General features: G+C 42.6%; 2 protein-coding genes across 2 annotated transcripts; both read right to left on the reverse strand.

Annotated features, from left to right (window-relative positions):
• Window positions 1–867: 867 nt before the first annotated feature.
• Window positions 868–17,743, reverse strand: NFRKB (nuclear factor related to kappaB binding protein). Its single transcript, XM_066334831.1, is given in 38 exon segments — window positions 868–1,321; window positions 2,049–2,184; window positions 2,928–2,979; window positions 2,982–3,033; window positions 3,886–4,145; window positions 4,148–4,182; window positions 4,184–4,245; window positions 4,247–4,413; window positions 4,416–4,529; window positions 4,532–4,658; window positions 5,085–5,303; window positions 5,963–6,241; window positions 6,723–6,941; window positions 7,556–7,632; window positions 8,020–8,143; window positions 8,589–8,695; window positions 9,030–9,204; window positions 10,054–10,114; window positions 10,534–10,574; window positions 10,659–10,738; window positions 11,736–11,801; window positions 12,772–12,852; window positions 12,855–12,897; window positions 13,355–13,463; window positions 13,653–13,681; window positions 13,683–13,738; window positions 13,741–13,833; window positions 14,066–14,150; window positions 14,561–14,634; window positions 15,180–15,281; window positions 15,474–15,569; window positions 15,572–15,647; window positions 16,723–16,830; window positions 16,832–16,851; window positions 16,943–17,038; window positions 17,041–17,112; window positions 17,115–17,142; window positions 17,546–17,743. Coding segments are annotated over 38 exon segments (3,936 nt in total). The 5' UTR covers window positions 17,741–17,743; the 3' UTR covers window positions 868–1,201.
• Window positions 17,744–22,375: 4,632 nt separating this feature from the next.
• On the reverse strand, window positions 22,376–57,482 carry PRDM10 (PR/SET domain 10). Its single transcript, XM_066334691.1, is given in 34 exon segments — window positions 22,376–22,639; window positions 22,642–22,725; window positions 23,484–23,596; window positions 24,220–24,252; window positions 24,255–24,387; window positions 24,994–25,134; window positions 26,335–26,439; window positions 26,441–26,506; window positions 27,576–27,686; window positions 27,688–27,730; window positions 28,278–28,300; window positions 28,302–28,352; window positions 28,354–28,539; window positions 29,367–29,456; window positions 29,458–29,478; window positions 30,307–30,486; window positions 31,173–31,201; window positions 31,204–31,326; window positions 33,070–33,132; window positions 33,135–33,204; window positions 33,207–33,347; window positions 33,349–33,430; window positions 38,469–38,698; window positions 40,717–40,846; window positions 41,777–41,894; window positions 42,493–42,565; window positions 44,483–44,686; window positions 45,793–46,034; window positions 46,424–46,631; window positions 47,586–47,705; window positions 50,375–50,434; window positions 52,015–52,182; window positions 53,918–54,110; window positions 57,364–57,482. Coding segments are annotated over 33 exon segments (3,684 nt in total). The 5' UTR covers window positions 54,011–54,110; window positions 57,364–57,482; the 3' UTR covers window positions 22,376–22,489.
• Between the last annotated feature and the right edge of the window lie 14,607 nt (window positions 57,483–72,089).

Raw genomic sequence — 72,089 nt, forward strand, 5'->3', positions numbered from 1 at the left:
AACCACAACAGCCCTGAGCTGTATAATTGGTTCTTTAAATGTATTATATTCTAGAATTGTAACTTGGAGCAAACACATCTTTTTTAAAAAAGCCTACCAAAAAGACCAGGTTAAAAAGAACTAAGAAGATGGACAGGCTATTAAATCCTTGGCAAGCTGGACAATGATTGTACACAAAACTCACTGTAAAGAACAAAAAGGAGAATCAGAGATCTGTAAGGCTTTCTACACTTTATTCTTCTCCTGGTCCCAGCACATCGTTTGATCTCATTCAGCTTTCAAGGTCATGTCAGAACAGTCACAAATTCATCTCCACTATGTGCAAATTCAAAAATATTTACACAGACAGATAAAACTGCAAAAGTAAAACCAAAACTACGGCCAGGGTCACAGGTTAAGTATTGCTTCAGAACCCAGAGACAACAGTTTGGGTGTATTTGAAAACATATTCCAACCTTTTAAACCAACATACAGTTAGTTTCCACTGATAAAAAGGTTTATATTGTTGAGGAAAACTAAGAGGACCTTTCTAGTCAACATCACTTTTTCCTTTCCACTAAGTCCAGTTTGCTGACAACCCTTGTTCCATAGTGAGTGACTTTCTGTATCTCCTCTCCTCTCCCGCATGGTCACTCACGTCTGTTACAGCAGAAAAACCACCTTGACTCTCACCCTGTCTTTGTCAGCAAACCGACATGGATATGAGTTACATAACTCTGGTGTCAAATACACCAGTCTGAGTCACTACTAACAGTAGTGACAGCACACATCCAGTAAAGGAGACATCTTCTCCATGACTTTGAAAAAGCCACTGAATAACCCCTTCAAAGCAACTTCCCCTGCTTAATGAAGATCCAGGTTAACTGCTTTGTCTACAACCAAAAATGCACAGAAACTGTATTTGTCAAAAGTCCTTCAGATGTTAAAAGAACAGGAGACATTTCTTAAATCATCAATTCCACAGAACCTGGATTCACACATCTGGTTTGAAACGTTTTGTTTTGCAGGTACAGCACGGTTTTTCCTGTGGAATTTCTACCCAGACATCACAGTGCTGACCCGAGAGAAGCAAGGGCAGACCCAGTCCAGTCCCAAGCCATGGCTGGGGTTAGGGAGCCTCAGGTGGTTGGTTGGATGGAGGATGACAACAGGCTCAGGGAAGTTCTTAAAAAGTGATCCATGTTCAAACCAGTGTTCACAGCTAATCCTGTGTCTGCTTTGGTGACGGAGCTGTTGTCACAACCACAGTAGACACTGCTTTAGTAGAGCCAGAGACTGTTCCTTGCTGGAGATGGGAGGCTGGAACTGTTTGAATTCGCACCTGTGTGAAATGGAAAGAAAAAACTCATCTGAAGAACCTGGTGACACAGTGACTGAACCTGCATTGCATTCTGGTGAAGTACCTGTTTCTGCTGCCAACAAAATTCTATTGGAACAACACCAAGCACCAAGATCACTGCCAGAACAGATCTGTTGGAAGATCATTCCAACCACTGCCCCACATGAGATTGTGACAGATTTCCAGATTAGAGAAGAAGGCCTGAAAACTAGTTTGAATAAAAACCTGTTTGTCAGCAGCTTCTACCATTTTAAGAATGACTTGATTCATTGATACCTCACTTCTACCAACTTGTTACTATCAGCTGTCAATGCAGATTAATTATTTGGAATTATGGAACACTAGGTTTCCAGTGTTCATCCAGAAAGATAGATATGCAAAGCAGGTATGTGATTCTTCAAGAAAAAGTGACCCACAAAGCAAAGTACAAAGCACTACAAAGACTGCTGAGTATACAGAAAAATCCTGGCAGAAGCTTTGGTTTTACATTCATTATACAGGCAGTGCTTCAAAAACATTTAAAAACTTTTTTTGGATGGAGAGAAGGTAAAGGTGATGATGGATTCCATGTGCTTAATGCAGACACTACAAGCAAGCTGTGTGCTTGTTTTTTCTGCAACCCATGTACACAGTGTAAAGTCCTCATGGAGATGTTAAGTCAAAAAAAAGCAAAGAGAATGATCATTCTGATCATCCTAGGTGCCCTTACCTGCGTGGCTTGGCCTTGCTGCTGCAGCTGCTGTAGTTGCTGTGCAGTCAGAAAACTCACAGGCTTGTTCCCAGCAATCAGTTTAGTCCCTGCTGGCATTGTAGTCAGGATGATATTTCTGCCTAATCCACTGATGCTAGAGGAAAAATAATTGTTGAAAGGTTAATAAACAAAACAGTGGGCTCGATCTTTCCAACTCCAAACCATTCTTCAGTTGCTAGTAGATTATAGTTCTATACATGTACTCACTATTTTAAGCAGTGTGTTTTCCCCCCCCATAAAACTGGCAAATACACTAGCAACAAGTTTATGTCAGTATTTATAACTGATAGAAAATTATTTTAGCACACATAATCATAAACTCTGGACCACGCACATTGTTGGCCTAGCCTCATCAGACCTGAACACTCTTCAATGCAGAAAACAACTGAGCATTGAAATATTAACTAAGGAAGACACTACCAGAATTTATGGAAGAATAAACAAAAAGCCTTCAATATCTGAATGCCAGAGGAATTCTCACTGAGACATGTACCTTCTCTTGAATGGAGAGATGGATTCAGATTACAGATATTTTCAGTGTGTTAATTCTTGCTCAGACACACAGAATAATTGAACAGCTGTTTTCAAGGCATAGAACATTTTTTTCTTCAGTGTATTTACCAGAAGCTCATATAAATAACTAACTCAAAATAAATAACTAAAAATTACAGTCTCCTTGCAGACACCTATATCCACTCAGTTTCTTACAGCTGATGGACCTGTTAACAGACTGCAATCCTATTCCAGGCTCTGCTTCCTTGCTCCCCAGGAACCCACTGAACACAGACCTTCCTCGGGTGATTTCCAAAGCAGAACTACAAGATGCAAAGCACTCACTTGGCACCAAGGTTGCCCTTGATGATGGGGGCAGTGACCGCACTCTTGCCTTCACTGGCTGGCTGATCACTGACAGGGGCACTGTGATCCGTGCTGGAAGTTTGCCCTGGGAATGGAAAGAACATGTGAGGAGCCATGGGGAGCTCAGAAGAGAAACTGCCCACAACACTGACTGCTTTCTGGGAGTCCTGTGAGCAGAATCCAACAACAGCTTTGCTGGTGAAATCTGTGCTCCAGTTCAGGCTCCTTAAAATTCACCTCCCTTTCATTCACTACACAGCTGCCTGAACCCTGAAAATCTGCATCATCTTGCATCACAGGATCCGTTATTTTTATTCTTAGGAAACTACCATAGTGTCATTTAGCTTATGTAACCACATAATAATAATAGTCACCACCAGTCTATGGTGCCTTCAGATTTGGGCATTAAAATAGCATTAAAGGAGGGAAATCAGTAATAAAGTAACAAGCAACAAGCACTTCTAGTTCTGAATGTTCTATGACACCATTCCAATAGAAATTACTGCCAAGGTGTAGGGCAAGACACAGAGCTGCATGAGGCAGAACTTTAGATATGCGAAGTTTATTTCATTCACTTTCAAGAGGAGATAAGGAAAGTATCTGACTTTTTGGAGGCATTTAGCTGTAATTTGAACACCATGAAATGAGTTGCAGACCCATACCCAGAATACAAGTTGTGGCTGCCCAATCCCTGGAAGTGTTCAAGGCCAGGTTGGATGAGGCTTGGAGCACCTGATGTAGTGGAAGGTGTCCCTGCCCATGGCAGGGGGTGGAACTGAATGAGCTTTAATGTCCTCCACAACCTAAATAGTTGTATACTCTGCCATATTAATTCAAGTCTCTGTAGATGCAAAGAGCAGTTTTCATCCATAAACATCAGTGTATTTTGGCACCCCCCTTCTTTACCCACCCCCAGCGAGAGCTCAGCATTACTCACTGCCTGGGATGTAGATACCACTGTGGTGCTGACGGGCACCTGCCGCACAGCCGTGGCTCCTGTGCCAATGGTTATTGGGGGTCCCTGCAGCTCCAGAGGCCACAGCAACTGCTTGGACACTGTGGCACTCACGGTGGGTAAGGAGGTGTGGCCTGTGCCAGCAACGCTGACTGCTGAGGATGATGGCACCTGCTTAGCGTGAGTGGCTACAGTGATGGTCTGCCCGGCTTTGGGGGGTATCACCCCCAGCCCCTGCACATTCTGATCGTGGCAGCTGGCTTGGCCTCTGTAGATGCACTGTGTTATGGCTTTGCTCTTCTGATCTGCCACAGTCATGCCCAGAGCAGGCATTAGGCGGAAAAGCAGAGCTTGTTGACTCTGCAGTCTTTAAGTCAGGAGTCACTTTAACCACGGTACCTCCAGCTGGGCTCGAAGAGGCAGGAGACACCGTGCTTGTCTTGGCTGGAGACTCAGCGGTCTGGACAGGGTTGGATGTCACGTGCAAAGTTGCGGAGATGCCTTTCCCACAGCACTGCTTCCTGCAGCTGCTGTGAAGAGGTCCTGAGTCAGTTTGACAGTAGTGACTTGAGACTTGGCCAGGGTGGCCATCATGTCTGGAGTGATGCGCAGCACGGTCTGTCCTTCGCGTCTGTGGTTATGGAGGATGGGGGCAGGCGTAACACATCCTTCCCTTGGATCCGAAAATTGGTTGCTGTGAGTGGGATGCTGCTTCCCGCCTGGGTCTTCACACCAAGTTGTCCTGTAATAGCCACCTGGAGAGATCAGAGAAATGGTTCCGTCAAACCAGGACAATGTCTAAGGCACACTCAAAGCAGAACTTCCCAAAAGGATGATGTTTGTTCCCACTAGAATTCAAGTGGAATAAGACTAGCACTCAGTACATTACTGAAAATGGTTATGGTTGTGTATCAGATGGCATTCCCGAACTTATCCGAAATAGGAAATACTTGTGGGCCTGGTTTCTTTTCCAAAAAAAAGGAGGAGAGATCACTGAAGAACCTGCACAAAATGCAGCTTTCACATGTATGTGAAAACAAGGCTCAAACACAAAAAACCAGCACTGCGTCATCTACACAGCCCATCAACTCCCACAGCATTAAAGCTCCCAAATGTTCACATCTGCAAAACAGGAAACATCAGGTCATGGAGCCCATTCCTTGTCTCTCCCTTCCTCTCACCTGCTTGATGATGTTCTGGCCAGCCACATTCTGAATGACAGTGCTGGAGGAGGTGTTGGCAGCAGAACTGCCTGGAGAGCTGGTCACTGGCTTCACAGCAGGGCTGGGCACTGCAGGCAGCCCCGTCACAGTGATACCTGCCTGGCTTCCCATGGAGCTTCCTGCTCTTGGCACCTGCACAGGGCTACTTTGAGCTTTTACAGGCAGAGTCACCACAGCCTATGGAAGAGAGGAGGAAGACTATGAGCAGACTACCACAATAGGAACGGTCTAGTGATTCTTCTTTGTATTGTGCCTTAGCTTGTGAGTTCATGGGAATTCGCATGAATCCCATTATAAGGATTCCAACTGCTTGGAATTGTAATGAGGTGGGTGTCAGTCTCTTCTTCCAGGTAACAAATAGCAGGACACGAGGAATTGGCCTCAAGTTGCATGAGAGAGGTTAATTTGGATATTAGAGTGTTGTTTTTTTTTTCTTTTTCACAGAAAGGGCTGTAAAGTATTGGAACAGACTGCCTAGGGCAGTGGTGGAGTCACCGTCCCTGGAAGTGTTCAAAAAATGTGTGGATGATGCACTTGAGGATATGGTTTAATAGTGAACATGGTGGTGTTGCTGTGTTCATGGCAGGACTTAATGATCTTGACAGTATTCTCCAAGCTTAACGATTCTGTGATTCTAAATTCTGTGGACTTTTTATGTAATGCACAATTTAATGATGCCAGGTAAATAAGTGAACAGAGCACTGAATAGTATTGCATATGTAAAACTGTTTCTGTCCTCTCGCCTGCAGTTAGTGTATGCTCTAAATGTGCATGTGTGTCACACCTGAACACCACGTCAGATCAGAAGTCAGAGCTACTCGACCCATCCAACTCACCTGAGGGAGCACTTTGGTTTGCGTGGCTGTAGCTGGAACACGGATTTGAGGCACTGATGTGGGCTGCTGCTGCTGCTGTGTGACCACTGGGGCTGGCTGGGACATGGCTGGGAGGCTGGATTGGGCAGTGACCACACGGACCTGTGGCAGGCCTGAGGAGCTGCTGTGACTGACCACACGTGGGGTGGGCACTGACCCCAGCTGTGCCTGTGAGCTCTGAGCTGGGGAGAGCAACGTCCCCAGCTGGGGCATGGTGGGGGAAGACACCAGGAGAACACTACAGAAAAGACAGAGTCAGTAGGTCAGCAAAGATGTAGGAAATTCCCACAATCACAGAGGTTAGAAAAGACCTCTGAGATCATCACATCCAACCTGTGACTGATCCCCACCTTGTCACCCAGCCCAGAACAGAGTGCCATGTCCACTTGTTCCTTGGACACCTCCAGGGATGGGGACTCCACCACCTCCCTGGGCAACCTTTCAATGTCTAATCATGCTTTCTGTGAAGAAATTCCTCCTGATGCCCAACTTGAACTTCTCCTGGCACAGCCTGAGACTATGTTCTGTTGCTGTTTCCTGGGTGAAGAGTCCAACTCTCACTAGCCTCCAAGCTCCTTTCAAGGAGTTGCAGAGTGATAAGGTCACTGAGCCTCCTCTTCTCCAGACTAAATAACCCAAACGCCCTCATTACTGAATCATACACATTACAGAAAATCAACCAGCAGCATTCCCACGTGACATAGGGGATAGAAGCAGTACCTCTGGCTGGGTTTGCTGGCTCTGACCCAGCACCAGTTACACTCTTGCTGACCGCAGACACTGGTGGAGGTGAGATGGGTGTTGCTGGCAATGCAGGTGCAGTTGGTGTCACTGGAGTCACAGGTGTTGGTGGCATGCTGGAGTCACTGAGGCTCAGCTGACTAGGCTCTGCTGTGCTGGTGGGGAGGGCTTTCACAGCACCCTCCTTGCTACTTGACTTCTACAAAGAAACCACATCACAAATCTGGGGTTCATTGCTGCATCCTGCAGTAGGCTGAGCACTTCAACCTGAGTTCCGTATAGAGGTGAATGACACCTTGCTGCTAAATCCTGAAATCAAACATGACTGACTGCCTTTCCCCAGCTGTGGCCATGGATGAATTAGTGTGTTTGACTGCTCCTGCACTCAGGGAAAAGTGCATCTCAGTTGTGACAAACATTCAGAACATGCAGATTTCCACCTTGATTAATGTGCAAAGAGACAAGTACTTCAGACATATTTAATATCAGACATTCATAACCTGATGGCTTCAGCACAGCAAGGCGAAGAACAGATGCATTGCACACACACTGTCACAAATTAACCCCAAGACTAGATCTGAAAGATATCCCTTTGATAGGGAGCACAAATGAGAGGATAGCAGTGGAAGCTGGGTGGAGGAAAAGTTCCCTCTCTCCTTCATTTTGCACACTGACATTCATCTACATCATGAATTGCTAACTCAAATGTGGTAATTTTCATCACCTGCTATGAATGCAGTATTTATGGATTAAATTAAGACTAATCTTCTCAATCCCAAAAGCAGCTGTGCAACCCTGAACAAGAAAATCTACCATTTTAGCTGGAGGTTTTGGCTTCTGAAGAGCTTTCTTGGCCTTTGCTGCAGCAGCTTGAGCATGATGGATCCGTTCTGCAAGAACAAATTAATGGTTAGAGCTCCTGAAACACAAGCAAACTGATTTAAGTAAGAGGCTAAGTAAGAGCAGCAGAATCTTCTTCAGAAAAGGAAATAAACAAGCAGAATCATGTAACAGTGCAAAGAAAAAGTCTTTGTAAATTAGCCAAAAAGGCTGAAAGTAAGACACATAAGAATCATACATCTGCAGTTCTTGCATGTGGGATGGTTTTTTTCAAACAAATGCTTCAAAGTGGCACTGCTCTCTGAGAGTGGGTTTACGTGCTAAAGGACTAACATGAGCAAAATGACTAGAAAAAAAAGCTAGACTGACAAATTAATGTTCATTATCCATCTTTATAAACATTTTCAATTTTTAAGATATCACCAATCCAGGCTTACCAAACTCCTCCTCACTCCTGTCCCTGTGCAAGTAGATCCACAACTTCCGCCCAATATCGTATTTCACACAGGGATCTTTCTCATAATGCAATCGGTCCAGGGCACCACTAACAACAGTGTTAACCTGAAGTTCAGAATTCACAGATTACAAGATATCCCTTGCTGGACTAGCCAAAACTGATGAATAAAAATGATCCTATTTGGTATAAAACCTGAGTAAGCTGTGAGCAATCTCCATCTGAGTGAGAACTGAGGGCAGATGTTGCAGCACTAGATGGTGTTTGACACCTTGGGTTAAATGAAACTTCCACCAAAGCTCTGAAAATTGACTGTTTCTCAATCTAAAATGTGAGCAGCTCTGTGACAGTGTTAACTCTGTGGCTTTTCTAGCTGGTGTTTCATCAGTCAAAGTAGGTGCAGATTTGCAGCAGCTCACCATAGTAGTACACAGCTCCCTTTTGCTCATCACAGCAGCATAAAAACTATTGGGGCTTTGCCACTGAATACTGCTTGGGTCCATGCAGTGTATTTTTATGAGAATCTGAGGCCAGATATGACATCTGACTTACCTGAGCACTTGTGACATCTGGAGCTAGGAACTGGGAATCTTTGAGGAGCTCACAGATTTCAGCTCGAGTTCCCTCTCCATTAGGAAGGCGAGCAGCAGCATCACGAACTGAAACACAAACCCAGAGCTTAAACTTCCAGCTGTAACTGGGCAGCAGTACTCAGATACCTCTTACCATACTCCAGGTATGTTTTGGGACTGCTCTATTACTCTTGCTCTCTCAGCTCCTACTTACTAAAATCTAGCCCCTAAAATCCCTCAAAAATATGAGGAGAGATTATAAAGGATCATTTTAAAGTATATCAACTGTGCCAACTTTGTGCTAATAGTGATGAGCTTGGGGAACAGCATTCATTCCCAATGCAGATTCCTAAAGTTCTTGTTTGAGGGGTCAAAGGAATGTTTTTCTTCTTTAAAAAAGCTTTTTTGGCTATGACCTTACCAAGGGACAAAATGGTGACATATGCTGGTCTGTCTGAGCGCAGGAGAGAATGTTCCCGGGCTTTGTTTAAGGAGGTTTCCTTGTCAAACACCCCCTTCACAGGACCAACAACCGACTCAAAGCCATGCATTCGGAAAGTGAAGGCTTTGTGGGGCTGGCTGTAACGGTAACGCTCCTGGAGGTGGACACAAGAGCACTGATATTACCAGGAAACATACAGCAAATTACAAACAACCTACCTTGTTATATTACAAGGTAGGTTGTTATCATTTTCTAGAGAAAGCATTTTTAAACTAAAGGCTCAAATATAAACTTATTTTGGATCAAGAAGATCACAAACTACTTCATGCAAAACACAATGCTCCATCTAAGCAAGGTGTGCAGGTGGTAAGCGTTCATTGTCAAGTAGCTGCACAGACTAGAGAAGTGACAGGAATTCAAGAGACAGACCTTCTATCCTCTTCCCCTTCCTCCATTTATCTGGCTAAAGAGAGATTTCCAAAATTTAACTTATAAATAAATTCTGTCCTGCAGACAGCACATGGAGAGAAGGGAGAAGAATCCCCATCATGTGTTTTCTCTCTAATTCCCTCTTGCATGTACTACAGACAAGATAACTAAGTGGATGGGTGCACTTATTGACACTTATTTTTTGCTTGCACACATACATGCCCAAAAAAATAAAGAGACAAGTCATCCTCTGATGGTGAAGGATGGCAAAGGAGACAACGGGGTTGGCACAACCAACGGACACTATAAATGTAGTTAATTTTCTCCAATTACTTTTTACCAAATTAATTTTATCCACTGGAAATACTGATGGTTTTGGAACAAGCAGCTAGGCTATGTCATTAGCAAGTTTTATGCAAGGCCAAGATACCAACTTCAAGGCAGAAGCAACATATCAATTCTTCACATTAACTACATTTTTATATAGTATAACACCACCATCCCACACCAATTCTCATGGTTTAGTGGCCAACTGTTTCAGCAAGCGCCTTTAAAGTGAAGATTCTTTTCTTACCTGCTCTTGAAACACCCGTTTCTCCTCTCCAGTGCTAGGCCGGACTACATAGTCAGTCCTTCTGAAACAAAGGGCACCATCAGCTCAGCACATGCTCACAACAGTCCCCAAGGATGAATCCCCTCATCCTTCTGCAAATTCTGCTGAACAAATTCTGACAGCATTTATGGTAACAAAAGAAAGCCCTGCAGAGATCTTAAAATATGCTGTGTGCACTACCTGAAGACAAGTAAGGACTATAAATAATCTCATTAGCAGAACCTAAGATAGATTGCAGCTTTGCTCTGGTAATATATGCAAACTTGGATAAAATCAGTTGACTTTTAAAAGTCCAGTTACTGCATTTATAAAATCGAACTATCAATTTTTCTCCTGCCCCACAATATAAAATTGTTTTTGTTTAAGATCCAGAGGCACAAGGCCCAAATCTCACAGCTTCAGCAGCACTACAGAGGCCTTCATGCAGTGTTACACGCTTACACTCTGGGCAGTGGCATGGCATCTGAGCTGTCTTCATTTTCCTATTGAAAAAGAGAGAAATGTCAGTGTTGGGTAGAACACAGTCAGGTTTCGTGCTTCTAGAAGGTGATTTCTGTCTGACTCACTTTGAAAAAAGTCTGGTCTTTGGTCTCCAGCCAGAGATGAAATAGTGCTGCCAGTTCCTTCTCATGATCTTGGTAACTACCTAGTAGGAAATCACAAAAAGGTACAAACAGCAGTTTTTTAATTGTTAGGAAGCCAGCTGCTTCTAATTCCCACTCCTCTCTTGTTCCCTCCTCAATGCATCACCAGTCATAGATGTTCAAACTGCAATATTTGAACACCTCCAGGCTTAGGAAATATTAAATTCCAGTGATTCCCCTGTGCTGGTACAAAGGATGGTGCTTCAACTCCTAGCACAGAAGGCAAGCTGCTGTTTGGGACAGAGTCACCTGTTCCCACTCTACAAAGTGATCCCAGTTACTGAATCCATGAGCAGAAACACTTGCCTACATAACCCCCACCAAAAACTGTGAAAGAGATCACAGGAAAAGCTTCCTGACTGCAAATCTCTGCCAGTTTCAGCCATCACAGGTAAAGCTTCCTGACTTCACATCTCTGCCAGTTTAAGCCTGCAAATATGATCCCTAGAATCACCATAATTAAGAATGAAAAATTCTGTGTAATAACTAAAGGAATGAATATAAACACAAAACATCTGTAATTCAATCAGTTCAATTATGAACCAAAGCACACTGATGATCATCCATTTGCTCTTTGGTTCCCACTTTTAAAAATGAGAATAGTATCAGTTTCCTCTACAGAGAAGCCTAATTTCTTTGCAATTGTAATAATCACTAATTACTTTGGATCATGAGAGGTATGTTCTATAGAAGGAAAAAATACAAAGGTGTTCAGACAAATTTGATGCTGACAAACATGGTTAAGTCAGCAACAGAAAGAAATACAGCTCAGTGCCTTTTTCATTTATGCTCTGTCTGCTGCTTATACTGACGTCTTGTGAACACCTCAAATTCAAAACATGTGTTAGCTCAGCTAAAAGAAAAGAAAATGCCTAACCATGGAATTAACAGCTCTGTTTGTGTTTCTCTCCAGGCTTCAACAAGAAGAAAAGTAAAGTCCTGGAGAAAACAACAAACCTTTACTATAGTACAGATCATAGAAGAATACAAGGTACTCACCAAGCAATTTCCATTGCTGAGTTTTTTCCTTGAATTCAACAAAAGGTGAGAAGCTGGAAGGAGCATCTACAATGACAAATATGCATGTCAGGGGACATTATACAATTGTCCAACCTCAAAATCCTACTGAGGTAATGCAAACTGTCAAGTTAAAGACTCATGGTGACAAACAGAGCATTTTAAATGATTATGTAAGTGCATCTCTAAATTTATCCTTGCCCAAAGGGAAGGTGAGCATCTCAGACTATAAGGGGAAGCAGAAGAAAAGAACAGAACAGGATAATGAGCCTTCCAACAACAGCCTGTCAGCTGAGAGCGTGTTCCTGCTCTTCATCATGTTCGGACCAGTTATTAGTGCACTGGGATGAGAAAATTGCCTGTTGACAACTTAATTTTCAGGCTGAAGAGGAAAAAGAAATATGAGGCCCCAGGGACTGTTTTTGTACAGTGGACATTCACGGGCTCATGGGAAGACAACTTGGGATATACAATATTCACCAGCATTATGGACAATATGCTGCAAGGCCACCACAGTCTATTCTGTCTCTGCCTTTAAAACTTTCCACTAAGCAAATCAGAACTGCAGAATAATTCAGTTTGAAAGCAATGGCTGGAACCCAGTTGGCCCAAGCCCAAGATAGGCCAACCTCATGTTTCAGTGGATTGCTCAGGGCTTCATCTAGGTCATTCTTTATTATCTCCAAAGACAACTGCAACTTCACACTGTGGGGGAAGAGGCTAATTCCTTCCTGCTTCAAACACCCTGTTAGAAGCCACAATCTGGATATGAGAAACTGTCTGTCTAGAGGCAATTTCACAGACATTTTCACATACTTTGGAATCACACTGGGTCTTATCTACTATCCACATACAAAACAAGTCGACCACAACCAAGACATGTCAGCCAAACATGGAAACACTGCCAGCAATACAGGGATTTATTGTGGCGATGAATGAAAAGCTGATTTGAGCTATAATGCAAACCATTCGACTAGAACAGTATATTAGTATTAGTATTTTTAACATCTCTTCTTACCTCTGCTGTCACCTGCCAAATACTGTAAGGCAGGTAAAACCAATTCAGACCAATTAGGGGCAAAGGAGAACCAGTTATTAGTGCACTGGCATGAGAAGATTGCCAATCGAGAACTTTATCTTCAAGCTGAAGAGGAAAAACAATTATTTTATTAATGATCTCACATTTAAACTATGACTATCTTCACAGAAAGCAAACCAGCTGAACATATCCCACCACCAGGTGACAAAAAGGTTTTTATGTATGTGAAATAGTAACCTGATTTCTCAAGTAACCACAGCACCAAAGAAGGGGAAAATACTTCCCCATATCTGCCCTTAATATATAAAATATATCTAACTGTGATATATAGAATGGGTATGGAAAGACCCACAGATTCAACTGACCAAACTCCTGAAACATGCTAAAATCAGAATGTGGTAGCACTCCCAGAGAGTTTAACTTCTTTAATATGTAATTTAAATGTTATTATAATTTACAGCAAAGTAAGTCTGGAGAAAAATCACTATTACAAAGCTATAAGCTCCTCTATTCTTTGATTTTGTTCCTGCAAAGATTCCTAGATAAGTGAGTGGTTCCTTACCACAGAGAGGGTAGCAGGTCCTTCCAGAAACAGTATCTCCAAAAGAAGAAAAAAGAAGCTGGATGATATTTCATTTATTTCAAGGCATGGTTTCATATCTTCAAGAGGTCTTCAAATGAAAGAGAACACAAGCAGAGTAAATTCCCTGAGTAAATATTCACCTCCATATACAAAGATGGAACACCACTTATTTAATACATCCCAAAACAGAGCCTTTAACAGTCCCACAAAAATGTGAACTGAAACAAGTTGCTTTTTCCATCCACGCAGAGTGTTCAGGGCCCTCTGAAGCACTTACTCCTCTTTGACAGACGACAGAGGGAGGGGGGGAAAAATCCTGAGACATTGTTGGGAGTCCATCTGCATTGCCAAGAGAGTCAGCCAATCTTCCACCTCAGATTTAATAATCTTCGGCTTCTTTTTTTTCTTATCTTCCTTGTCCTTCACCTTTTTCTTGAAGGTCGTGGGGTCAAATAAGGCTAATATGATTAAAGTTAAAAAGAATAATTAGACATCTTCTTACTATACCTCAATGAGACTCAAAAACTATTTAAGTATGTATCTAGAAATGTATGTTGTGTGCACTTGTTCGCACCTCAATCATTCCATCTTCCCAGCTGCTATCATAAACCTTTACTTTTCTCCTCAACAGAAAACCTCTAGTTTTTAAAGCAACATATATGAAATGAAAAAGACAAAGGATCCACTGACTTGCTAAGGAACCTTTCCTGCCAGCATTCACTCGAGTCATGATGTCCTCAAGGGTCAGGTCTGTCGTGACTAGATCAGGGTGATCCTGCACAGGACAATGGGAGAGAAATTAAACTGAGAAAGGACAAAGTGTTAAGACAGCAATAAGATGAAGAAGAACCCAAGTACTAAAATGCACCAAACTCAACCAGGATCAGCTTTTTAAATTATTTACTACAATAGAAGTTGGGAAGCCTTCTAACCCTGACATCCAAAATTTTGTCTCCCTAAAACACATAACTAAAATTACAAAATCCTTCTATCCAGATAAACATGGCCAGAAGTTGCATCTATACACTGACAATTGAACCCAGGTAACAATAAAGGGCTGCTGGGTGGGTGCGCACAAAAAATAGCAATCATTTTCTCACCCAGAAGTACCATGATCTTTATGGCAAAAAGATGAAAACATCAAAGATAAAATGTGGTCCCACCCCCCAAGATTTAACATCTTACAGGCTGGCGTTTTCGTTTCTCATGGTGCTTCTTCAACATCATCTTTAAATCGTTTTCTCCAAGTTCTATCTTGTCTGCAATGAAAATAATTATTTGCTGAGTTTTCCACAACTGTTACCTTCCACACTTCTTGGAATGCTATTTTCTATCCCTCTACACTTTCAGCAATCTCCAGGTTTCAGTAACTAATTGCTCCATATATGAATTTCTTTCATTATTTCAGTGCTTCAATATCAGTCATCAGATTTCACTGCCGATGCAAGCACGAAAGATAAAGGAAGCTAGAACCAGCTTGAAGAGTCTGCAGAATTGATTACAGTCACTTTAGGAGAGATTCTCAAGTATTTTGAACTGGGCTATGCTAATGCTTCAACCACTAAAGGCAAAATACAACAGAGGAATCATGAGTATTACAGAAACTATGACTCTTGTGTTCAAACACTGGCCTTGCGAGAAGAAAAAGATTAAACTGGGAAAAGATCCAACTGTTGTTGGACACTGCAAAAATGAAGCATTACAAGATTTCCCATCGAGCAACAGATTTTGAAGGTCATTGCTTGCAAGGTCTCAAGGTAATTCTCTCCCCTCTATCCATAGAGACCCCTTGTTTGGTTCTTACCTGCAGTTTTCATGTCCAAGGTTGACAATGTGGGGATCACTCTCAGGGGAACTGGTGGACTTGAACAACATGCTGGAGAACTTGGAGGCCAACAGATTAGATCTGAAACACAGATAAATTTACTTCTGCAAGACCCATCACCAATCTGTGTAACTATTACTATGTGTTCATCAGATCACAGGGAGTAGAAGTAGAGCCCGGAATCCAATCTTTTATCAAAGGCCCTGTCTTCACGTCAAAAATGTGTCTTTTTCCATTCACACCTGGAGTCTTTAGTTCAGCCTAGGGCATTACCTTCTTCATCTGAAGACAAGGTAGTATCTCCACACTCCTCTTTCACTTCCCTCAGGATCTTCAAGTAGCGCCGATGTGTCCGTCTGTCTCGTTCTCCGAGTCATATGTCAGTGGGACGTGCTTCTCCTTTGGGTCATGTCAGGGCCCCCTTTCCTGGCTAATTCTCAGCAAGTGCTGAAAGGAGAGATTCATGTGCATTAGCTATGTCAGCTACAGTGCTGTAAGCCAACGGTCCGGTACTTCTAGCAAGGTTACCATGCGGGTGCCATCAGCACTTCAGATTTGTACAAGGGAAACCTTAGGAAGGATTTTTAACCTAGCATTTTACCACCATCATTTAAAGGGGAGAAAAAAACCCAAGGTGAGATTTCTGCACACTAATATCTATCTGTCAGTTTATGTTGAGAAGACCTTAAGTCATTGGTGTGAGGCGTAGTTTCCACACAAATATGTAACAATTACATAGAACACTGCCTCTTCGGAAAAATAAAACCATTTTAACCTCTAATGGCTACAGAGGAATTAATGTCCTATGTATTCCATATTGTGCTCAATGAAGTTGTGGATGCCCCGTCCCTTGGAAGTGCTCAAGCCAGGAGCAACCTGGTCTTGTGAAAGCTGTCCAATCATGGCAAGTGATTGGGATGAGATGAGTTTTATTAGGTTTCTTCTAACCCAAACCATTCTGAGATTCTTTATTTCCCCAACACTGTAGGGCATTTTATAAAAAGACACACTTTCTTCTTCATCCCTACATGCATATGTTTCAATGTCTAAGTGTAGTGAAAGGATAAATGAGCAACAAACACATTTCAGTGGCAACATTTGCTCAAAGAAGTATCCATAGGGAAGACTTTACCAGGATTAGCAGGCATGAGAAACAGAGGTTTCGATCCACCGTATTTTCTACTGTAGCTGTATTTAGCAACTGTATTTGTTTCCTTGTTTCAGAAATGGTAAACAATGGAGGCAAAATGACTTATAAACAAAACAGTACTGCAAACAGGCAAATGCAGGAAGTGGGGACAAAGTGAACATGAAAAGAGACAGTGCACAGAAGTGAGAGACATCAGAGTTACACAACCTGAAATCTGGCAAATCTAACAATGGGTCTGGAGTTCTCTCTGAGCCACTGGAAAATCCAGAACCATTATTCATTCAGTTCATTAAAGGAAAGGGCCCCAGAGAACTGTGACTGCACCAAGACACTTTTTATAAAGACAAGTCATTCATCCCAGAGCACACTCACATTGCGGGAAGCGAGGATCTGCTTAAGCAGCCTGTAGAAGTACTGCTGCTGGGCACTCAGGTAGCGCTTATACTGTGACTTGTAACAGAGCTGCCGGTACTTAACCACCCTCGGGATTGAAGTGTCCATCTGTTACAAAAACAAAACACACAGCTGGGTTTTCAGCTGCTAGCCGAGAACTTGCCCCAAACCTGCAGGGAAGCTCAAGAGGCTGACTGACCCCGAAAGAGTTTCTGGGCAATGTGCAGCGGGTTCCCAAACCAAAAGTTCTCCCCACTGAACAGTGCTGAGATGAGCTTGTTCTGATGCTCTTGGTGTTCTCAGGAAAGTGAGGCAGGAATTTTTTTAGGTGCCCTTGTTGCTCATCTGTCAGGACCTCCTGCCACGTGACAAGCTGACAACCTCAAAGAAGATCTCAGGCTAAAGAAAACAAGGAACAACAGTAAAGAAAATGCAGCCACATCATTTTCTAGCCCCTGATGCTTTTTAAGTAACAGCAGTCATGAAACAGTGTTTTATAAAACACAGGAAACAACAGAACATAAAAAAGAAAGGTCAAGAAATTAATACTACTAACAACAAGAGAATAATTCAAAGCTTGTAACAATCTTCGTAAAGGCAATTTTAAGATAATAGAACATAACAGAATTGATTTAAAAGATATTGTCCTGAAATTAATCCAAGAAGTGTCAATTCTTGACTTCTTCCAAGGCAGTCAGAAGCCATCCCCTTTTCAGTTTGCTCTGTAAGTTCCCAAAAGGGAGTTAAACATGTAATTTATATAGAGGTTACATAAGGGATGAAGTGTCTCAGCAATACTCACATCCTCCAGGAGGTCCTCAGGCAGACTGACCCGGGTTGTGCCCAGCATGCAGTCCTCCATGATACGTGTGCAATTGCCTTCCAGCTCCAGGGAGTCTGTGAGCATGTGATCCCGGGAATCCATCCTCCGCCCTCCTGCTCTGGACAACGACAGCAAAATTCTCAACAAACAAAAATCCCAACCCAGATACACCATCCGATGTGAAGAGTGATGGGGGTGCCACCTTTGATGGCGTGGTTGTTTAAATGGAAGTTGCAGGGTGGCCTGTAATAGCTGTATACATATATGCAGGTTATTATACAGTATGTGTGTATATTAATATTGCACGTATATGCATACGTATACACACCACACACACATATATAAAACCCCATACTACATATACAGCATACGTATGGAAGCATTTACTCTTCAATTCCACACACAAGTCATGCCAATGGAGAAGTGCTTTTCCAGACAGGTAGGACTGCGAAGTACAGCTGACCCATCTCACTTTCCTTCCCCACCTGCAGCAACTGTGTTCAACACTGCTAACACCAGGACAGACTATATCTAAACCGTGAAGGCGGTTTTAAGGTGCAGAACCGAAGGTCAGGTCTAAGGTGGGGTTTGTCTTAGGTTGAAACGTGTGATAGGGCCAGGAGCCCTGTCCCTCCGGCGCGACACAGCCGAGCCGCTCTGAGCTGCGAAGAACGCATGAACACGCGAAATAGAGAAAAGAGCAATAACCCTCCCCCCCGCTAAAACCGGGGTGGGGACAGCGGAGAAACAGAGAAAACAGGTTTATTTCATACCCCTCACGCGGCCCAGCCGAAGGCGGAAGGCGGCGGCGCTGCCGCGCCTGCGCGAATGCCCGGCCTCGCCGTAGTGCGCCTGCGCCCGGCGCCCAGCCACAGCAGGCCGCGGGAGCGCAGTGAGCTGCCGCAGGGGACAGTTTGTAAGTTTCCTAAAAATACAGTAGTTGGGGAATGCTGAAGCCACCTATCAGTCGCAGATTTATAGGCCTTGACTGCAGTCCTGGGCAGTGTATTAGTCATTGAGATGCTGTGCTTATATTACAGTGAAGTGTTGAAAGGCTGAATATTTTGAATTTTAATGCAGCAAATTTTTCAAACAGCAAAGGGACGTTCTTCCTGGGTCTCCACGCCTTTAGCCATGACATCCCCTCCATGGACTCAGATTAACAGTTTCCAGAATAACACTCATTAATAACATACTGAAAAAATTATGGTTCAGGATTGCAGGTGACGGTACCTGACAGCAAAAATGCATTCAAAGCATGTACAGATAAATTACAGAGTGCAGGTCTTACTCAATGAGCGATGGTAGATTCAGCCCAGAAGTTATGATGGACTCTTCCCAAACCTCTCCCTGGTTTAAACTTGTTCTTTTAGTTTCTTTTAGGTGCAGCTTGAGTGACTTGAGTCACACATCTTAGTGAGCGATGGTCATACCATGGAATGGATGTGTCAAGATAGTACCTGAGATAACCCTGGGATGGGGACATGAGTCATTCCTAGAGGGATTTTGTCACGGTTTGCCGATCCACCATCCTTATCTCCCTCAGGTTTTCAGATGCTGTGCAGCTGATGAGCTAGAAAGTAGTACCTTTTAAATTTAGACTAGTTTTAAAAATTCCTTACTTCGCAAGGGTTTCAACAAAGGGAGCTCCACTCCACTGTTCACTTACACTCCCTTGGATTGTGTTGTGGAGGTTGGAAATTCTGTATTCCATCCAGAGAGTAGCAAAATGTATTTTTCCCTGTAATTTCTATACTGTTATCATTCCATTTATCCACACGCCACTTCACTCACCGTCCACTGAACACCTTACCCAATGAACATACTGCTCATCACAAGTGATTAAAAAAAAAAAAAAAAAAAAAAAAAAGAGAGAGAGATGAGAAAAGAGAAACATTTATTATTTTCAGATTAATTTGTTTTTTGTTTTTTTTGTTTTTTGTTTTTTTTACGCCTGCCAGGTTGCACAAGAGTCTGAACACAACACGGTCACCAAATGTACAATAAACATACACAGTTAAATAATAGATGGGGCCCAAGCAGTCCAAGAGGTACAAGATCAGGGTGCGTGGGCTGGGTTTGTTTTTAACTCCAGGAAAATACAGAATCTGACCCAAAACGCCTCCAAGGGACAGCATCTCCAAACAAAGCACAGACCTTGCAGCAATTGAGAGGACTCTGGATTTACACTTCTGTGGGACTTGACAGAAAGATCTTTGGGTTGCTCTGGTTTAAAAACAATAGTAATACATCCTATACCTTCTGTACTGCAGAAATAGAGAAAAAAAAATCCATGCAACCTTTACCATTTATACAATCACTGTAGTTCCTTATTTTGGAAGGAAAATCTCTAGTACTTCCATTTCCAGGCATGCTTCTTTCACAGGCAATTCATTCAACTGGGACACTAGGAATTAACTTCACCTGGAGTCAGGCCAATAGCCCGAGCATGCTGCTTCTGAAGGGCAGAGAAACTTGATGAGGAAGACTTGAGTTCAAAAAGACTGTTTTAAAATAGTTTTCTGTTTTAAACAGTTTTCAGTTTTAAATAAGTGGTACAACTGTCCTTATTAATGAACCGTTTCACAAAGGTGAATATAGCAAAGTACTTTATGAACTCCACGTATGCAACATCATTAATGGGAACATTATTGGATGTTCATCTATTGTCAAACATTTAGGACTCGTAAAATTGCTCCTGCAGGGCAGTATTCCAGTATTCCCAGACTCTGATTTCCAAGCCTGCTATTTTCCTACTACTTGTAACATTTCTGGCTTGTTCTTAAATCAGCAGCAGCCTGAAGAAAGCCAAGACAAATTCTCCCTGCTCTCTTCCCACAAGAACAACATTGCAAGGCCCAACACCGTAATTCGAAGTCCTCAGCAAAATGAATTCAGCTTATTTACTGAGCATTGTGGTTGCTTGCCCACAGTGCCACAGTGGCTGGGCTGCCAAATCCACAGAATTTCAGGTCACTCATCACTGCAGTTGACCAAATCAGAAGTCTGGTCCATGTTAATTCTACCTGGCTCATTAGTGCCCCAGTATGGTGGTACAGCAAGAGAAGAGAAATCCCAGGAACAAAGTAATCCACATTCTGGCAAGTCACTTGAAAGTTACCTCAGAACAGTTCTGAGCTGGCCATACTTTGCCAACTGATTTATTTTAATACTATTTCCATGACACATTAACAGATACATTAATTACCAAAGGAATACCTGCTACAAGGCTTTGCCCACAAGGAATCAAATTTGCTCTTGTGCAGCCTGAGTGTGAAGTTCTCTCATGGCAAAGAACTTGAACTCCGTAAAACGTGATACCACAATGTGTAATGCGTACTGACATGTAATGCTTACTTACAGCCCATGAATCGTGGGAATACCTATGGAAGAGTCCCATATTCACACTCAGTGCAGTACAAGAGAAAACAGATCAAACAACCCTCTCAATTTCTTCTGTCTCAAGGGCCTCTAAGACACAGCACCCTTCTTTGTGTTGTTTTATAAATAAATGTATCCTGTCATGCACATGTTCGGGATGAGTTTTCTGGCATTCAGTGGAATTTCAGACATACACAGTATATCCCATCAGAAGTCAATGGCGTTCTAGTCATGTTCTTGCAACCACCAGAATGCCCTAAACAACCAACCAAGATGACTTGTGAAGGAGAACTATGAAAGGAAAAACATAATACATGGCCTTAAAAGATTAACCTTCTCTTTCCCTTTCTCCTGGTCCCTAGACCAGGTCATCACATCAGGCAACCCTCACAGATGCCTTTCCATGTCCGATAAATAGTGGCCCACTAGCATGTTTCTGGGTCCAGGGCTGGTTGTTTTCTGGAACTGTCAAAAGGAATTACAATGTATTGTTAACAAGGTTATTTGGAAAAAAAATCAAAGTAACCAATTCTCCATCCAGTCTTGAAGAGAAGAAATATGTTTACTTTGAGGTGGCCACAGAGATAATGGTCCTGTCCCTTCAGAGGAGTGCTAGGAGGGCTCTGTATCCTCATTTTTCTCCTGGCACAACTATCTATCTATCTTAGATCATGGCATTAGCTGCTGTGCAGATTTAGCTGAGCCTTTTTGTTTGTTTGTTTGTTTACAGGCAAAAAAGCAAATTTCCCTGCAAACACTGGAGGGAAAAGAAGTAACAGTGGCTCTGTATTACCCTTAGGTGCTCCTAGGATTCAATCAGTTTGTTCCAAACAACATGGGTTTAAGACTGTGCATTTCCTGCTTTCTGGAAACTGCTGGGTAAAACAGGGTGGGGCAGACAGCATGTAAACACTTCTGGAGGGCTGGAAAATAATAATTTAATGGACTGCTTCGGCACATCTTCACAGCTTCATTGTTCAATCCATCCCCATATGGGGACACCAGGATCCACTGCTTGGCTGCTGCTCCTTTCTGCAGGCAGTCTGTTAATATGGCAAGGGATGCTCCCCTTCACTTTGGCTGCTAGAAGCCACAGGAAGCAGTTCTGCCATGTTCTAGCAATTTACACAATGTTCTCCTGTTTATTGGCTCCTGTTAAAAATATACATATGACAATCTGCCAGGAAGCATTCAGCTAGGCAAGCTTTTTCCCATACAGTTGAAATAAAATTGTTTGCTGGACACACTTCCAAAAGGAAAAATAAGGGTCAGCAGACATGCCAAAACAAAGTCCAGGGCCAGCAGAGGTTTCACTTCTGTTGTCCTTTTTCTTAAAAGCTGCAAAAAAGCATCCCAGAAGGATTTTGAGGGTATTTCATGGTCACTGTGAATTAAACCCTCTAAAAGCTTTAAGAAGACCTCCAAGATTTTAGTGGAAGGTATGTGAGCATATACATTGAAACATATAGAGTCCCAGGGTACCCCCACATCTGGGCTGTCAGGGAAGTGGCAAGGACAAGCAATTGGCACCATGAGGCTCTTTCAGTCATGCTCTGCTGAGAAAGTCCTGGGTTTGGAGATGTGCACTTCGCTCCCTCCACTCCCATTGGTGGTGGTTGTGATGATGTACTGGGTGGTTTGCTGCTGGTTGCTTGTCTGGGATTCCAGGGGATCTGTGTGGGCTGTGGGCTGGGAACACCCACCTGAACCTCACTGGAGAGTGAAGAGTTTTGTTTACCATCCAGATCAGGCTGACCTTCAGATATCACATAGTGAGTCTGCATGGGGAATATAGAAAATAATTAATAACCCCTGTATCTTCTGTAACTGTTCTAATAGTCAGCTGGCGGACATTTTGGTGTGACAAGGAACTTTTAAACTAATCTCTGTTTCAATTTAAATGCATTTGAGAGCAACATAATGCCTATCTTTGATTCAAAGGGACATTGGCCTTACTTGGCTTTTGGTTAATTTACAAATGGCTAACTCGTTACACAATTGGACCATTACTAGAGATTAAAACAGCAATTTTCAATTAAACTATTTGAAAGGTTTTTTCCCTGTATTACACATGTTCTAGGAGAAGTTGCACTTCCAGTGATCAAGATCAACACAGGCCAATGACCTGTCTCCTTATGCGGATTGCTTAAAAGCAATAGCAGGAACTCTTCTTATTTTCTAATCTTAGAGACAACAGAGAGTTACTGAAATGCTTCCAGAAGCTGTTCTGAAATTTGGTTTAGTGGACAGTGCTAATCATGAATACTTTTAAGACTAAGCAGTATACTAAATAATTTTGTTCTGCAAATGTGATTAAGTGAAGATTTTAAGCTGGAAGGAGTCATACATACAAGAGCCAGACAGCATAAGCCTTGTAAATGGTTATATGCAGACTACACTGTGCAGTCTGCATCTCTTTTGGTACCTCCACTCTTTTCCCCAGTCATGATTTTGGCATTCTTTAAACCTTCAAGCTGAAGAGCTTTATGCCTGATAATATTGTGGATGAAAAAGGGGCCATGATGATTTTCCTTACCTGAGTAACTGCTTTCACTTGCCCTGTGTTGACAGTGGTGACTGGGGTACCCACAGCAGTCTCTGTGATCACGTACTGCCCTTGGGGAATGGTCATCATCTGAATCTCTGATGCTAAAAAATCGCGATTGATAATCAAGATCTCCAGTCAAACTCAAAGACAACCTTCAAAGATCATGTCTTATGTTCAGAAAGATTTAAAGTCTTAAACAGTGGGTATTGATAGAAATTCAGGTATAAGGGCTTGTAGAGCCCTACAGGCCTCAGCAGAATTATGCCAGATAACCACGAGCTGGAGATTGGGCAATCCATGCAGAGAAAATACATTCTGTTCTCACTCGAATCATCACAGAATTACCATCCAGAACTGCATGGACATGAGAAATCATCTTCATGTCACACTCCTCTTCCACACAATTCTTTCAGGCATGCATCCAAATTTGAATAAGTAGCTATCCAACACATGGATTCTTGCTGTATGCAAGTTCCTTGGAATAAAGGGGCCCAGTGTGTCGGTCCAAACCATGTACTGGGTCAGTATGGATGATAGTGGAAGAGCTGTACAACCATTTACATTTGTCTGATGCTCTGTCTTCTTGATATCTTTGAATATTAACCACAAAGCTTAATGAGCTCTGAGAACACTGTCCCATTTGGTAGCTAGAGACATGGGGCATGTGTTAGTCAGACACACTTGCCAGACAGACAAGTAGTTAAGAGTTACTGCTGACACTTACAGTAGCTCCGAAATGAGTTCCAGTTGCTAGGAGATATGTGTGCTGAACTGAGGAGCCTTGCTGCTGCTGGAGGGTTTGGTTTGGTGTTGATGTAGTTGTCTGCATCTGTGAAGGGCTGAGTTCTTGCTGAGGTTGTTGCGAGGAGGGACTCAAAGGCTGACCCCCAACCTACAGAAAGAAAAGGTGCAAGTGTTCTTGGTGTAGTAAGGATTGCAAAATACAACCTTCTCATTAAGGGAAACACAGGACCGGTTCAAGAGCATATTGAACACAAGAACTCTCCTCTCTCTCCTCCAGCTTGGTCACTCTGTGGTCAATAAGCTCAGACCAGAAACTGAAACAGTGATATTGTTACTTGCAATGTGAGTCTATGGCAGAGACTTGAGATTAGAAACTAAATTCTACCCAAGACATAAAGAGCTGCATTTCAAATATTTGAGGAATGCCAGTTACCTCTTATATACCTCAGTTATATCTTCCAACTGACCAACTTAATTTAGCTGCAAATGTATCTGTTTCCAATCATTTATCTCTCCTTTGTCCATAATATTTGGGGAAAAAAACCCACACAAACCCACCCAAACAAACCCACAACAAAACATCCCCATATACCCTGAGACATCTGGGCACTGCTTGATGATTTCAATGTGAGAATCATTTCATGTGTGGTCCTTTAAATGACAAAGAAAACACTATCCCCTGCATCAGCACATTCAATATGCCAGCTGAGCAGGCTGGTAGAGAAGGCATTTTCTGAAGAGAAGAGAGAAATACCTGTGATGATGACTGAGTTGCTGGTGATGGCTCTGTGACTTGGATGTGCTGCACCTGGATGGCATGTTGGGTGTATGTCTGGGGGTCATGGAGCTGCCCAACATCCACTGTGGAGTGCTGGGACTGGTGAGGTGAGGTAGCCTGGGGAAAAACATTAAGCAGAGGTCTATACCTCAAATTTTTTTTACAAAAGCAGCCATGTAAACCTCATCTGGGACACAAGTTCTGGAATAATGAAGTAGGAGCCTTAGTGGAACACACCTGTTGAACCTTGTTGAGTTTCTTTGTACCCTGGGAAATAAAGTACATTTACAGGTGTAATGGCATAGACATGGTTCTATCTCAGTGATACCAATGGAAAGACTTGCCTAACATCAACAAGCTGTTTTGTGGCAGTGGCTGGACTAAACCGAAAGGTTCAAAAGCCAGGATTAGATGCTCTGTAAGCATCTCTCTGTACAATGTATACATACTCAAGATCTGTATATCCAATCTGTAGTCTGACACAGCTCTGCATCAAGACAAGTACTCAGAGGTTTTGAGCAACACTTGCTAATGATATCAATGGCACTAATTGAATTAATAGTCTTTGATATGTATAAAATTAAGATCTTGCTAATTTTACCTGCAGGAATCTATATTCATTGTCTTGTATCATTAGAACAGCCACAGTCACTATCAACTGGGGCCATTGTGTAAGCCTTTATTAACCAAATTCATAACCTGACTTGTAATGAGAGGCCAGAGAGAACAAGGAATTTCAGATTAAAATATAAACACACAGTAGTTTCAGCTTCCTCCAGTGGGTAACCAGTTTCTTACAGCTGCCTGAGATATTTTCCTCAGACCAGTTACTCTAGTTACCCTGTGATTTCATTTTTAGGAGGCTGTTGAGCATCAAGAGAATGAATATTCTAATAGATGCTATGAAGGGAACATGCAACAACTCTCTGTACCCCCAAATTTTGGCTCTGACTCACTGAGGACAAGGAAGTACAAATCAGTCTCCAACTGCAGAAAATGGGTCACCCACTGACCTACCTTGCTGGAAAACATTCCTAGAGCAAACTTGAGTAAGACTGCACAGATGGGTAGAGCTAAATCAGGACTGTGTTGATGTGTCTCCAGCAAGCTGACCAAGGCTGGCAAGGACTATTTATGCCCGGTACAAGTGCTTGTGAAGGGAATCCTATGCTTTATCAGTTGATTTATCTATAAAAGTAGCTGCAGCACTTTTTGTAACTACTCCTCACCATACTTCTGTGTGCTGGTGCCCCAAAAATACACAGGCTTGGTAGTAAAGGGGTCAAAAGCACAGCAAGATCCCATCAGGTTACTCACCTGGGCCACCTGAACAACCTGCAGCTGTATGTGCTGAGGCTGCGGCAAGCCAGTTGTAGATTGAGACACAGGGATGTACTGGATGCGCTGGTAATCTCCCTGAGGAGGTCCGGTAGTCTGTAGTGAGGGTCTGGGATATCTCTGTCATTGCTTGGGTCAATAAATCTGTTGTCTGAGCAGGGAGAGAGATACAGATCATCATCGTATTGATGTACTTCTTCGGGGCTGTAGTTCTTTTATCTACATTTATGGTGGGTCTGGTCATTTATTTATGAGAGCTTAATGTGTACAGAGGTCAGGGTCATAAGTAGTCACCAGGGATCACCAAATAGAATTGCTCTCTTCTGTCTAAATCCTAGTCAGGACCATTAATGGCTAACGTATCATAATAAAAATAATTATTTTCATCTTGTGACATACCAGTATACTGTTAAATAACAAAAGTCCTGTATCCATGAAGAGCTGACTTGGTTTCCAAGTCAAAAAGTGGTCCATGGACATATTCTACCTTTCTTCTACCCTGTCAGAGTGACAGCTGTATTTCTAATGTGTAAAGACATTTATACATAACTTAATCAGGTTTATGAAGCCGACAGCATCTTGATTGAACCTCACCACTTCCAAGCAAAACAGTTTTTATGCAGTTAGTCTTTAGATAGAAAGTTTTAAACTGTGATCAACCAGGACTTTTAAAACTGCATAGTATCCCACAACACTGAAGGACACATTTTTTTAGTCTCAGCTTTCACTTCTGTGGGCAGCTGATGCATTAATGGTAGGGAGATCAGCCACTGGATATTCATCCTGCTCAGTGCTGTGCTTGTGTGTAATTGTCCAAACAATTACAAAATTATTCTGACTCCCTGAACATAGTTGGATCCAGTCTCCAGTCACTGTTAAACTTGTCCTCTTGATACCAGAACTGCATCTCTTTTAAGGAGAAAATTCCCAGTGAAATCCATAAGATGTGCATTCCTGAGTTCATTATGTGGAGTAGGTCTGAATGAAAGAAGGAAATGGATTTGGGGATAAAAGACAAATCCTTAAAGCTCCAGAAAGAAATGGACAGCTCCTGACTGTACAAAACTGGACCACACAGGTTCAAAACCAGAAGTGATCTCAAATAATGTCCTAATACAAGTTTTAAGGTGGTGTCTGCAAAATAAACCAGGGTTACTAATACCAGAAGGCTCCTGTTCTGGTGTTTCCCTGCACTGCCCTTGTGTGCCCCCAGCCCCTACCACAACAGTCTCTCCAGTCGTGCTGTCAGTGGTGAGAACAGCTGGCGTTGAACTGATGACAGCTGTTGTCAGTGGTGCATGGATTGCATTTGGGAGCTGAGCAAACTCTGGAGTGCTTCTTGCGGATGTGCTGCACCATCTTTGTCTGCAGAGAGAAGCAAAGGAGCATTGGAAGGATGGTCAGTGATTCTGCTCAGGGCCATGTGAAATCCAGCAGCCTGGCCAAACACAGCTTTTAGGTTTCCCTCAGTAAAGCAGCATCAAGATTCACACTATGAGATCTATTGGCCAGCAAAATTGAAAACACGGAATCACAAACCTGCTGCTGATTACAGTGACACTGACGTTTTGTCCTCAATAGCTTTTTAGTCCTTCATAGACAAGTGTTTTATGACTTTTTCCAAAGGTCCTCTTTCTGTGTTTTGTTTCTCTGCTCATCTGCCCTGTAACTACCAGAGAGCAGTTTCCAAGCCCTTCCATTCATGATTGTGCTCTGGTAACTTTTCAGCACAAACCCTCTATTCATGGAATTTTTGCCCTTAAACAAGCAGACTGTGCCTGCACTGTCAGCACACAGCACAAAATCAGCTCTCTAAGAAGAGAGCTCTGCTTGTGGACAGACAGATGACAGAGACCATGGTTGAAAGAGCATCCTCAGGGAGAGGCTGTCTGAGGCCAGAACCTCTCATACCTTACTGCTTGTATTGCTTGGAGCAGTGAGGACAAACACACTGGAGGGGTGGCGATAGTGCCTGTCAGCTGGGTGTGGGTGCTCAGGCATGGGATCTGGCTCTCCCGGGCCCGCAGGACGCAGTTTCCGAATGCTTGAGGTAGCTCAGCACCAGGATGGTTTTTTCAGGATGTGTGCTTTGCGTTTGCTGGCAACTCTTGTACACCTGCAGGGCAAAGATTTGGAATTAAATGTGCAAACCTGGTGTCTGCACAGGAAACAGCTACCAGTTATCTTGATCTGGAGAATGTTGCATGTTCCTTTAGAGAATACATTTAGTTAAATCCCCAAACAATTACAACAAAGGCACGAACATACACCTTCCAGTGTTTCATCAACCTGTAAAAGCAACTAATTCCTTGTGTAGCACAGAGAAGCCCTTTTGAGAATATGTTGTTTGCCACAACCCAAACACCAAAGCAGGACAAGGAGGTAAGAGGAAAACCTATACTAATCTAATAATTAAAACTGTTCTTTCTCCCATCAAACAAAAGGAAAGAGGCATCACAAAAGACATACTGAGGATAAGGCCAGTCAGAATACACTCCCTGGTAAATAAAGGCCCCCAGGTATAAAAGGCAAAGGAGAATAAGATCAAGAACCCAAACGCACTGCAGAAGCAGCTTCATGCTCCACTGACTACTGGGAATTACTGGCACATGACCTAGTAAGTGGCTTACAATAAAAGGTGTTAAAGACCTAACTTTTAGAAGTGATACAGAAACCAAAAGTACTTACTGGCCAGGAATTATACACAGACAGGATACTTAGTCCTGGGCTAAGACCAAGAGTCAGTGACTGTCTGCTTGAATAACAGTAATCAGTTTTCCAATGCCATACACAGCAGGAAGGGAGGAAAACTGCAGCTTTCCATTAGCATTCCACTGCCTTGGCCTAAGTGCATTTGGTCTTCTCTTTTTTTTGGACAGTACTGCAGGAATATTGCTAGCAAGCACCTCAGAAAAGCTACAAACCCCACCAGAGACTTCTGTGCAGAGGACAACTGGTTGCAATCCAGGACTGGGACTAAGCTATCATCCGAGGGGTGACTTCCCACACACCTTATCGCAGTATTGACAGAAGTAATCTCGTTTGGGTTTTATGATGGGCAACGTGAGCTCTGGGCACCTCTTCTATTTCATGTCTGGGTGTCCTCTTTGACAAATGATTCACCTTAGGAGAAACAGAGAATAAGAACATATTACAGCTGGAAGCTAAAGATTTGGTGCTTCTTCCCAGACATGGGTAACAGCCAAACCAAAACTGAAGGATGCAAGCCAGCAGCACTGGAAGCATTTGCTGCTGGCAAGGGTTATTGTGCACTCATATTTAACTGCCTGAGGGTAAATGTAGTCTCACTAGACCTCATTTACAGTTTCTCTAACCAAAATTAGGTAGGAAGGGGTGAAATAGTTTGCCAGAAACTGTCTTGTAGCTGATATCTGTGAGTGAAGTAGTGCTGGCAGAACAGCCTTTACCCCAGAGGCAGTGACAAGATATGGTCAGAAGAGACCCTCGAGAAGGAGGAGAAACAAAGAACAGGAAAGACAGTCAGAAAAACTGAGGCAGTAAGACAGAACAAGGCAGTGTTTTCATCTCACGTCCTGTTAAATACAGTACACATCAGTCACTATTACTTAGTGTTGAAATATGGTATTGACAAACCAGATGTACAGCACAGACAGCAAAAACGCACAAATTTGCTGAAGAGGTAAAACACACAGGTTTAAAAAGAGATGTATCACCTCAACTCAGCTACAAAATTTGCCAAAATTCATTTCACAGCATCCTGGCTAGATAAAACCAGATTGGACAGGGCTTGAAGCAACCTGGTCTAGTGGAAAGTGCCCATGGCAGGTAGGTGGAACTAGATGTACTTTAAGGTCCTTTCCAGCCCAAATCCTTTTACAATCCTTGTGTCCAGTGCTGGAATTTCATCTTTATTCCTTACCTATCCATCAGAATAGAGTACAGAGGCTGTAACAGCACCCAGGCACTCACCAACATGCCCCTGCGGCGGAAGCCCATCATGCAGAGACGGCACTTGAACATGAAACTCTCATAGTCAGTGGATGCGATCCGAGGCTTGAAGGTTTTAGAGCGGCTAATCCGATCAGCCTTCTTGGCCTCTCTCTCTGGGTTGTGCATCCTCTGCATGTGTTCTCGCAGCTTGTCCTTCCTCTGAGAAAGAAATTGGTGAGAAAAATGTCAGCAACATCACAGAAACTCCCATAATGCCTGTTATGCATAAGAGTTACAGTTTGAGTTGTTCAGGGATCTCTCTCCAGAAAGAGAAATCTTCCTCTCAGAAAAATGTGTCCCTTCAACTAGAAGTATCCTGTTCTCAGTGTCCATCACAAGCTCAGTGACAGGGAGCAGGCTGCTGCCACCACAGTTTACCTGGCTCACAGTTTGCTCCATCTGTTTTGGCAGGATTTGGAAAGGCGTCCTGGATTATGTGTGCTGATAAGATGGATGCCCATGGACACAAGCATCTTGTCCAGGAACATTATTAATTCACTGGCATCAGCAAGAAGTTTCTTAACTGAACTGACAGCAATGTAACCCAAACACCTGGCAATGGAGGTGTATGATGCCCCAATTCTCAATGAGCAGATAAAAGTTCCTTTGCTATTAAATTATTGGGAATAAGATCACTTTTGAAATAAGATGCTGAGGTGACCTTGACCCTTCTCTGTCAGAAATGGATGTCATGGCTCACACAGGACACCAAGAAATGCATGCAACTCACAGGCAAGTCTAGTGTTATTTTCTTTCACCTTTGAGAACATGAGCTAATCTCCTTGAAGGAGGGTAAGGAATAGTGGGTTTTGTATTAGTTATGATCCAGCCAAGAGCCACCTCACCTTGAACTGCTTGCCACAAGTGGAACACGGAAATCTTTGCGGTCCGAGTGCCGCAGCATGTGGAGTCGCAGCTTGTCGGGGCGGCAGAAAGCCTTGTCACACTCTGTACACTGGTAAATCTTCTCAGAATGGAAACTGCGCACATGCTTCTGACCTAAAATGACAGATCACAGAAAAATGAAGTTTTATTCAAGAGAGAAGTGAGTGGTAACACAGTCTAGGAAACTCTTTGCAATATGAAAGAAAAGAAAAAGGTTTTGAAGGTGTCTAATCTGCTTTGGTTTAAAAAGTATTTGATCAGAATAGTTGATATCTCAGCAATGGTTTTCTATAAAGCCATAACATCTTTATTACTCATCTGGATGGGCGATTTGTTTTCCTCAAGACTGACTCTTGAAGGCATCAGCCATTGCACAGTTTCACTTAATAGGCAGTGAAAGTCCATGGTGTACCGTTTGCACAGAATCGCCCTTGAGTTGCCACATTCATCTGAAGTTCATTATCTTCCTTTCATTATAAGAAACCAAAACATGAGGACTAATTCCTTTCAATCAGACACAATGAGCTTGCAATTACAATTAGCAAAGAAAAAAAAACTTAATTAGAAAGGCATTTGCACTCCATTCCTGAATGGCAATTACTTCTCCATATTCTGGGACTATCCTTCACCTCTTCAAACATCTAGAGGGATTTTTTTTCCTCGCCCCAATAAAGGAACTAATGAGGTCTGACATTTGAAATGCAAGCACTACTCCAGAAATGTATCTCTAATTAAATCCTTACCATCTTCTAATACTGATCATACATGGATTTGGCAGCTCTACCTGTTCCACACAGAAGTATTTCAGTAGGCAGCAGTGACTAGTCTTAATTATTCACATAGCAAGAAGAGAAAAAAAATAATTTAGAAGTCAAAAATACAACTGAATAGTTGGAAAAAGCCATGGGACTTCAGTAATTTGCATGGGAAAGTTTACAGGGAATAAAGTTGCAGTACAGCATTTCTGAATCATCAGTGTTCTTCCTTGTTGAACATTTACAGAAAATAAAGGACTTCTGCCAGGATGGAATTATATTAATAAATCACTTCCCCCCATCCTTTCCTCTTTAGCCTAGTGGATAGTCTATCTGTTCCTATTACTGATCTAAACTGTATTTCTACATTTCAATTTCAGTCAGGCAGCTCAGTAAGACACATCAATTGCTTTGTCCGTAGGAAATATAATGAATATGTGCATGGTCCATCTCAGGTTTTCTTACTGGACATGGAAATAGAATCTTAAAATTCTACTAATGACCTTGTCCAAGTGCTCAGCATAGTGCAGAGTAGCTGCATTACTCACTGCTCCAGTGCAGTGTGCAAGGAGGAGAATAAAATGCCCAGCTGAAGCCCAGAGGAGAAGTCAAGAAGCAGACTATCCTGATCTGTTCTGGCATTTCTTCAAGCTGTTCAAATGAATGATCCTGACAGAAAAACAGGCAAGGATTAAAGGATGTAAACCACTCAGTTTTTCGTTCAGAGTTTTAATGACAAAGGGCAAGATGTTGTTCAAGCACAAGCTGAATATAGCAAATGACAATTCCTTTTTGTGCCTGGAGATGTAGTAGACAGGACCTCTGCTTCAGGCATTTTTTGGGAATAAGGCACCCACCTTCTGCAGTACAGTGCCTTCTAATGCCAGATTGAAGTATCACATCTGATGATTTAGTGGACAGAGAACGTCAGTGTCATAAGACAACACCTAGCAGTGCTTGCCTCATTCTTCCTTTTCGATTTCCTGACTGAGGTGGACCCCTGCACATAGTGAGAATGAAACTGCTGTGCTCTCATACTGAGAACACCTGACAAACCCACAGCCTTGTGAGAGACCCCCAAATCAGTGCTTCAAATCAGTACAGCATCACACCTGGATAAAATCTGGGAAGCGTTTCTTGCAGGTGGGGCAGGTGAAATAGCCTCATTGACATGCACGGCCACGTGATCCTTAAGCAGATCCAAGCGATCAAAGGACTCGGGGCAGAAAATGCAGGATGTATGGTTTTCTGGTCCATATGGAACTTCATGTGGCTCTCAAGGGCACCACTGTTGATGAAGCCCTTGTTGCAGATGTCACAGGTCAAAGGGCAGTTCCCTTCCCGCCCGTGGAACCGCAGGTGCTGGTCCAGCTTGTCCTTCCTCCCGGAAGGCCTTCCCACACTGCAGGCATTTGAATGGGCGGAAGGATTTCCGGATGAACAGGTTGCTGCAGAGCTGCATTCTGAAAGAAGCATCCAGAGACCATTAGCTGTCATTACCATATATAGATTCCACATCCATAGATATTTGGGATTAAATATACTGAATGATTAATGAACCTAAACTTAAAGAAATTATTTTCCGTCATATGCTGCCTCCAATTTAATAGCAGGGGAGGCTGTGACAGGCAGAAGTCAGGGGACACACCTGCAGCTACACTCTGAGTTAGCGAACACAGTGTAAATTTTCTCTCCACACCCTTATTTCTTCTGATTTAGCATGCCATTTTTTTGTAAAATAAAATTAATTCCTCTCTGAAGCACAGACATGGGCCTGAGAAAAGCTGCAGTTCCAGCTGATTTTTTTTGGCATCATGTCATAAGTTCAGCCACCACACAAAGGAATGGTGAGCCAGCATCCTGTGTTTCCCTCAGAGCACGGCTTATGAAATTCCACAGCCCTTTACAGGATCACCTTCTACATTAAAGATCACCACAGAGATGTGCAGCAGTGGTTTAGCATTGCCTGGAGAACTTCTAGTGGAACACAAATTCAAGAAATGCTGGTCTGAACTTTTTACTATTGCCAAAATGAAGAACAGAGTTTCAAAATGTGATGATAAGGGCAGAATGGCAGCTTTAAGAGCAGCAGATGAGAAGCTGTGAGCAATTCTCGATTCCTACTGTGCACAACATCTCTTCTCAGCCCCTATTCTCTTCTGTGTGTTTGTCTTCACTCTGCCTTTTCTGTAACATTTCATGATTGTTCTCTGTTTTCTCTCCTTACACTTCAGATAAATGTTATAGAGCCATCTCAATCCCAACCCAGCATTTTCTGCTGGAGGAACAGATGCTGCTGGATGCACTGTTTGTAGAAAGAGGGAAGGTGGTCGTGCACTGGCATTTCCATATTGGATGAGAACTTTCACGTTAGATAGTTGCAAAGCTGGAATTGAGTGCTATGAAATCTCACAGCACATTGTCACCCATACTGCACTCCAAGTACACTTCAATGCTCCATTCCTCCACAAAAAAGTCTAAGCAATATCAACTCTTCTCTCAGATTTCTATAAGCCATTATTTATTGAGGTCTTCGCTTTTCACATCACACACAGAGTCTACATCTTGACAGTCAGAGAAATAAATGTGAAAGAGCTTAAGTTTTGGTTGCACATTAGGAAGAAATACTCAGCTGTGGGGGTGGTGAGGCCCTGTCACAGGTTGCCCAGAGAAGCTGTGGCTGCACCATGCCTGGAAGGGCCAGACTGGATGGGGCTTGGAGCAAGCAGGATAGTGGAAGGCATCCCTGCCCACAGCAGGGGGGTGTAACTGCGTGAGTTTTAAGGTCCCTCCCAACCCAAACCACACAGATTCCACTAGAACATTGCTGACACTTCTGCTCGCATGTGTCCATATTACCCACTTCTCCATGAGACACATTCAAGATTTCTTCAAACGGATTTCCCTGGTTTCCTGTCTCCTTTGCTTGTGGCAATGTGGCAGCTGACACAACTGACATTTGCTGTGTCCCTTAAGTGCACGTGAACAGCTGACACTGATTAAGTAAATTTAGGAGCTCTTCTGGAATAATGAAACACCTTGGGGATACTGTGAAATGCAGTACTAAGAATTAAATTTGTGAACCTGAAAGATCCTTTTCACCATCTGAACTGCAGAGGGAAACCTAGGCCTTCAATCCAGGAAAGAACAGGAGAGCAGATGTTTTGCCACCAAAGAAAATTAACACTTTAATACAGGAGCTCCAAATAGGGCTTCCAGGAATTGTCATCATCACCATTCTCCATTTTACAAGTGGAGACAATGGGAAACGCAGGGATCTGCTCTAAGCTACACTGGGAACTGGAAGACTGCCATGTGCTGTGCAAAAAGTGATGTGCTGCTTGGAGTCCAAAGGATATAATTTCCCCCCCTTAAACACAAGGAAGATGCTAGTAAAACATAGGTGAAAAGATGTATTCAAGTCCTAACTGCACTATTGATTTGTGTTTGATCCTGGTACCTTAGTAGGGAGCTGACTGCTAATACAGCAGGCCAGACTTAACACAAGCCCTGTTGTTATCTCAAGAGCTACAGAAGGTAAAATGTATTTACTACTTTTTCCCTAGGTATCCATCAACTATAAAAACAGAACAAAAGAACTAAGTGTTGTCTCATTAACTTGTAGTATTGATCCAGCACAACAACTGCGCAAACAAATCCTCCAAAACTGTAAGACTGATATTATGGCTCTTTAGCCAAGCAATTTACTCCTATAAAAAGCCACCTTAAATCTAAAAGAACTGTATGAAATAAACCAGAAGAACACAAATTGTTATTCAGGTAACACTTAGTTCTAGGCATTGGTTACCTAAAGAAGATGAATGTGACAATTTATGATGCAGTGTAAGTCAGGAAACACTAACAGAGTTGGACAAAACAATATGGAAGGCAGTGTTGATATGTACCATTGGAGTTGAGCATGCAAGCAAAACCCAATGAAGCAGAAAACCCAAACCTACCTCAGCTCCAGCTGAGCAGGCAGCATTGAGAGAGAGAAAAATACTTATGTTATGCAATGGACTTGAGAAAACGAAGCCTTGACTTCTGCAGGTTACTACAAGGGCGTCTTCCAACTAACAGTTTACTGCATTGAGGTTTCTGGCCTCAGGAAACACATAAATAGATCTTCAAGGTTTACTCTGTAGTCAGTAACTGCTCAAGGGGAGTTAAAGGGCAAAGATAAAAAACACATATAATCTTGAATATGTTTTGTGACCTTTCCCGTTTTCCTAGGGCTGATTAACAAGGATGCAATGTGCACTGCAGAATCAGTGAGAACTGAATGCTTTCAGCAGAAGGGAATAATTAGGGCAGGATGACAACAGGCAAGGGATAAGGAGAGTAAAAAAAGTTAGGAGAAGGGACTTTTTCTAACTTCATTTTACTGGCTGTGCTCCTTGTGACACAATCAGTTGCATTTCTTTCACCATGAAGGAAGTGACCGTGCTTTCCAAACCATATTCATGTCCCTCCTGTTTCAGGCATTAGCACACAGACACCCTACATACTGCCCAGAACTGAATTAAAAACAAATATTCATTCTGGCTGTGGACCACAATGTTTCTCTAATTTTCTACAAGAGTTCTTGAAGGGTGGGTGTATCTCTTTCATTACTAGGGACACAATTGTCATAGTTAAGGTCTATCTCCAAGGAACCCCACAGGCTCTAAAGCAGAGGCTGAAAATGAACTGATCCTAACAGGACTTGAGCCCTGGGCAGGACAGATGAGTGCTTCCAGCTAGAATGAAAACAGTCTCAGAGCACTACTGTCTTAAGTATTAGAAAAGCTGAAGCAATTCACAAAGAATGACTGGTTTTGAAAACAAAATCCTATTTAAATAAGGAAGAATTAGAGCTACACAGGTTTCAGAATAATAAGCAGGAGTCAGGACTTTTTAACTGTTCTTTGGAAGTGAATAATGTACAACATATCTAAATGAAATGCTTGCTTGCTTTTATAATGAAGTCCATGTTATTGTAGGCAGGGTGCTTGTGAATAGCTGAGTTGAAGTGAGTGTTCAGAGGGGTGATTTTTCAGTGCCTAAAAAATGATGCTTGCTGGTTTAGTCTTATCTCAAGTGCTCATTGCTCACAGTCTGATGCAATATGGAAATGTCTGTGCAACCATCCATCTGCCATTCTGCCAGTGCTCCTGCTTGAAACATCGTCCAGGACTCTGCAATATGAGCTGCCAGATACAGGGAAAGTTGGAAGACTTGAGATACAAATACGTCACTGAACCACCACTGCACTCCTCTGAGCTGTCATCCATTTGTGATGAATTTACAGAGTACAAAAGCTAAGTCAAGACAAAGAAGTAACATCAGAATTTCTGGCCCTTTTCTTCCTACATTCATTATTTCAGAGGATCCTAAGTTCTCATTGGTTCCACTGTTCAGGGAACATGGTCAACACTTTCTTTTCTTACTGAGGACACTGTAGTATACTATAAGCAGTACATCCTTATGCTCTGTCAAAACTTCAGCATCTCGCCTCTGTACTCTGTTATATACTCTTCAATACATTCAGTAAAAAATCCCCAAGCATTCTAACATATGAAAATGAAATCACTGGTAGAAACTTGTCATTCAGAGACTAGCAAAGCATTTTGTATGGGTCAGAAGTGTGCAGTTTGATGTCGCCCAAGCCAAACTCTCCTTCAAGACATTCCACAGCATTTTTGGGGTAGACATCAACATTGGTCTTGCAATATATATTACTGTAAACTGCAAGCAAAATTTGGCTCACATCTTCCTGTACAGTATAGTTACTCAACTCTTGTAATCCTTCCTCATCCCCTAAAAATGAACCCTTACCCCCACTGCAGCTGTTTCTTTCCTTAATCCGAAGTTAACACATGGAAGAAAAAGATTTTAAGCTAAATAAACTGATCTCCCAGTAACAAAGCTTCAAATGATTATTTGCTTGAATCATTTCCCTCCTACACATAGTAGAGAAAAAGCAGCTCAGCCAGTTGACAGAGCTCAGGTTCAAAGTGTCTGTTCTTAACACAGGTTTTGCTCTCAAAGGCAGGGTTTTCTACCCCAAAAAAGGACTTTATCACTAAGTACCATCATCATCTAAGTGGAACCACGCTAAGGTGTGGCTCCTCTTCAGCAATTATTAGCAAGAGAGTTCTGAGAGACACAGACAGTACTGTGAGCAAGTCGTTAGTCTGTGGCCACAGCACCACAATTTTGCCAGCTGTTGAAGCACCCCTGCTTGCCAGCTTGGATGGACTGTGTTTCCAAGCAAGAATTACTGTGATGGAATTCATCAGCTCCAGCTCTTGACCAGTTCTCACTAGCACTATGATGATACTGGTCATTTATGTGAGATTTGTCTTCCTCTCACTGCAAAGAAAACTGCTAGGAATGAGATGCTTATTTGGGATTTGGAAATTGATAGGACAGTGAAAGGAGGACCAAGCTAGCCCTGGCAGGCAGGCCTAGGCATTCCCTGGTTACAGTGAATGTGATCCCCCATCCTCTGGTGCTTACCCCTGATGCGCTTTGCTCCGCCTCATGTCATCTGCTGTCATGATGCTCTGCGTGGGCACCGTGCTACCCTCATGCTGCTGCGGCTGTACATGGAGCACATGGTTTTCCTGCTGCTGCAGTGCTGCCTGCGGCTCTGGTGGCACCGGAGTCTGTTCCTGCTGATCCAGCCCGTTCAATGGGGCTTGTCTGGCCTCATCAAACTGCCCCTTGCTGGAAAAATGCAGCAAGTCCTGAAATCGCAAATCACACAACCAGTGATTATTCCCCCACCCACCTGAAAAAACACTTTGATAATATGCAGCAGACAAGATTTGTACGTATTTAATCATAAGCTATAAACAAAACAGTGTAGTGTAGTGTCTATGCTAACTCATACAGTTCTACTGCTGCTTTCAGCACATTACCTTCACCTACAGCAGCATCATCCAGAGCACCAGGGAGGCAGTGCTGCAGGTGGGTAACTCTCTATGGGCCATCCATTTGTCTGACCAGCCACAGACAATCAGCATTATCTGCTGTTATAGTCAAGAAGGCTCTTCTGCATTCAGGACTATTTCTGCTTTAACCAAAAGTCACTAGTGCAGACCCAGGAAAGGACAAAATTTCTGTCCTGTGGAAACTGTTGCTGCTTTGAAACACTGTGTGTCATTCTGCAGTGTCTTCTCCTTTCTAACAAACTATCTGGAGTGCTGAACTGGAAAGTGACAAATGACGTGATCACACTGGGCACTATGTCATTTTTATCTAGTCTCCAGCTCTGCATACATCAGTTCCATATATCACACAAAACTCGTTTTCCTGCCCTTTTGCATTAGCATAAAAGGGAGGTGATGTGAGCAGGAAGTACATCCCAAAAATCTACATTCTCTCCCTTTAAGTTCCAATTACTCTTTTGGAATGGAATCATCATTTGTTATGTGAAAAAACACACTTAGATCCTTATTTGACACCACTTAATTTAACTGAAGAAACTTACAAGCACAAGTTAGCAAACGGAGCACCAGACTTCATCTTCAATTATGTCAGCTGAAGGCTGGTGCTATCAATACACAAAAGTGGGTGTGTGAGAAGAAAACCAAGGAATGAGGCCGTTACAGACTGTAAGTGCTTACCAGAAAGAGACTCTTAGTAAACAATACTCCACCTCAGTGTCCAGCCCAGGTCTGGGTAGCAAGTATCTACCTTGCTGACACTCAGCTATGCTCTCAGCATCCTGATTCTCCAGTTTCCAGGCAGAACTTGTGCCCAACTTTAGTGAGGTGAGCAGACCTCCAACAGCTTGAGACATCACCTTCTCCCACTGCACAGACATGTGAGCCAGCCTGGGCCATGGTCCAAGCTGGCAGGACACAAGCCAGCTCTCCAGTCCAGAGGCCACTCACACACTGGAAAGCGCCCAGCAAGCACCATCTCTCCAGACTGAAGGGTTTGGGATCAGCATTAGTTTTATTTGTCTAAATGAGGTTGGCATGTGTCATGTCAGCCTGTAGAGAGGGTGAGCTCACAAGTGGCTGCCCCTAATGCAGCATTTAGGGCATTGCAGCAGGAATTTAGAGGCAGAGTATACATTCCTCCCTCTTGAGTCAGCACAGAGGCATGACCTAGTGAGATGCCAGAGGAAATTACCACTCCAGATATCAGCTTTCAGCTAAGTCATAAACCAGAGCACTGATCCCTCCTGTCACTGCTCATAAAAGGACTTAGAGGTAACCTAAGCATGGTAAGCATCAGAGAATTTAGCCTTTTTACTTAAAAGCATCATGTTGCATCCCTGCAGAATATAACAAACAGCTACAAGCAAAGAATGTTTTGCAATAAGCCTACCTAAAGGAGGCTCTTCTGTTAATATTAAAACATCATAAAGAATCATATCTCAAACTGATTTAATTCCACCAGCAACCATTGTAAGAGCAGGCTGATCTCACGTTCCAGAAAGGACAAATAGGAGCCTGAATTCCTGTTCGTTTTACTGTCTAAATTACTTCTGTGAGGCTGCTAAACTGCCACAATAACCCACCTCACTTCTTAGTGCTTTGGAGTGAAACTTGCTGCAGAAATCAAAGTGATTTTAAAGGTTTATAGAAGAGAAGTAGTGTGCTCTCCTGGCAGAGAATTCCAGCTAGAAACCAAGAATTAATCATGTGTAAGTCCAAAGCATACCCTCAGTTTGCACTGATGCCCCAAATACTTTTAGTCAAGAATTTAGATTCCACGTGCTATTTTTTCCCCTCCATCTCCAAAAATATACCTGTGTCCCTTCTTCACACTTTTCACCATTTTCACTGGTTACTTCCATGCGCATGAATTTGGGAGGGCGTCCAGGACGTCTGCCTGGTCCAAATCTCCTCTTTCCTCGCCCACGACCTCGGCCTCTGGCTCTGCAGAATACAAGAGTGCTCCAGGTTATATATGAAAAAAGATGAATTTGGATTCTCCACTGACTGTGCTTTTTTTCCTCAGCATCCCTAGTCACCCATTCAACTCAGCAAAAATGATGCAGTAAATAAAAAGCAGTAAATAATAAAGACTGAAGAAATTCTGGCAGTAAAAATAATGGCTTTCTGGCTGGTAGCTATTTATTTTGTGCTTTATGAGAAACCAAGGTTCAGAACATATTAAACTTCTATCAGCAAACAAGAGACCAAGAGGACTACCTGCTTCCATCCAGCCCTCTGCATGGCAAGGCTCCCACTTCAACACTTCAGTTTATGGTGTGCTGGAAGCATTTTCAGCATGATGGAACAAGCACACAAGGAAACCCATTTAAAATCTGAAGCCATAACATCCCTCCCCAAAAAGTGCTCAGCTGTTGATGTCAGGCACTAAACAGAACGGAACAATTTTATGTCAAAAATGCAGAACAGAGTCACTTCCTATATTTCAGGAGAAAGAAGGCACCAATGTCTTCTGCTCTGTAAAAGGTGTTTTTAATAGGTCAGGATAAACTGTATTGCCAGGCCAATGAGGCACTAGAAGCCTTGTTTTCCAAGCTCTGTACTTCCATATCTCTGAGAAACGTAGTATTTCAACACCGTGATACCGAAACATTACACGTATTTAACATAAAAAAAAAAAAAATGGAAACAAAAAACCCTCACCAGTTTCAACAGAGTATTTCTTTCTCTCAAGCTACTTCTTTCACAGAGTCTCTTGTACCAGTCAGCCTCCTACTGCCATGATTTTTCCTTCTGGTGCTGAGTTGATCTATCCTGAGTTGGTCACCAAGATTTGCAGGACAAAGTCCCTCCTTTCTGTACGTTTGGGGAAGCACCACAGTGATCCACAAACAAAGCTAAGGCTGTCAGTACCTGCTGAAGAAGTCCAGCTTCTCGTCATGGGAGTTGAGGTGCTGCTGGAGCTGCTCTGAGCTCATGAAACGCCGATTGCACTCGTAACATGGCCAGTTCTTTTCCTGTTCCCTGAGCACTATTGGAAATGTCAATAACACCATTTCACTTATCACAAATTAAACACCTAAGTGTTTTGCCCCCAGCCTCTCTATCCTCTGTGGGGCGTATTTCTCCCATGAAGGTTAGACAGGCTGCAGAATACCCAGCTCTGCTCCACTTTGCTTTTATGCCCTCTGCACTGTGCCATGACCATAGCTCATCACAGAGAGACAAAGATCACTGCAGACAATTCCTATGGACTATCAACACTGTTAGAAATTCAGGGGGATTCTGAATTTCCCCCTAAGTTAAGGCATAAGTTAAGGCTGATCAAGTAAAATTTCTAAATCTAAAGCAGTCACACCTCAGTTTATGACACACAGTAGACACTAAGGACAGAAACAGACCTCTTCCTGGGAGGAAGCAACTTAATGCTTCCCAGAAACTGAGGCAAAGGCTTTAATTAAGGTAATATTGTCATGAGAAGAGTTATTGGCAATAAGCCCCAACAGATCTAGTTTAACTTTTCCCAACCCAGCAGAAATTTGGAGCACGATACAGGCCATATACTTGAAAGTAACAGGTGCAACTGGCAACCTCCACCACCACACTGAAAGCAGAAGATCCCAAGTTACCCTTCCTTTCCTCCTCAGTTATGTCATGGATCTTCTGGTTCACAAACTCGGCGTAGGAGGCAGCATACCACACCTGCAGTAGGAGCACAAGGTAACAGGGCACTTAGGTGGAGCCAGAACTAATGGAAATCTATTTGAAAATGGGTTTTAAGCAATACATTTATTTCCCTTGCCTCAACCACTAACTCTTATTGCTGCTTTCATCCTCAATAATAAAGTCCAGTAAGATCAATGTGCTCCCAGTGAGGAATGAAATAGCTTTGCTCAGGAAGTACATTCATTTAATTTAAAGTTCTAGCTTCCTAACATGAATGTTAATCTTGCACATGACAACCAGCAGCTCTAGAGGAAAGAAGGTTCATCTCTTCAAACCCAGCTCCATGTCTGTAAAGGAAGGATGTCAGCAGAGTACTGATATTTGTACTGAGAGGAATGGAAATGTTATTAACTTGGAGGATTTCCCTTTTCTTTCCTGCTCTCTCTACATAGCCAATAGGCAGCACCATGCACATAAGACTCATTTAAATGCTACTGAGCCTCTGAAGGATTGGAGCAATATGCTCCAAAACAAAGATCTGCTAGGCACCAGCATGATAGACCCACTTTTGTTAAACAAGGAATTCAAGGGTTCAGCAAAGACAACAATAAGAGGCAGGAAGACAAAGTTTATTAAAGTCTAAAAGCAGACGCTCATATTCAGCCAATAACTCTTCCATCATTTCATCTGTTTGATGAAAAAGAGTGGAATTTAGAAGAGATTTCTCAAAAAAGGCATCAACAGATTTTCAGCATGAAAAACTTAAGTTTGAGCTTGCAGTGGGCCATAGAGGTGAGTAGGATTTCAAGGACTCTCCAGCAGGTGTGTCACTGCAGGAATCTTACCAGCTGAACAAAGATGAAAGCCTGGAGCTCCTGGACTACACACCTGGCAGGCAAATCAGAACTTCCCAGCTTCAACTACTTCCATCTCTGGACAAAAGGTGCATGAATGCCCCACATCCACTTGGGGAGGGAAATCACCAAGTTACCAAGCCTTTCAATTAGCAAGCCATTTTACCCCAAAAGAAACTACTAGCACAAAGAAATAAAAATGATCCTCCTCACATTGAGGGCTGTACAGATTTAAAGTCTGATTTCAAATTGTTTTAAAAACTGTTGAGAAAATGTTGTTTGAATACTCCTAAAATGGATTTGTAAGATTTCTAGTAATTCAGCTTAAAAAAAAAGTAAGGACTGATTTCAGATAGTCCTGCTATTAAACAGTGTAAGTAGGCTTTTGCTGTGATGTAGTAAGTGCACTTACTGAACAATTGTTTCTCCAGACAAATTGTTGAAATCTACATGCAAGAAGAAATTTGAAGAACAACATTTCCTGATAAAAGAATTTTTTGTCCTCCTCCCACAGTGTCCCCAAAAATGTTGAAAATTAAGGTCATCTCAGCCAGCCACGCTGCGTTGATCTCAACTTAATCAATAAATTTTTAGATGGAATAAAAAGCAAACCACAGGGAATTCACAATATCCTTGTATCATTTTTCACATGCAAACTTTCAAAAGCTCCAGGAAAGCCAGGTGAAGGGAGACACCAAATTCACTCAAGGCACCAGAAAACAAGTCAGGAACACACAGCGCTAACTGGAAAGGGCATTCAGAATTTAAAAAAATATGATTGCTGCAATAAAAATTAGATTGTATCAGCAAAATATATGCTCTGTAAAGTATATGCTGTATAGGCTCTTATGCATGAGAGGGAGAGGCAAATAATTTACATATTTTTATTTTAAACTTCCTTATGAGTCAAAGCTCATTAAAATACCTATGTTGGTGACTAACTATTTACTGATTTCAGTGACACTCAATTCAGGCCATCAAAGGAAAAAGCTCTACAACTATTCACAGGAGTAGTTTCTGGCACTTATTAAGCAGGAACTTTTAAGGTACTATTTAATCAGTAGAAGAAGAGAATCCTGACACTCAAGCAATGCCATACCTTGAGTTCCTGCTTGGGCTCCACATTTTTAATGGTGGTGTAATAAATGTGGTGGCCATACTGATAGGCCACCAGGTTCTGCTCCAGGTGGTTTTGAGCTGGACGCACAAACATCATCCAGTTACACAGAGCCTCACTGGAAAGTTCAAACCACAGGTCCTCTTGCAAATCTCTGTCTTTTCTGTCACCCTTATCAAGAGAAACCTGTAGCAAAATCCAATTACATGTGACTGTAAGTGCCTGGCAGCACAAAAGAATTTGAGTTACTAAGAAAACTACTGTGGCCATGCAACTGTTACATTAGGGGAACAATGAAGGCATAGCTAATTTTCTCTCTGTGCTAACATGTATCCAGAAATAGGCAGAAAAATATTTAGCCACAGGTAAAGAATAAGGAGGAGGGCACAATGGATCCTTCCAACGCTTTCAGGGACAAAAATCATTCATTAAAGGGTTCAGGCATAGTACGAGCATGTGACTATAACAAATGACACACTAAAGCTTTAGCTTTAGTAAGCTAAAGCTGTAAGCTGTAGCTTTAGAAGGCTACAGAAACATCAGTCAGAAGTTTCTAACACTTTTCCTTTCATTTCTTGACTCATTACATCGCCTCAAGCAGGAAGCAGCACTTCTTTAGGTGAACTTCTCTTGGTTGCTGAATCTGCCTATGGTCACAACTTGCTTGTCAGACACTGACCATCACAGCCCTCCTAAGACTGGATCTAAACTCCAACTAATAAACAATCAATTTTTAGTAGAAAAACCAGTAAATAAATGGATTTGAGGATAAAAGTCACTCAAATCCATTTTACCCTATGCCAATTACTTGGCAAAAGAAAGGGAATAAAAATATCTCCTCTCCCCTATATCTTACGAAGAGAAAGGTAAGAAAAATATCTTGAACTGAGGTTACAACATAACACAAAAGAATGACTGCAGAGCGTTCTCAGAAGGGGCTGCTATTTTTATGTCCAGATGTCGCTTCAGCTTATGTGAGAGTGATTCACAGCCTTCCATGTTATGCATACTATATATACATATATACATACACACACACACGCGCATATATATCTCTCTCTATATACATATATATATATATCCTATCACCATAATGCCAGAACATTTACCAGGATTAGTGTGTCACCCTGAATAACAGAGCATATTTGAAGCCAAAGCAATCTCGGTATTTCTTAGTTACATTCAGAGATGAAAGTTACAAAACAACTCTAGCGAATTGATCAAGGTAGAGTGACAAATTAATAAAAATCAAAGCTTAGGCACAAAATTATTCCCCCTTTTCTCACCCTTACCTTCAAATGGATATAGCAGTCTTTGAGCTCAGTCTGTCTGACCAGGGGTCCTTCCACAGGCCCAAACTGTGTACGCTTTGGGATACGCCTTTTGGAGAACACACCTCCCAAAAACCTGTCTATATAGAGCACCAGGGGAAGGCTGGCCCTCGCCCTGGTCAGCACAGGCCGGTTTGGGATGGGATGCAAAGGTCCATGTTTCGGACACACTGAGGGATGCGCGTTATTACACTCTTCACACCCTGCAACATAAAGCCAGAGAGGATGTGACTTTCAGGCAGACACACACACACCAGCTCAGAGACAGCCTTATCTCTCTCTAAACGTCTTTGATTCAGCTGTGGGAACACTTATGCCAATAGTCTGTCTACATTTTAAAATATTAGACAGGCCAGTGTCCAGCAAAATAAGAACACAGGAGTTCAGAGACTTCACTAAAGACGGAATTTTGTCTTTTCAGTAAAGTAGCCCAATCAGAGTTCACATTTCTGGGAAGAAAGACTCACATTTACTCATTACTGCTAAAATCTGATTGGTTTTTACCTCTCTTTACTAAAGGGCTGATGGAGAGGGAAGAAAAAAGGGCAGGGAGGGCAGGTAGTACACGCTACATATTACTGCACATGCTTACACAAATCATTAGGATCAAAGGGTCGAGGTGGATCTGGATCCCATTCATCCATGTCAGTGTCTTCCCCATCTTCATCCTCATCTTCATCCTCATCATCTTCCTCTTTTGTTTCTATCCTTTCCATTTGATTCTGCAGAGGTGCTAAATGATCAGAACCATCCACAGTCTCCATAGGAGGTAACACCTGGTTATGCACCGGTAATGATGCCTGAGGAGAGAATTCACAAACAATTAAAGCTGATTCATAAAGAACACCACAAGGACAAGCAATGAAGGTCCTTGCTAGTTTACCCTTCCTGCTGCCTCTGGTAACCGAGAGGAGAACAAGGGAAGTTGCTAAATGGCTGCCAAAGGATGTTTTGCATGGCTCACTGCTGCTGATGGCCTCACTCAAAACATCTGTATTACTCACTGCCTGGCTCTACCCTGCCACAGACTCAGTTCTCAGAAGAAACTGAACTCAGAGGAACTTCTAGACCTTTGCAGGAAGTTTGAAACAAGGTCCAGGCTCTTCAGATATTACCTAGAGCCTAAAGCTGTATTTTAAATTTTGTACAAGTGAGAGAATCCTGCACTTTGGCACATGATCTTTACAATCCAACAAAACCAATCCCCAGAGTAAAAAGGTAGAGGGCAATAAGGGGTGAGGTAACATGGAGACTATATATAAACTATGGGACATGAAGGACAGTTGAGGGCATTGCATTCTTCCACTAATTTTCAAATTTAGTCTTTCCTTCCTTAAAAGGACCGCAACATTTGAAGTTTGATGCATATTCCATCACCCACACAAGTTTTTCAGGTAGAGAACAAGAAATATTACACCCAGCAGAACTGCCTGAAAACACTGATGAGGAAACCCAGTGGATATGTCAGTCAGCACTACACCTTCCATTAACTTCACTTTTCAGCACTGATAGAACTTTAAGGTGACTGCTCACAGAACCATCTGTGAAACAGGTTTCTCTGTATATTAAATATGTGATCTCCTAAACCCCTATACATTCCATGGTGAGACTATGGAAGACTAGTGCAAATTTGCACTACAGTTTTTCTCACATCTCCTCCCGGATCACTCACCCACATTTCATCCCCAGAGATGATGGAGCAATGGAATCAGTGCACTTGTACATGGAAAAGGAAAGGGTGCCTGGCAACTTACTCTATCTGCTTGTGGCCCCTGCTCCTGAGCCACTGGCTGGGGGGGGTCAGCAACACTGCCGAGCACGGACAGATTGGTGGGATTCATGCTCTGAGCAGCAGCAGGCAAGAGCACCGTTACCTAAAATCACAGGCACTCATTTTAGCACTGCAGTATTTCCACCAGGCACTTAACACACGGGCAGGGCTCAGTATGTACAGCTCCCTTGAGCCCTGCACTTGCTCAAAAACCATGGCATTCCCAGGATTTTTGGGTTCAAATAGGGATGATGGGCTGGACAGAACCTGCAGCACCTGAGACGAAGGGAAAGGCTTCAAATCTATAAACTTGCAAATTCTGAATTACCTATTACACCTTTTTAATTTAAAGTCCTACACAGCTTGGGTCCAAATTGCACTAAAAACAGATGTTGGGAGCTCTTTAGCTCTTGGTAAAACCAGTGATTTGAGGTCTCTTTTCCTCTATGCTCAAATTTACTTTCATTTTCAAAGGAAAAGGTAAAGAAGGACTAAGAGACATTTCCTTTTTTATTTTTTTTTTTCCTCAAGCAAACCCCTCAGGGGTTGGAACTAGATAAGCTTTAAGGTCACTTGCAATCCAAATCATTGTGTGATTCTATGACCCAGGATTCATTAAAAAAAAACAAGATTGTGTATTGACCTCATGAGAAGCTCAACATCTCAAACAAGAGGATCCCAACAATTATTTTTCTTCGCGTTTGGTCACATTATATATTTTTGCTTACATGCTCATATTTTTGTGCTCTAACAACCAAATTAATGCATTTTACCACACTGCTGTATTCCATTCGGCAATAAAACAAAACACAACTAAGACCCAAGGAATCACCTTTATTGCCTTTTGTTTCCTGCTTATCTGTACAGGAATTTGCACCATTATTCAGTGTAACTTTTCATCCTTCTCTACAGCTGACATCGGGTGGCTTCTATTTTGTGCCTGTGACTGTTAAGCAGCTTTTATGACAAAATCCAAGCTCTTGCCTCTCTGCAGAGTGCTTAATAAATGTCAGATAAAACTGAGAACAGTGAAGTGGACCAGTAGTGAGGGAGCAGACAACAAAATCTGTAATGTAAGCACTCTGTCTTAGAACTCCAAACTAGTTGCGTTGCTTAAAGACATATTTAGAATAATGTATGAAACTCCTGAAAACAATAGCAAAAGACTTCAGAGAATGGTGTGATGGCAAGGAGGAAACCATCATGACAGTCTGGTATTGACACTTCTGATGCCAAGTGGCAACAGAAGAGGCATCGTTATTCTTCCAGTGTGCCAGCAAGGAGGGTCACACAGACTTGGATCTATTTGTAGCCCCTATTAGCATTGCCTACTACTATTCACACCAAACATACCCTTACTTGCACTCCCATGTCAGGCACTGCATGGATTTTGGGCATTATTTTTATAAACCTTTCACTTTCTTCCTACAATAGTTTCTTCTGAAAGACAAGAGGAGTTTTAATTATTATTTTATCATTAGCTGTCAGTTCAGGGATGTCCCTGCCCTGATGTAAAAAGAACTGCAAAGGCAGGAGTTGATATAATGAGGGATTAACTGTTCACCAGAAATTAATATATGTGTTAGGACTGCTGTCAGACAGTGTTGGAATGGAGGACAGGCTGAGGACACACAGACAAGTGCTTCTGGGACAATAACAGCAGATCATCTCTTTTGTCACTGTCATCTGCACTCCACACAAGTAATCTCTATTTTTAATTAAACATATATTTGTTGAATGAGCTTTAAGACAAATTAAATAGGAATTTTACACATCTTAATGCAGGGAAATTGATGGAGGAAAAATTCCACAACAAACCTCCAGAGAATGAGACGACAGGTAACACCTTTATTGTGTCAGTCATTGCTTCTCGTCTATGCCTCAATCATTTAGGTCTTTCAGCAAGAAAATTTGTTTCAGCACACATTCAATGCCTCACTCTGCCCCAAGACTGTCAATAAACACACATTTTAATGATGGCTTTGGTGATGACTCAGATCTAACACATCCATTCACACATGTCATTAAAGACCCACCAAGCAGTAATGATCTTAAGTCTATGACACGCAGAGAATTCCAACCAGAGATCTGAAAGCCCTTGTCTACAGCTGATTACGACAGTGCAGTTCCCAAAGATACCAGTAAGAGTTAGCAACAAAACTTCCGCATCCATGATGGAATGTAAAAAGAATAAGGAAAAATCATCATAACCTTATAAACACAGGCTGCAGTTTTATACTCTTCCCAGACCACCTCACACTGGCAAGCCCAGCACATCTGATAAGGGAGCCAACCACTGAACTTCTTCAGGTTTTGCACTTAATTTCCTGTGATGTTTCTAGTAAACCAGAACTTATTCCAATTTTTCTATCACTCGAGGGCCTTTTGTAGACTTAAAGGCATTTGGATCAGAACCTGTATGAGGACAACTGAAAACCCAGCCGTTCCAAAATGGTACATTCAGATGACATCAGCCACATCTGTTGCAGGGACACTGTTGAAAGGTTTTTCATGCTATCTGGGGCAGTAAATTAGAATTCTTGTTGACTATGAATTAAAGAGAATAAACCCAAAATCATTCATAACTTTTATTGTCCTTCATGCTCAAGCTGGTCATTGGTCTTGATCAGGGTGACAGCACGAGACTAAGATTGTCACTGGACAACTTCAGAGACAGCTCATCACCCTCCTGCACCACAGGAATGTTCCTCTACCTTCCCTAACTGTTCCCCCAAAGTTTTAGGCCCAAAAGGAAAAATATCTCTTCCTTACCTGCTGGGTGGTAGCATCCTGTTGGACGTAAGCCACTTGGGATGGATCTGTAAACAGAGTCTAGACAAAGTGAAAAAGGCTTATCAAAGCAGCCCTGGGGGTATTTACTCCCAACTCACACAAAAGTTACCCTGCCACCACAGAACAACCCACATTTGAGCCTTTATCAGTTCCTAACCTGCCTGTTATCACAGCAAATTACTTCAACTTACCCAAGCAATCTACACACATAGAAACTAAAAATTAGGTAATGCTTCCTAAAGAGTTAATATATTTATGTGGCAATTTGCATCTGTACAGCTGAAGTGTTTAACAGGGTTCATTGTTTTATTTACAAAATCCTTTGGTCATTTGTTGATTTGATAAAATCTATAGGATGAAATTCAATTGCCTTATCTATGCCCTTAATGTGCAACACTTTAAGGCAGGATAGAAGGTAACTGCAAGCTTTTTCCTCCTGAAAATTCACAAGACTGCTGCATACTTTCTTTTGAGGAACTAACATGCACATCCTATATGGGACTTTGATATGGCCAGGATGCTGATTAATTTTATAGAAGCCATGCCAACTTCAATATTCTGCAAGAACAGCCCTGATAAGAATCCCAGGAAAAGCAAGACTAAACATTGACTGAGGCCAGCCTTACTTAGCCAAAACTTGAAATATCTGAGCTTAGCAGCCTAGCTACAACAAAATAAAGCATAGTATAATACAAATTCCTTTAGCATGTGATAATTTCATCTCAGATGCAAAAGAGTGTCTGAATACTACACTACTTTTGACACAATGGCAGCATTCAGAGTTTTGGAGTTAGCTGGCCAGTAACTTCCTGGGAGATATCCTCTCAGGATATCCCTCCACACAGAAGGTGGTTTTCTGGGAGAGCTGAGAGCTACCGAAGACACACTGTACCACATGAGGCCCTGCCAGCATGATGGGGGTGTCAGGTACATGCACTTTGCAGCACAGCTAATCTGCCCCATCAGCAAAGCTATTATAAAACACTCTTGACAAAGCAAGCCTGTTCCTTTCTAATCTGTCCCCACAGAGAGGGGCAGAGATACATAGCATATTGACCCCATATAAATGTGTGCTAAAAGGGAATAAAGGCTACATGGTAATGCAGGAGAAAAAGAATATAAATGGTCTATAAAATCAGCAACTCCGCAAAGACTACAAGAATAAACAGAGATTACATTGAATAAACAGAGATGTTCTGCAAAAAGACACAACTGTTATTGTAACTATCAGTTATCACAACTACTACACAAAACAGAGACTCTTCCAGAGGAACATAGATGGCTCTTAGCTTTTTACTGGATACAAGAGGCGGTATTTCTGGTGAGATTATACTTGTTCTGGAAAACACTTCTGAGTAAATTATAATCTCATCCACCTTCAGTGAAGTAACCAGCATTTCATAATTCATAGCCTTATCATCCTTTGATAAGCAGATTTGCACATCAGACAAATGAACAGCATGAAGTCCCTGCTCAGCAAGGGGCAGAGAAAACTGCTGGGAGCAACTGCCTGCTATTTTCCAGTCATACCACTTGGCTGATAACTGGCTTTCATCCCAAACGAGATTGTTGTGCTTTCTAGGTGCCAAAACCAGGGGTGCGCTCAGAACCACACATGCCTGCGTAGCTTCCACGGGGTGGATGTAAACGAGGGTGTGCTCCGAGGTGTCCACAGAGGTGTAGGAGGTGCCATCAGCCGTATAAACCACCTGCTGTGCGGGGCCGCGCTCCTGCTCGTCACTGTACATGATCTGGGCCACTGTTTCCCCCTCGGGGACAAAGTGCACCTGGGGAACAAACAGATCCTGGACTCGCACCAACACAGGCCAGTGGGACACAGCATCAGAGTCACAGGGTGCCTTGGAAATCAGAGAGAACTTGTGTTCCAAGTAACTTGAATGCAGTGAAAAACACACATTTCAAATCTCACTCAATCATTCTACCAATAGAAATCTGGACACAACTCCCATCAGTCTCCGGCTTTACTCTGCATTGCAACTCAAGATGTAACTGCTACAAAGAGCACTCACCCATACTTAGATCTTGCATGATACTTTGAAAATTTTTAAGGTAACAAGTTTATATTTGAACTGATGTATCTATCAAATTTATTGGGATATTTTTTCTCATGCTCATATCTCTTTCAGGATTTATGATAATAACCTCATTCAACCACTTCTGTAGCTGGAGGTAATTTTTGCTGTCTGATGAGAAGCTAACAGAACTTAGTAACTCTGATACTTCTCAACTTACAGTATTACTATTCTCAGAGGCAGCAGTAGGGCATATTAGACTGCTTCTCTGTAGTATGTATGTGCAACATCAATAGAAATTTCAACTATTTAAGACAAACCTATACCTGAAAACATTACGTACATATTCCAAGGACTACTGGAACAACTTATGTCTAGGGCAGCACTTTAAATCTAAACAAGTCGATTTTATCAGAACATTTTGATCATAACTGATGATCAGTGACTTATATTAAATGACCCAGAACACTGGATTCCAGTGAAAACAGGAACATATTTAGCTTTTGTCATCCTTTACATGCTGAAAAGCATTTTCAGTGTATGGGAAAAACAGGACAGTGAGCAGGAAACCTAGTTTGAGTACAAATATTCATAGCCACATAAAATGATGCCACAGTTACATATTTTGTTTATTTTGTTTCACGTTTTAGCTTATGCTTCAGAAGACACCTAGTACTCCCTTGTGGATGCTCAGTGTTGATTCTGTACAATAAATTCTCTCACAAACACTACAATTTCACATTTGGAAAGCACTCTGCAAATACTCATTAAGCCTTAAAATTGCCATGTGCAAACAGTAGCATGGTTGTCCCACTGTAGAGAGAAGGGAACACAGGACATTGAAAACTTCCTTTCTTTGCAAATTTCGAAGCTGGAAATTCCTAAGAGAGGCAGAATTTCACAGCTTGTGGGTCAAATACCAAGCAGCATCCTTTTTCTGCCATAATTTTTGAGTAAATCAATTTACAGAATTCTAGAAATTCTGAGCTGCACTCAGAGGCAGAGGGACAAGCTGCACACAGCAGAACCTGACTGCATTAGTCACTTACAATTAACATTTCTCCCTTCCTCACTACCCAGATGTCTGGCTGGAAAAAATTACTTGTATTACCTTCCCCAAGGTCCACCCATCAAACTGATTTGAATGATGCCATCAAAAGCGGCTGCTACAGAGCAGAGAGTTTGTTCATGTTCATTATTCTGAACACCCTTGTACTCTCTCCCACATGGTTATAAATATGTTTGGACACTGAAACTTCTACAGCCACTGCCTGCTTTTGTTCAGCTCATTTCAGAGCTCCGTGTCTTCACTGCTGCAGTTTGCACAGCTCAGTTTCTGAAGCTTTAACATCAAATCACCACAGAAATGTTTGTATTTCTGCTCAAATGAAAGCTGAGCTTCTAGACTCTAAATCAGGGCAGAATGGGAACTAACCCTCCCCACCAATCCCAATCCAGCCCAAGCAAAGGCAGAGCTCTGGCTAATCACCTGAGCAGTGTTCTGTTCCTGTGCTGCAGACTCAGTCCACACCTGAGGACTTTCCTCTTTCAAGTCCATCTCCTCCCTGCCTGGGTGCTCCATGAGGAGAAAAAAGATCTACTAGAGAAATGTCTGGCTGAAGGGATTCATCTGTTCAATGCATTTCTGCTTCCAGAAGACCAGGTGATCTTCAGCAACATGGCTGTAAAAAAAAACAGAGAACAGAGACATTAAAATCACCATGACACATGGCATGGAGCTATGAGTGATTTATCAGCTCCTACACTTCAGTAACACAGAGTAAAGCAGGTTTGACTTTACAAACACTTCCTACAAGACCCAAACACCTTACATTATAGGAATAAACAGAAATCTTATCTCACTGAGCATGGTCAAGTCCTGCTGTTCACCACTTTCCGTGTGCCATTAAGGAGGAAGCAAATCAACCATTGCATCAACTGCACTGAAAGATTACACTGAATTCTTTCTGTATGTCTTTCCTTGGCCACAGGCCATCCACACCAGCATCTCCTCATTGTCCTTCTGGTACCTACAGGCCTAGAAATCAATAAATAATGCAAAAACTAGACCTGAGGCTTCCAACAAGAAAACACTATGTTCAGAGATGCCTGAATTGTTTGAGCACCAACTGATTTTCCATGTACAGATAGACTTGACCTTGGACAAAACCCCAGTCCCAGGTTAGTACACAGTATTACAATAGCCAATTACTAAAAAAACCAATGAATCTTAAACTTTCAGGGATCCTGACAAACTGCTCCCAAGCATAGCTTTATTCACCTCTTGCAATTTTATTGGGGCCTCAATCTGCCATTGGAATCCCAGAAGGGTAACCTACAGCTCTGGTGATTGGTTTAGTTGGTGGTTCAGCACCTTCCCAATCCTTCGTCTCTGATGTCATATTAAAACACAGGCCAAGAATTATCATGAGGCTGAGCCCATTTCATTTCTCAGCTACTCCAGTTAACTCTATTTTATATCCAGTGACTTGCTGAGCTGATCCAACACCAGTACTCATCTGTGCACCAGGAAGGAAGCAGAAGGCTCCTTGCTGATGCTTTCATTCATTTGCATTTTAAATGCAAATTATTTTAGTCATAATTCATCCCTATAAATGCTAGCATTTGGCTTGTCATTGACAAACTGAAAAATAGATAAGGAGAGGTAAAAAAAGCAGCAGGCACTTTCTGTCTCCTCCTAATTTTGCCAGCAAGGACTAAGCTGGGCACATCTGAGCACTGACTGTTCCACTGGCCTGGCCAGCATGGATAAATCACCAGGGCAGGGAAGTTTTGGGCTAACGTCACTGGACTACGTGGTGGAGCAAAAAATTTGTATTACTTACATACAAAGAAAAACACTGGGAAAGATATTTCTAGGCATTGCTAGACACCAAGTCATGCTGTTACTGGTGACTGGAGTTAACACCTGCTGTCACACGCTGAGCAACCCAGCACTGGTGGGCCCCACAAAAGCAGACGCTGAGGAACTGTTCTGACTTTCTCTTATATCCAAACATCTCCAGTTATGGAAATACAGGGACAGAAGTCTCATCTCCATTAATATTGCTTGATACAAAACATCCCCAAAATGCATTTAGAAGAAAAATTAAAATTAAATCCTTATACCAGCATTCAATGCCTGATCTTAGCATGAACAAATTAACTGCAGCAAACATTTAGAAGTTATAAACACCAGCCTTTCTCTCAAGTGTGGAAAGTCAGGGCAATTTATAGATAAATATTATTTATTTATATATTCAAGTGCACATATGCTCTGATCTATAAATAAATACCATCCATCCCTACACAGAACCTTTCTCCTAGCTACCTGTTATGTTATTAAGGATTAAATTAGGGATTTTCTTATATCTAATCCTACCTCATGCACTGACCTCCTTCACTCATTTTATCAGAATATATAAATATATACATTTATCAGGTGTATGATCACCTCCACCCAATTGAAATGTGACAGCATTTATGTCAGTAGCACTGTGAACAACTTCTTTGCAAAATTTAACACCTATCCTGTTGATACTCTTCAGCTAGTTTATCCATAACAGCTCTTTTCCTAGACTGCCAGTATAAATCAAGAGCCAATTCAAGTAATTGCACTAACAGTAGCTGGCAGTTTAATCAATTAACCAACTGCTTAGAAAACTAAAAATAAAAACAAACATTAAAGGTTTCAATTTGGAGTGGTTTGATTTTTTTAAAAAATATAATTACCCTGTTAAAAAGAATGCAATTACATTAACTACTAATTGAATTAAGAGAAAGGTACAGTTCTGGCTTACTCCACATGGTCCAACAAGTAGCAGAATTTTTGGCTGACCTTCCCCACCAGCAGACACTGAAGGTCTGAAGAAAGATGCTGACTCACTCCTGCAGAGTCATTTTGGTACAGATAACTTACAACTCGAGTACAAAGGAGACTTAAGGGTTCAGGCAGGGTCTTTAAAAGACAAAACTGAGTATTAAGATTCATCTCTGAAAAAAGCAGTACCAAAAAGTTGGTAACAAAAAGCAGAAGACAGTCATTTCATGGTTCTGAAAGTTGGCACTAACTTAAAATCTTGGGGGGGAAAAAAGCTAGGCTGAGACAAATTCAGTGGCCCAGTGCTGAAAATTCTATAAACAGTCAAGTTATTGCTGTTCTTGACAGAAATGAAAATAATAAACAGCTCAGCCCAGACAATTGTGCAGCAATAAGGGACAATAGTAGGAACAGCAGGATTTGCTAATGCTTTCAACTTCTGTACTTCCAAATTCACCCTCAGATCTGTCTCTGGTATGCATTCTCACAGTACATCTGTAATTATGAAGACACACTAAAAAGCCCATTTCCCTGAAAACATGAATGTGCTGAGAGCAAAGGCAACTCAGGAGGAGACAGGCCATCCCCCAGAGAGGTCCCAGGGCAAATAAACAGGGTGTGGGGGCAGGTGCAGGTGTTGAAATTCAGCTGTGAAACAAGCCCTGCAGTCAAGGCCAGGAGCTGGAAAAATTGTATCTCAAGTCACTGACAACAGAACTGCCACAAAACACCAACACCTGAGCAAGTTTTCTGACACTAACTACAAGACCAAATTAATTTTGCTCACTGGTCCTCCATAGGATGCTCCTTGTTAATCCTGCACAATCTTATTTCCTTCCCTAGATCCTGCTCTCAATACCCATTACAGCCCTGACACTGTCAGCCAGTGTCTGAAATTTTAACCATTTCCCTGTGGTCTCCTCTTAGCTTTGGTAGTTTTTTAGCAGAAATAAATGTGAAACTTTGGACAGAAGCACTGCACTGGCATGCAGGGAGCACTCTCTGCTTGCCTCCACACTCTTTTCCCATGGATTATCTTTGCAATGTTGATTTTTCTTACAGTATCAAGCATATTAGACATTTCAGACAAGCTAAATAAACACCACGACATGCACCTCAACAGGAAGCTCTGCTGCATCCAAGGGATTACCATAAGAATCTCTGTAACAGAAATTGAAAATCAGTTGCAGAAATCCTAAAAGAAAAAGATAAAGATAAAAGGATAAAAGTCATTGTGATAGGACAACTCAGTTTTTTCTCAGTATGAAGAAAGTAGGTTACATTTTGTAATAAAAATCCATATAGATATTCAGTAAAACAGCAATCCAAACAGCTTGCCTAAATTCATGTTAAATTTATGTGTTATGTATTTCATAACTACATTCTCTCCACTATAAAATATAAGAGGCCTGGCTCAAATACTATTAGGATACCCCTTTTTTTGTTGTTTTGTTGTTGTTGTTTTATTTTGGTTTGGTTTGGGGTTTTGTTTGTTTGTTTTTGTATGCTCCTAGCAAGTACTTCAGTAACTTGAGATTATGAAATTTTACTTCTTAATTTTCTGAAAGTTGAAAGATTAGTCAATTATGACACATCACCCAATAGTCAACCAAAATTCTGCCAGCACCCCAATGCTTTCATACAACCCAATGAGCATCACAAACATAAGCAAGAAGCAATGCCAGTAGGATATGTTAAAGCATTTCCAGTAACTGCAGACACAGCATTTTCATCCCCAAATAACAAGAATGCCTCACCCTGTCTATGAGAGAGTGGGTGATGACACAAGCTAAAACAGTAATAGGCATAACTAGAGAGCACAAATATAGTCCAGTACCACTCCAGTATGGCAGTGATGAGGCAGTGATAGTCCTCTGCGTCACTGTATATTGTTCCAATTGCGACACAACATGATCCAAGAACCAGCACAGCTCCTGTGACTTTGAAATATCTCCTCTAGTGGAGCATTAGCTCGTTCTCAGCTGTGCAAGTAAATTATCCATCCCTTCAAGACAAGACAGGTTTGTCTCAGAACACCATTCACATTTACCTTCCTTTTCTCAACATCTTATAGGACATGCTGCTGTCACAGACATACAGCCATCTCTCTTTAGTTTTGCCTTTTACATTCAATCCAGAAAATGTCATTAATGACAAACTTCTCTGCTGCTCCTGGAAAGCACCTTGGTGTCATTGTCTAAGAGTTGTGGGTGTTTTTTTTTTTTTTGTTGGTTTTTGGTTTGTTTTTGTTTTTTGTTTTTTTTATAAATCTTGCTTAAAATCTCCTTTTGACCTCTGCGACACTCTCCAACTCCTGTGGGATGGTGTTTTCTCTGGAGCTGTGTTATTAAATCAGCCGCTCCCCTGTGAACTGCATTCAGCTCCAGAAGATGAGAAGGCACTGCACAGAGGCGCAAAGCGCTTCATTGCCTATCCAACAGCAATGGCCTTGTTAGCTTTGCTGCCTCAGCATTAGACACCCTGAGCCACCACAGCTCCACGTGTGGCCCCTGACAGGTGCATCCCTGATCCCCCACAAACACTCAGGAGTGAACGATGCTGTAAGAGAAAACCACTAACAGCAAAGTCACTCCTGGTTTGTTTGCTGTCTAAGCATTTTAAACACAAGTTAAACCCAGTGAACTCACCCTAGAGCTTCAACAGTAAGCTCTGAAAGTCAGAAAAGAGCACCCACCAAAAAAATGAAAATCATCAATAACCATATTTTCTTGGCAAACCAGCAATTAAGAATGACAATTTCTTTCAATGCTGTGACTACACAAGATACAGAGAGAAAATCTCTGGGGATTTCATCTGCAGAAACCTCTGTGAAGCTCAATAAAGGCATTCTGCTGAAAATTCAAGCCAGTGGCTGCCAAACACTCATTATTTGTCCTTCTCCAGGATGAGAAAGGGGGAATATTAAAGTTGAATAAGGGGAAAGACCACCTCCCTGCTCAGGGAGCAGTAAAGCCACTCAGTATCTCAAATGAGAACTTTACAATATGGTAATGGTGCATAAACCAGTTAACGTGATTTACTTCCCAGAGCCTAGCAAGGCTATAGCTGAGGTTCCCTGCAACAACAACAGCAGGCACTATTGGCTTAATCCTCCCACAACTGAGCTCACTGACAACTGTGTGTCACCCCAGCCATGTGCAAGGGCAGCAAGATTGGTACAAAACGGGTTATTACGACTCTGAGTCTTTCTCCAGCTTTTAATATGAAAATGATTTATTATGCTCAAAAGGAACATCACATGTGCCTGCAAAAAAGCTTTATCCCACACTTAAAGTTAATTATTCCAGTTTGCCTAGAAGGCAGAGCCAGTGCATTTCCTGAGATCCTTTAGCAGGAACATGCCTTCATTGCAGCAAGGTTTCTAACCTCATTGAGGACTGAGTCAGGACTGTCATCACCTCCTCTGCATTCCCATCCATCACAGGCACATACTGTTTCAAGGCCCTGGTGCATTTTGTGTGAATGTTATCAATCAAGTCATGTAAAAGCATCATATTTATGCTTTACTGCTGAGTTAAAAATGGATATCTAGGGCTGGGACAGCAAGAATTATTTATTTCCACAAAGGGAAAAATGGCTTCAGATTATTTTCTCATTTAATAAATAGAAGAGCTCAGCCAAACACCAACTCACTCTTTACTGCCGTTGTGTATAATGAATCTATGTATATCCATATCCTTATGGCACATCCATCATCAAAGCACCAATGAGCTGGAAGAGATCTCTAAGACCAAGGCCAGTTCTCTGCTGCTGTGCCCATTGCATGTTACAGACCCTTTTCTAAAGGGACAGTGCCCAGGCACTGAAGGTGACAGCACAACAGTCTGATGTGACTATTCTCTCACAATTTACCAGGTAAGTAGCTAAAAATCCATTTCTACCACAGAATACAGGACAGAATCCAGCCTGAGCACAGGTTAACATCCTTCTGGGGACTACCTAGGTTGGGTTTAGACACCCACTCAGAGATGCTCCAAGGACAACTCTTTTCAGTCCTAATTCTTGTATAGTAAAATGTTTTTCTTGCTGTCCTCTCTCTCAATGGGCAAGGAGTAAACTTCATTACTTTCTACATATGCAAATCTCTTCTTTAGTCACCTCTCTTCCCATCTGCTCAACATCTACATATCTACTTCAGCAACTGACTTCTTTCTCCCACCCTCAGCTTCCTGAATCTATGGCCATGTTCCTCATGTTGTCTTCCCAATGTTTCCTCCTCTGAGGTCCCTGTGATATCATGGGCTGTTGAATCACATACTGCAGGTTCTTGGGCTCCAGCTGCTCAAGGCAGTGATGCTGCCTTCCTAAAGGATTTGCTTTATAAATCACAGAAAGAAAAGTCTGATAAAGCAAAGAAGGGAAAATATGCATTTATAGTACAAGATGACACAAAAGGAAAATAAATGTCTGTATCAGCATCTTCTGCAGTTTTGCCCACACAGCTCTCAAGATGGCTCTGTTACGGGTCACTGAAAGAAAACAAACCGTTCCCCTAAAGCTTCTTCCTGCCAATTTTTTGTCTCCCATCCCTCCTCCTCCAGTAAACTCTTCCCAAAAGAACTGTCAGTTGAAGGGGATTCTTCCCCTTCCTACAAGCAGGTGGTGCTGCTTCCTCTCTTCCTCTCCCACCCCCCAGCATCTCTCCTCTGAATTTTCACCTGTTGTAAAATTCGAAAAAATAAAACTACCTTGTTTCTGCACATAAAAACACACACCTAAGACGGCTCCTTCAGAAAAGCTGCTATTGTGCATTACCCCAGAGGACAAATGGACTATCTGCACTTTCAAACAGGTGGGGATTGACATAGCAGAGCCATTTCAGGGAAACGGTACACAACTACATGCTTTACTAGCAGGAGATAAAGGTGACAAATAGACCCAATCTCATGTTCAAGTCCAAACAAAATTCATCATACAAAACAGCCCCCTTAATTAGATACACTTAGACATGCATTAGAATTCAGTGTACACAGCTGCCAACAGCTGCAGGTAGTCAGGAACACACTGGAAGCAGCTGCTCACTACAGAGCAATTTACCCTAGGAAAGCTCCATCCAGGGATTTTCTGCAAGAATAGGACTAAGGGGGCCAGAGGAGAGCAGACAATACTACAGACCCATTTCCTTTAAAATCAATTGTCAATTATTCCTTCAGATAATGATAATAACAATTACACCGATATCTCATCCTATAAACAAGGTAATAAAGCTGTCTCTGTTTCACACAAGAGAAGCAGCCATGTAGCAAAACACCAAAATTCATCACAGTTTCAGAGAGAAGTTTTCCATTTAAGGACAGGCTAGAGCAATACATACTCCTGTACTGCTCTTCCTAGAAAGGAAGGCATTAGAAGGCTCAAGACTGACAATTATTTTATCATGTCCAGAAAATATGCAAAGAATTCTCTTGTAAAATCAGTTGGTGACTCATTAGCATCTCATCTTCTAACTGAACTACAAAAAAAAACCCCAAAAAACCAAAAAACTGAATTATTAAAAATCTGACAGAATAATGCAAAATTTCAGTATAGTCTCTACGCCCCATTCAAACTCACAGGGAACATTGATAGGCATTTTACACACCCAGGTTTACACTTGATCATTCTTTAAAGACCTGTAAGAACCATAAATACATAATGATATACTAGACAGGTTGATGCCAAGGTACCAAAAAGTGCATCACAAGTACCAACCCTTCAGTACACTGTCAAGACTACAACTACTGTCAGTAGTCTAAACCAAGGTTAAATTTTAATTTAGGGACCCTTGTAAGAGCCCCCCTGAGGCTCTGCAATGTGCAGATGAGAGGAAAGAGGTGACCGCACATAGCTGTTGTACATGGAAATAATCCTAAAAAGGTGGATTATCCCTTTAGGATGAATAATTCTAAAAGGCACAGCATCAGGACCTTGTTCTTCCATTCCAACTCAACTATTTAACCAACTCACATCAACTCGCTTTTAATAGAACCAGGGCACAGGAGGGGAAACGGGACAACTCAACACCAACATCCACAGAGCAAGAGAGCCACAAGATCCCAGTATCCACTTGCTACAACCATACCCAAGACCACAAGAATAGGATTTTGGAACAAGACCACCTTCAGAAGAGCAGTGAACTCACAGCTTCCACTTGCAGCAACTGCTGTTACTCACACCAAGACCCTCATGAATAGAACCACCACAGGTCAGTGGGGAAGGGCCTAACTTCCCTCCACACCAAGCCTCAGAGCCACCCAGCCAGAAGCCTTGCCCTATTGGAGCCACACGGATACCCTAAGCCCCCTAGAATCCCCCTGGGGCAAAAGAATCTCGTGAGGACGGGACTCCCAGAATGCATCCCGCCACTGCCCCTCACAGGGCAGACTAGGGACCCTTACCCACACCCCCTGATATAGTCTCCACGGCCATCAACAGCCAATCCGAAGACGGGGTGAGACGTCCCATCCCCTAATTAGACCAATAGGAGGCAGGGGCGCGAGGCACGCAGCCAATCACCAGGCGTGAGTGCCCCTCTCTCACACCGCCCGCTTCCCGCCGCCGCGCCCCAGCGCGAAGCGACGCCGCGCCCCCGCAGCCGCCCTCGCCTGAGGGCGGCGGCGCCATCAGCCCCTCGTGAGAGCGCCCGCGGCCAGCCGGCCGCAACCACTGAGGCCGAGGGGGGACATGGGTGGGAGGCCAGGGCAGAAGCTGAGCGGACGGGCTGGGCCGGGCTGGTTGCTGAGGGTGAGGGAGCTGAGTTGAGCGCGAAACGAGCGGCCCAAAAATATGGTGGAGAGATAAGACCCCCACAGTGCTTAGGGGGGCAAAAATATGGCTCCAGCACCTCCCCCCAGCCGCTCAGGTGCCGGGGTCCGGACCGTACCACGCAGGGAGGGGGGGAAAAAGGGTAGGGGCACCCCTTTCCTCCCCGTGTCCGAGGTGGGTGGGGGATCCCGGCTGAGGCGAGGAAGGGGGTAAGCGGACTGTACCTCTCCCGCGGGGTGGGGGGGGTGGGAAGGAGAATGAGTACGCCCTACTTCCTCCCCTCCCCCCCCACTGGCAGGAGCGAACGGTGTTATTCCCGGCACCGCAACCGCCAGCTCCGGGCGCCATCTTGGGTGCGACTAATAACAACAAGTCTGAACCCCCGGCGGGCCCCCGCGGCGTCCTCCGGGCCTCGCTGCCCTCCCGGACCGTCCCATCGCGTTACCTGAGGGGGGGTCCCATGCGGGCGCCGCGCCCCGGCCGCCGCCGCCAACCCCGCGGCGGCCCCCGAACCCCCCACCTGTCCTCACCATCACAATGGTAGCTGCAGAGCGGGGGGGGGGGGGGGGAGGAAGGGGGGGCCGCCCGCCCAGGCCCTCATTACCATAATCTGCCTAGCAACAAGCTGCGGCGGTCGCGCGCTGATTGGCTTAAACTCCTCCACCAGCCACGATGGGGTTACAGAACTCATCAAGGAAAGGCTCCGAGCGCCCAGGTCAGGGGGTGGGTTGGGGGGGGTGGGCGGGAACACCCCAATCTGCGAGGAGGGGAGCGGGGTAAGGGTCTTCTGCCCGGGTTTTTACTCCCACTTTCGGATGCTGGCGTCCAATCAGAGCCCCGCTCTCATCCCCACCAGGGGTATCTTCGCCAATCAGGGCGCGCTTTTCATCGCGTCGCTCCGCCCCCCTACTGGTGGAGGCGGTGTGGGCCCTACGGGCAGTGCCCCCTAGTGGCGGGGTTAGCGGGGTCGCCGGGCGCCCCTTGCTGCGGGGCGGGGCGGGGCGGGGCGGGGGCACCCCCCTCACTCCGAGTTTCCGGGACGGCCCGGGACAGCTCGTCCTCTGCTTCCTCCTGGGCGATACTCGCAAACCTCGTAGGGCATCCGCAGTGCTCTGCAGCCCTTTCAGCGCTATCTGGCATCCCCTTGGAGCATAATTAGATAAAATTGTGTCAAAACCAGCGGATTCCACTGGAATTTTACTTAAAGCTGATAAACTAAAAGCTGAAACGTGAGCTATTAAATCGGTCGAAGGTCAGCCCATGAGCAAATGCCCATTAAAGGGCTCCTACTGCCTAAAATGACCGTAAATCGTGCTATAACTTAATTTTTTCGTGGTACATGAGTCCTAAATGTCTGCTCAAAGAAGGATATTTACAATTGTTCAAAAATGTAACTAATTGGTCATTCCAGTGCCATACTTTTTAGTATGTGTTTACTGTTTATCTGTTTGTATTGTGGTGGCAAGGAAAAACATCCCTTTCGTATCGCTCATTTGCCATTAGCACACACTCGGGTAGCTCTTAAATCAAGTAGGTCAGTGGATATTTAAGCCACACATTCTCTGTGTTTGGGACCTTTTAGTTTTATTCTAAATGGTTTCATGGACTGTGTGTAAACCACTATTCACTGCAGTAAGGGCAGCTACAGATCCCACAGTGGGCCATTGTGGCCGACTGACCAAAGCCTAGGAGGACAGGAAGGGGAAATTTGGGTTAAATATTAATCACTACTTTTACAGAACTTATTCTGCTCAGTCTCTGTTCTAGGAGAACAGTGAAAGGGTCAAATTTTGGTGCTATTATGTGTAACTCTCCCTTAGGTCTGTCCTTTTAAAGGCTGGACTAGACTTTTAAATTAACAGCTGCTGTTGTAAATTTAAACCATCCTGTTGTACTGACCTCCTTCCATGAGCAATCAAAATTTCAAAAACAACCCACAGAGATACAAATTTTCTAAATCGAGTCTATGAGCTTGATCTTACAATGGTAGATACGGCTTTTAAACCCCAAGTCAGCAGAATTAGTTTAATCTAGAAGTTTGCTGGGTTTTTTTCCCCTTAGCTCTACCTCTTTCCACCTCTGGGCAGTTCTCTAAGATGTGGGAGTCATGGACCCAATTTATTTCTCTGTCCCATAGAACCAGTTTCAATTTCACGATACTGTGCTGAAACTTTATGAGATCAAGTACTACAAGGAAATATGTAAAAGCAAACAAAACTGCTTTATTTCTTAAACATTTTAAAAGCTCCATGTTTTACTTTTAAAGAAATTATAGAGCATTTTTATTTGGGTTTTCCAAGAGTCTCCCTAACATTTTTGAAAACTTGGTGGCTCCACCACAAGAGATGTAGTCCCATGGTGGAATACAAAACAACACCCTTTTCTGAAATAGGTCTCACACTGAAAGTTGTTCCACAGGTTATTTTTTTTCCCTTTGTAGTCAAATCAGTGCCAGATGCTGGTCTGATTCATTGTCTGCCAGTATCTGGCATCTGATGTAATGCCTATTGTAATTCCCACATTCCATGTGCTGCTTCTGATGCTCCAGCACAGGCTTTGTTTTCCCCACAGCCTTGTGCTGGCAGAGAGAGAGGCCTTCACATGAAGTTTATTTATTTATTTCTTATCTGCATAGTGCAAGTGAACTATGTGAAATACAGGCCCTTCACCTCCAGTCGGGAAGGTGCTGTAATCCTCCTGAAAGTCCTCCTTTCCCTGCTCAGCTCCATGTCTCCATCCCTGCATCATCTCCTTGGATGCTGCTGCCACAGCAATTTCTCTCATCTTTCCTGTTCCGTCTTTGCCCTCTGGCCACTCCAATGTTCATTTTTCCACTAGTTCCCACATGAAAGCAAGTGTACTGACTGTCTTCTCCCCCCTTTTCATATTCCAGGTGGAAAAGCACACTGGAACTCCACCACATTTAATTTACTCATGAGTATCTTCTTGCCTCTTTCCCTTGGACCCTCCTCACCCTTTCCTTCACGTAGAAAAATCACTCCTAAGTCTCTGCCTTAAAAAGAAGTCTCCCATACCTGGACCCTGTCACCCCACGTTTGCCTGCTTTTGACTGTTTGCATTTTGTTCTCACTCAGCTTCAAGAAAACTATGTGTATTTTTAGAATTTATCTATTTTGTTTACATATTTTTCCTTTGGGAGGAGAAAGATGATTGATGGTGATGTTCACCAACGAGGTCAAAGAGGTGGCTACATGTGAAGCCCCAACCCTCTCTCAAACTCCCTAGAAAGATTTTCTGGTTTTTCCTCCGTCTATAGGGATGTTTCAGGTTTTGTTTGGGTTATTGGATTTTTCTCCATTACATAATCCCATTTTGAGGAACATATAGATTAATCATGACAAAGAAAAATGCTCAAGTGCTCTAAACTCATTTGAGTTATATAAGCAGCCACTGCCTCCTTGGCCCTGGTGACCTCCCAGTCTCATTCTGTGCATGACAAGTAGGTTCTTAGGTCTAGATTCCCAAATTAAACTGCACATGGAACTGGGCTATGCTTTGTGGCACCCACTTCCCACCCCCATGCAAGTCAGCAGCTGGCTGTGATTTAAAACTCCAGTCTAGAAGAGAGAAAAACTTCAGCTCTGTCTCTGTGTCTGCTACAACCTGCTAAATTATAACGCAACTGAAATGTAATTACTTTTCGTCCTGCACAGAGAATATAAAACATGAATTCACTTGTTTAGAGTAAGCCACAATAAGTTTAAGGTGGCCTCATGTAAAACATACAAGTACAATAAAGTTATTTTATTTTGGTTCCCGGGATCATTCCTTCCTCTAAAAATTAGTCTTTTTTTTTTTTTTTTTTTTTTTTAACTTGCTGAATTAATCCCTTTAACTGCAAGAATAAAATTGGCTAAAACAAGTTTGAGGATGTTGTAATAGCATCTGCATCTACTGAAAATTTAAAATTTTATTTTAAATGAAAAACATACCATTAGCTGAAACATTTCACCTCATGCCTTCACTATTGGCTCTCTTTTTGCCTGACTTGTCGTCAACCAAGTGGCATTTATCCTCCAATATATAATAATAAAGTGGCACAGAAATAAGCCAGGAAACAACCTGCATCACCACCACACCCCCCCACACACACACCCCCTCATCCCCTAATTTTCACTGCTTATTTGGTAAGAAATACAATTAAGTTTTAGGAAAAGTCAGCTTTTCAGTTCACTGAAAATCTATTTAGCAAAGCCCTGCTAGGGTGTTGGGATAGGAAAAGTGAGTACTGATGCCAAAATGCCTGCAGGGAAAATATTTTGCCACTCCAGTATCTCCCTGACTCCATTAGAACAATATTTATAAAGGCAGCTGCTGCTCCAGATGATGCCTTGAGATCCCATGGTTTTAAGGAGACAGAAATCAACTGGGAGTTTGACATTTCACAGCGTTTGCTGTAAACTGTCCCTTTGCAAGATTCTGTAGGGTTAGAAAGGGATTTTTCCTTCTTTTGCTTAGCTGCTCCTGTGGAGCCCCAGCCTTTCCTCAGGCAGCGTGTTGTGGTTCCAGTAAGCCCAGTTTAGGCAAGTACAGGAACTCCAGTGCAACCCAGTTCTTCTCTGCATTGCCAGATTTGTTCATTCTTGGAGCATTTCCCAGAAATCTGCACTGGACAGATGTAGTTCAACTTCAAATCTAGGTCAGCTGCTTCTTTAGCTGGGATTACTGTTGATTTAGTGCATACATTTCTTCTCTGGGAAGGATCTCAGCTACCATGATCCTGACAGCACTAAACTGCCAGCACCCAACACTACTAGCTGATTTCCCACTGGAGTTCAAGTATCTCCATGGCCCAGCTCTAGCTGTGTAGTAGATTGCCATTATTAGTAGGAAATAATTCATGTATCAACTGCAAAGTAAACACAGAGGGTGTTTGGGTTTTCTTTCCTTTAAGCAGGCCAGAACAACTCAGGAAACTCTGCATGCCTTCGGATATTTCTGACTTCACTACAAAGTTAAATAAACGTTTAATAGTCTGTATAAAATTATTCCTATAATGCATTATACAAGCACTTTATACAGCCTTTGACAGTCTTTTTCAAAATGTGGTGATATGACAGTCAGCTTTCCCCCACCTCTGTCAGGAAAGAAGGGATCTTCAGAGATCTTCCTCCTGCTTCTGCATACATTTGGTAGATGATAAAAGAAGCAACATAAAAACACATTCAGTGATAACTTATGGTAGATGTTTAGACAGCAGCCACATTTTCTTTAAAAAAATTGTATTTTAAGATTTAATTTAGTACATGTACTAACTCTAGACTCTGTTTATCTTGGCTTTTTATGGAACAGCTGAAAGTAAGTCTCCTAGCTGGAAAAACTCTGTATCCTTTTTCAGTATGTATAAGGATAAAAATACTTATCTGTCAGATGGTCCGTCTTCCTTCTGCAGAAGTTAGAAATTAGAAGTCTAACTTTCTCATGGATGTAGGAGCTGGCAGAGGGTTTCCAAGCTACCAAGTCCTCTCCCTCACAGACACCTCAGTGTATAACCTGAGCAGGCTTTCCCTGATGAGAAATTGAGATTTTTATGTGACAGCTACAGCTGGTCTGATTTGGCCTAACAGAAACCAACTGGACCAGCCTAGCTTGTTAGGGGACACAAGGAAAAAAGTCCCTGGGTGTGTTACTGATAGGTCAGGTTCAAACCCAAACAGGGAACTGCAGCCAATCCCTTTGAATATGAATATGAATATCACCCATACCGTTGTCCAGTGAGGTGGGCAGAGTAAAGATCCTTAGTCAATCACTTACGTAAACAGGGGAAATTTGAAGCCCCTATATAAGGGGGCACCCAACAATAAAATTCAGCTGTTGCTTCATGATCTCAGTGTGTTCTTCTTGTATTCCAGTCTCCATCATCAGCAACACTTTTATTCTTGCAGTTTTGAACAAGAGCCTAAAAACATCATCGAAGACAAGTTGGTTCTTTTTTCTGAAGTCTATATTCCTACTTACTTTATGCCTTTTAAGTAGGGTCTTTATCCTTACCCCAGTGTTTAATCTCCTGATGTATTTATAGACAGCAGTTACATCCTCCCCAAGGTTTGTTTTGTCAGACTACACAAACCATGTTTCTTTCATTTCCTCATATCTAACACATTCCTCATTCTCAGCTGCCTACCCAGCCCCTCTGCTCTAGTGGGCAACAGGGCTTTTACAGAGAAGATTTTATTATAGATGATGCAGTTTTAGAAATTGATTGATTTTTAAGAGGAAGAACATTCCCTGGGATATCTCTAGTTCTTATCTAAAAGTCTGGATTTCCAAGCTTGTGGAAATATTCACCAGTTCCCATTCCATCCTTCAGCACCTATAGAAGATGACTAAGGTTCATCTAGAGATGGTATCTTGAGAGCATTCAAAAGTACAGGTCAGCCGGCAAATTCAAGAGGACAAGGCAGACCTTAGTCCAAAATTAGAATCAAATTTGCATGTCATGATGTAGGCTAGTAATAAATGTAAGAAAAAAATCCATTAATAACTTACCTAGCCTAGAGCAATAGCACAGATTTCAGATCCATAGCCATTTACAGTCGATACTAAACTAAAGCCCAAGACTCCTCTAGAATTATTTAGACAAGAAACAATGGCCTTGAGCTTGGCCTCAAAAGGACTCCTGGGCTTATGGGGGATGGGGGATAGTCCCAGGTGAAGCTGCTCAGGATCAAGAGGCTTTATTAGTGACCTCTAATAGACCGCTGAAGTCTGACTTGGAGCTGTACTGCTGTTCAGGTGCTGAAGGTAGATCTTAGTTCCAACTTAGTCACAGGTTCTTGGAGAAATTGATTTGGCTTTTTTTCATAAAGGTGTACTTTGAGTCTGTTTTAAATCTGATATTTGTGTCATTAGCCTATTTGATAACAGCTTATAGGACTAGTGCAGAAAAAAAATTACAGTTGTAGTTGGCTTTTTTTTTTTTTCCTTAATTTCAAGGCTTTACTTACCGTGGCCTTAAATTCTTTAATTTTTATCATAACATATTAAAAATCAGGTCTTTGGAAAGAAAAACACAGTTGACATTTTCTTACATCATTCTGGGATTTTAAGTGGAAGAACCCTCCCCTTATGGCATATGGATGGGGTTGTGTTTCTTGTCACCACCTTGGGGGCTGGGGTTTCCTGTGTGAGTCCTGACCCTGCAGCAGGTGCTGTCTGAGCAGACCCTGGGACTGGTGTCATTTTGGACTGCATTCAAAATATTTTTGCAGCGTGGTTCTTTGCACTTGGATGTGTCCTTCAAGAGGGTAGTTGTCTGGGTAGATGAGAAATGTTTGTTTTAGTGAGTAATTAGTTTGAAAGAAGGGAATGTTTTCCAACTTAACTGAGTTGGAAGGTAAGTGTATTCCACCATGCTCACCTCTGCTGTATACAGATATCTGAATGTCTTTGGAAACAACTGGTTTCAGAGAACAGGCGGAATCAAATGGAGCAAGTGCCTGGATTTTTCAGGGAGTTAATGCTGCCTTATCTCTGAAGCTGATAAAAATTAAATCTCTTCCAAGACAGCCATTAAGATTGAAGTTGCAGCCTCTGTCCGGGTGCAGACGGCTACAAATAAAAAACTTCAGTAGTCACACAGACAGGAAAAACACAAGAAGGTGCAGTTCAGGGGAAAAGCACAGAGCTGCCCAGAGCAGGGAATGCTGGCATGGCTTCTGCTGTGCTTCAGTGAAACAACACTGGAGGAAGGATGCAGCTACATTAGCCTGGGAAGAAATAATAAATTTGCTTCCCCAGAATCTTTTAGTGAACAGAGCATGAGCTAATTATTTTGAGCCAGTCTTTTTTCAGGAACTAATCCTCATTGTCAAAGCTCAGGTGATGTTATCCAGGTGCTCCCAAATGTTATGTATTCCAGGTGTGCCTAGACACCTGGCAAGCCTGACCCAAAACAAAGGTGTTTTCTTCAAAGCAGCAGATTTACATGATAAAGTTATGACAGGACTTTGCATTTCTCTGTTATTATGGAATTGTTAAGCTGTTGCTTTGAACTCCTGTAACCCCAGCCTGCACATGGTGGAAAAATTCCAGATTTGCTTGCCTGAACATGAGGCTGCAGTTCACAATAAAAGATTTGCTGAAGTTCCAGCTGAGAGTGTTTGTGTGTCCTGCATCATGTCGGGTTTGCTCTGCCTTAATTTTGCAGGGATCCCCTTGGAGACTTGTTTCCAGAGTTTTGCTGTTAGAGTACACCTGGTATTTTCCAGGGCTCTAAAGTCTATTTGCTTGGGAAGACTCTTTCTAAAGCCAGTACACCCCACTGGGAGCTTAGGTAGGATCTGGACTTTTCAGGTTTATCTAAAGATCTCAGATTTCCAAAATCTGCTGCTTAGTGAATTTGCCTGAATAATAGAGCATGGTAATAGCAATGGCATTTCTCAAAGCAAATTTTGAGTAGTTTTAATCAAGAGACTTGCCAGGTGCAGGCCCAGCCCCTCAGAAGCTGATTTTTACACTGAAATGTCTTTGCCACTGGGTAGGATTATCTTGAAAGTTACTCTTCAGAGTTGTTGAGGTGTTCAGGAAGGCAAAGGACAGGAATGGGCCTAAGATGACAAGGTCATTTTTCATTACTTGGATCAGCTTGATACAAGCTGAATTCATCTCCCTGGTGAGTTCTGTTTCACCCGAAAATACCCTAAAAGTTGAATGAGCTGCTTCACATCCTAGTGGTTCTCGTCAACCTCAAAAGGTTGTTAATGTGCAGAGAAGAGAAGCTGTGGCTACCCCATCCCTGGAAGTGTTCACGGCCATGTTGGATGGGACCTGGAGTAACCTGGTCTAGTGGAAGGTGTCCCCTGCTCATGGCAGGGCTGGAATGAGATGGGCTTTGTGGTCCCTTCCATTGCAAACCATTCTGGGATTCTGTGGTTTCCTGTATTCATCTTTTCACTGAATTCCACATCCTGGCTCCTCTTCTCTGCTCTTTTCTCATTAATTCCCTGCAGAACTTTTAGGAACTGTGCTGATGATGCCTGTTTCTCTTTTATTCTCATCTCTTACCTAGTTTTATTTTGACCTATTCACTTTCTCTTTCAGTGTAGAAAAAAGT

This window comes from Sylvia atricapilla, chromosome 23, assembly GCF_009819655.1.
Source record: "Sylvia atricapilla isolate bSylAtr1 chromosome 23, bSylAtr1.pri, whole genome shotgun sequence".
In the NCBI taxonomy this organism is placed as follows: Eukaryota; Metazoa; Chordata; class Aves; order Passeriformes; family Sylviidae; genus Sylvia; species Sylvia atricapilla.